The following is a 72,089-nucleotide window of genomic DNA, read 5'->3' as shown; positions in this document are numbered from 1 at the left end:
ATTAATAGTTTGAAACACAAAACAGCTCAACATAAATACAGTACCATACAGACAAAACTAAACTCACAAACAATAAACAATACAATACAGTACAATACAGACAAAACAAAACTCACAAACGGTACAATACAGACAAAACATACTAACAAAATGGGGGGGGGTGGGGGGGGTGCAGATCAAACACTCCTGCTTTCAGTCATAAGTATTCTCCAAATATGTCCTTATATAGATCCAGGGACCGTCCTCTCCATGGTCATGTTCAGCGAGCGTTGAGGCTGCTCGTTCCATTGTCAATAGGTCCATGAAATCCCTCATCCAGGTGTCCATGCAGAAACAATTTGGCTTTTGGATCTTCCAGTTCATCATGATAGTACGCTTAACTGACATATGTGCTAGTGTAATGATGCGTTGCGTAAGTGCTGATTGTATACCAACTACCCCTATGCCCAAGAGGCAGACTTTTGGACATAAGGGTATCTTAACACTGAGAATAGAGGATAGTCTTAAAATGACCTTGTGCCAAAAACTCTTCACTGTGGGGCAATGCCACAACATGTGGATGAGTGTTCCTACCTCCCCACATCCATGCCAGCACAAATCTGAGATGGCTTGATCCATTTTTTTAATTTTACATGGTGTAATATAAGCTCGATGAACTACCTTTAATTGTATCATTTTATATCTTACACATTTTGATGATGTTGTTGTATTTTTTAAAACCGTCTCCCATTGTGGAGCAGTCAAGGAGACCTTCAAATCCCTCTCCCACTGCTGTTTAATGGAGGCCAGGCCATCTGATGAGCTAAGTGACAGTAACCTATAGATCTTAGATACTGACCTCCTTTCTGAAGCGATCCTTCTTAGTCTGTCATCCAAATCCTTATGTATCCCCATATCTCCATTTTTCATGGATACTGATCTTACTACAGATCTCAACTGAAAGTACAACATGAATTCACTATCTCTTAAATTATACAGATCTTTCAATTCATTAAAAGGTATCGTCTCTCCATCCTTCACAATCTGTCCTAGTTGATGTATTCCTTTACCCTGCCATGAAGTATTTACTAGTGTGCTGCCCCCAGCCATTAACAGGGGGTTAGACCATATGGGGCATGAAGGTAAAGAGATCCCTTTGAAGGCTAGCCGTTTCTGTAGGGTTTTGATTATCTCACATGAAAATCTTATTATCGGGTTATCCATTTTAAAGTTAGGTTTGGGGTGAAACCATAATGATACCAAGGATACCGTCTTACTAAGTTCTGATAAAATATTCTCCTCAATCCATTTCCAACTGCCTATTTCGGTCTTGCATATGTAACCCCATGACATGGGGAATCTGGCATTATAAGAGAGATAGTATGAGTAAACATCCGGAATACTAAGTCCACCGCTATTTCTTGGTCTCATCAATTTCTTGTAGCTGATTCTAGGTGTCTTCTCCCTCCATAAGAAACCTGTAAATAGCTTATTTATCTCTTTAAACCAATACGAGGGGAATTTGAGTGGAACAGCTGATATCAGAAATGATATTCTAGGTAAAATATTCATTTTTATTATCTCTGCTCTACCCCATAATGAAATGGGTAACACTGTCCATCTCTTAATATCCTCCCTAATTGTCTTCAAGAGGTGTGGACCATTAGAATAAAAAATCGTGTCTATAGGTGTCCGGATGTTTATTCCGAGGTATCTCATACCTTGTGATCTCCACTGTAAGGGGGCAGAACCAATATGTGAAGGATGGGTCAGGTTATTCAGAGGAATAGCTTCACTCTTATTAAAGTTCACCTTATATCCTGAAAACTCCCCAAATGCTTTAATCAGCTTCATCACCTGTGGGATTGATTGACAGGGTTGTGTTAGTGTTAATAGTACATCATCTGCATACAGATTAGCTTTAAAGTCATGCCCCCCAATATTGATGCCCGTGATTTTCTCCTCTGCTCGTATGGCACATGCCAGCGGTTCGAGGGCGAGGATGAAGAGTGATGGAGAAACCGGACAACCCTGTCGGGTGGACCTGAATAGCTGAAACGGTTGAGATATAATGCCATTTGTTTTAATTGAAGCTAGTGGTTTGTTGTAGAGCGCCATCACCCAATGTATGACCGTGGGTCCAAAACCGAATCTGGTAAGAACATAAAACAGATAGTGCCATTCTATTCTGTCGAAAGATTTCTCAGCATCCAAGGATAAAGCTACCGCTGGTTGTTGTAGGTTGCCCGCTTTTGACATGACATGAAATAGTCTCCTCATATTATTAGAAACGTGGCGGCCTTTAATAAACCCTACTTGATCAAGGTGGATCAGTGAAGGCATGACTGTCTCTATGCGCATGGCCAGGATCTTAGCAAATAGCTTATAATCGCTGTTCAATAAACTTAAGGGACGATAATTACCCATTTGTGAGTGATCTTTATCAGGTTTAGGTAACAAAGAGATAGTAGCCTGGCACATACTCTGAGGCATGGATTGATGAACTATTATGTCATTGAATACTAGTGTAAGCAGTGGGGTTAGCCTGTGTTGAAACTGTTTGTAAAACTCTAAGGTGTATCCATCATTCCCTGGTGCTTTCCCTGTTGAAAGGAGGTTCATGGCAGATATGATTTCTGATTCTCTGATAGGACCCTCTAAATGCTCCTTTTCTACCTCTTGTAATGTGGGTAAGGATATGTCCTTAAAAAATATATCCATGTCTTCCTGTTTTTTAGATCCTTCTGACTGATAGAGTTTACTATAAAAATCACTGAAAGCTTTATTAATTTCTGTTTGTTCATAAATAACTGCACCTGTACTATCACATATAAATGGTATTGATTGGCGATTTTCTAATTGTTTTAATCTTAGTGCTAGCATCTTACCGGCTTTATCTCCTGATTCAAAATATTTCCTACTGAGTCTGAAAAGAGCAAACGCTGTCTCCTCATGTATAATTGATTGCAACTCTGTCTTAAGAATCAACATAGTATTTTTCAGTTGTATATTTCCAGGGTTAAGCATGTGTTGTGTTTCTACAGCCTTAAGTTCTAATATTAAGTTGTTTTTCTTCATTATCATTTTCTTCTTTCTGGCTGTAGAATAGCTAATAATCCACCCTCTGCAAGTTGCTTTGAATGCTTCCCACACCATTTGTATTGAAGGGACAGATTTTAGATTAATATTTATAAATTCAGTTATTCTCTCATTTATCAAAGATACAAACTCTTGATCTTTTAGCAAAGAGTTGTTAAATCTCCATTGTTTACTTTCGTGATTGTTTACAGAGAGAGCTAAGCGCACTGACATGGGGGCATGATCTGAGATTATAATATTATGGATGTTGCACTCTATCACATTCTCAACTGTACATTGTGAAAAAAGAAAGTAATCAATCCTTGAGTACGAATTATGAGCGTGTGAATAGAAAGTATATTCTCGGGCAAGAGAGTTTACTACCCGCCATATGTCTGTCAAAGCCAGAGATACCTGCAACTCATTGAGCGCTGCTGACAATGCACCATCTGATATGAGTGGGTGGCCCGATCTATCCACTGCCGGGTCACTAACTAGGTTGAGATCACCTCCTAAATAAATATGGTCTGCCGCAAAATGAGATAATGCCACACTCAATTTGGATAGAAATTCGGCCTGACCAATATTGGGTGCATAGACATTTACTAACGTGCATTTAGTATTTTGTAAAAAACCTGATAGAATGATAAACCTGCCATCCTTGTCAATAATCGTTTTGCTATTAAAATACTGACGCCCCTAGATGCCCCGGTACCTGGTGCTGAGTAGGCCTGGCCTACCCATCTCTGTCTCAACTTAATAGAGTCCTCATCCTTCAAATGTGTCTCCTGCAACATCGCAACATCACAGTCCAGGGATTTCAAATGACTAATGACTTTATATCTCTTTGTTTTATTTGAAACCCTGTTTACATTCCAACTAATCATGTTAATTGTGGCCATCAAAAATTATATTGCGCTTTAGCTTGTTGAAAAGGTTGGATAAAAAGGAAAATACTGAATATATGTTGAAGTTATCAATGGTCTGCACCAACAAGGGGAAATACACACAAAACACATAACAAACCATACAAGAAGTGCCAATAAAAGGGCACACACATAATATAAGGGAGATAGAACCTGTGTCCATCCCCTGTCCGTGAACAAACTGATAAACACAGTTATCCGCACGCAGTGATCAGACCATGTCCTTAATTAAATGCATGATCCGTGCATCCGAAATTATTACTATAGGGGCAGTGCAATACATAACCTCAGAAAACAAAATAATATATATATATACCTACATATACACATATATACATATATATATATATATATATACATACATACACACAAACCAAAAAAAATGTATTATAATAATAAACAGTATAATGAAAGAGGCTGCCCTTAATGTTCATTGCATACCTTGCACGGGATCTTGCTCAAGTCATCACCCACACTAAATAACTCAGTTGTCATGTCTACTGTCAACTGTCAACTGTCAGTGAGTGGTGGGCGTGTCATACCTCTATGCTCTGTCCATTAACCAAAAATATTAGGAAGCTTGATCTTCAATCCTTTCGCTGCATCCGTGGGGTTATTATAGATGGATGTTTCGCCGTCGATGGTGACTATCAGCCTCGCAGGGTACAGTATACCATTACGGACATCCGCGTCCCACAATTTCTTCTTGATGTCGGTATAACCGGCGCGCTGCTTTTTAATTTCCACGGGTAGATCCTGGAATGCGTGAAGCGGCCTTCCTCCCCATGTCAGCTTCTTTTTCTTCCCTGCGGCTCTCAAGATGTCCTGCCTGTCGTTCCATCTCAGCAGCCGTATAATGTACGGGCGAGGAGGTGCCGATGGGTCTGGTCTGGGTCGGAGAGTCCGATGGTGCCTTTCTACCTCTGGTACCTGGTCAGTGTCCTTTAAATCCAGGATGTATCTCAGAATGCCATTAATCATATTATTCGGGTCACCGGCTTCCTCTCCCTCTTTCAGGCCGACCAATACGATGTTATTTCTCTTGCTCTGCGCTTCCATGTAGGTTAATTTGGTTTTCAAGTAGTCCACGTCTCCCGTCAGGTCTTTCAAAATTTTGCCGTCTACGGCCATCTGGTCTTCTACCGCTCCGATACGGTTCTCCGCGTTGGATATTCTTTGCAGAATAGCCCGTGTGTCCTTCTTTACTCCGTTGATCGATTCACTGAGCTCATCAAACCTTAGCTGGAATGAATCTTTGATGATAGATACCTCCGCAATTAGATGCGACGCCCAAGCAGGGGTGTCTTTGTCTGACATAATTTGTTTGGCAGAACGCCAATCGATTTCACGTTTCTTAGACAACAGTCTTGTCTCTGCACGGTTGCCAGGACGTGTCATTCACACATCTAGTGTATTGAAACCTTTTCCTGAAGTTGCGCGGATTTTTCTTTCTTTAGAGGTGAAATAATAACTTAATTGGTCTGTCACTTACGAGAGCGAACTACCGTGCCATACCGCCGTAGTCACGTGACTCTGGAACAGATGTGTGATTAACTAAAGACGTTGTAATCATTGATTTCATGAGAATGACCCATCCCTAGGATATTACAGTATCTTTGTATGATTTTGTTTATTGCATTTTTCTACAATAAGTAGTACAACATAATGGAATATTAAAGCACTACTTTGTATATATTTTTGTCAGAATAAACCACTGCCAGTAGAGCAAGGCTGAATATGAGTATGGAGGTGGTGTCTGTGTGTATATTCACAAAGATACCAAATGCATCAACCGTACTGACCTTAACCATGACGAAATTTAAACAGTTTGGATTGAAATCTTATTCGAAAGGGCGAAATCAGTACTAGTAGGCACAATCTATAGACCGCCAGAATAGAGTGGCTTCTATGACACACTTGATGGGTGTTTAGCTGGGGTGGAGGGTGTAGAAAAGATTATTATTGGGGACTGGAACACGGATATGCTACGTAAAGCAGCACCCGTCTTCAAGGCCTTCAGTAGGTTTTGTGATCTGCACGGTTTCAGCCAGCTAATCACCCAACCCACAAGGGTATGTGATTCAACACAAACCACCATTGACCTCATTCTGACAAGTCCATGATCTCCAACAAAGGGGTTATGCATGCGGGTTAAGTGATCATTATGATTTTCTGTACCCGCAAAAAGCTAAAACAAAAGGCAGACTGTCACAAAACATACGGTTATCCTATAACCATAGTTATATGAGTATAGCGAGCGCTCTGCTCGTAGTGGAACATATCCTATATCCAGTCTAGTACTGAATACATTTCTTCACATGTACACACCCATCCGCCTGGCCACACCCCCATCCACTCCTCTACATAAGCGGGGATGTGGCCATACTAACAGCTCCTTCCCATGTCTTTCACCACCGAAGGCGAAGACCACAGGGTCCTCAGTGAGTCCGAGCAGAGTGCTCGCTATACTCATATAACTATGGTTATAGGATAACCGTATGTTATATATCGTATTAGCTTACGCTCTGCTCGTAGTGGAACACAGGAGCTGAGCAGAGCGGAAGCTCGACAAATGTAACCGCTGAGGCCCCCCACAACCATCAGAACCGGGGGGACCCCCCTAGTGGAGGACGGGAGGGAATCGGATCCGACTGTGCAAAGAGGGTTTAGCAACTCAAACGCACAGGGTGAGCAGATCGTGGGACTTACCTTCCCACAGAAGAACCCACTGTCAAAGATGATGTTGTAGTCAGAGTGCCAGGGCCTGCTATTCTCACGGCTACGCTAATGGTCGTAGCACAAGCTAACAGCTAACCCTAGGCTAACTGATAGCATCAAGCTAACGTTCCCAGCCGAGCAAAGCCGGTAGCTAACGACGTAGCTAACAGCTAACTGGCTAACAGTTAGCTCAAGCCGGCTATCGCTAGCCACTAGCTCACGCAGAAGCAAGCTAAGCGGCTACCACTGAAAACTGCACAACGTGAGAAAAGCAATACAGGCCAACACTTCAGACAGCCGCTGTCTTTTCCTCTTCTCATCCAAAGAAAAGAAGGGTGTTTACCAGACACAGCGGTGCCGGCAACAAGTCCCTCGCGGACTATAGCCGACTTGAGCAGGGAGATATTCTCATAATGAACACCAAGCTCACCTCCCTCGCACCGGGTGCTTTTCATCTTGAAAATCGGGGCCAGCACGGCGACAGTGGGTATCCATTTGTCCAGATACCCTGGGAATTGAACCGCAGATTCGTAATCACGGTCCCAGGAAAACAAAGCTCTTACTTGAGGAGGAGCTAATGTTAACGTGGGCATCAAACCAGAACCCCCTCCACGCCGCTAAGTGGCAGCGAAAAAGGATACCAGCCTGGAGCCGGCCTTCGTAAGCTGTGTAGTTGTTCCCCCCACAACCGACACACCTGGCACCCGCGTCGCAAAAACATCACCCGCCCCAGAGAGGCCATCAGCCCTCACACGGCCGAGAGCCTCCCAATCAAAGTGTCCAACTGCAGAGCCAGAGGCAATGCCGGCAAGGATTGCTCAGCGACGCGAGCCCCTAATACGAAGCGCCGGTGGAAGTCAGAATGATCATCATCTTCTAGACACTCCGGTGGCGAAGACATTATCGCTGTATTTCCTCGAAAATAGTGAGAGAGAAAACAAAGATATAATGTCAACGCAGCTCCTTCTCTTCAACGTAGCTCCTTTCCAACTATTTCGGCACTAAACTCAAGTAGTGTATACAGACACTTGTCGGTGGTGAAAATAAGGAAGGAGCTGTTAGTATGGCCACATCCCCGCTGTTACATTCAAGCCTAAAATATGTCTCGTCAAGGCCTTGAATGCGACGTGGTGGACACAGGACACTGGACAAAAGTTTATCAAAAATAACTATTTATTTACAACTAACTAAATGGACAGAAATAGTGGGAGCTGGGTGTTCCAGACTCCAAAGTTAAACAACAAAACTATAGGCAAAAAAGAAGAACAAGCCGAATGTACAACACAACAGTGAGAGCAGGTGAGACGCTGGAGAGCTGTGACATCTCCTGTGAAGTGGGGGAGACTTGACAACTGCTCCCTGCACTGCATTTGTAGGGCGTGGTGCCTCATCACCACACCTGTGATGAATTAGAAGGGCGGCCATTTTAATAACAAAAACAGGAAGAAACAGTGTGTCAATTAAACCACCAATTAGTGACAGCACACTTAACCACAATGTGAATATGCACCACAGACAGTAAGTATCCCTCCACCATGTGAAAGTAATACGTAACACCCCCACACCGAAGATTTATGTTCTTCTCCCAACTATAGCCCAAAGAAACCATCACCAAGAGAATGAACATAAATAAATAAGGGGATACTTACCAACCTTACCAAAAAAAATATTGCAACCACACACTCTAACATGTGCAGCGCCTGTACTGTGTTGAGTGTGAGCCCCGGTCAAGAGTCACACTCAACTGTACACCAAAAAATTACTGTGACCCACAAAGTGAGCCACTACCACAGAGTGACAACGGGTCGGCCCCTGTCGAACACAACCCTTAACTCCGTCGAATGCTCCCTACTGAGGAACACTCGACACCGTTGCTTAGCACAAACAACCCCGTCCTGATACCCGCTCAAGCGAGACCCCTCCAAAATGTACCCAGCCGGGCCCGGATGGAGCGGAGCCGGTGGAAACATGTGGGCAACTAAACCCCACTCAGCCCCCACTGAGGCGCAAGGCCTAGAAGAAGATAATCCACCCACCGACACATCACCACCAAACAAAAAACTCATGACATCATGTCCCTCCGCCGACACAGAACTGACAAACAGAGACAAAACAGGAAAACAACAAGAAATACGTCCCCGTGGCACCGCCACCGAGTCCGCCTCCCCCACTCCTGGCGTCACCAGGTCAGGAGATAGCAAAGCAGGATGAACCGCCACAGGCATGTCGTCCGCACCGCTGGAACACAGTAAACCATTATTCACAGAAACCGACACGACATCCCCACCACAGAAAATGGTGGCACAAAAATCAACGTCATGACTCAAAACGGTGTCAGAAACCTTTTTACTGTCACAAGCCAAAACGGTGGCACACACAGTAACATTGTCATGACACAAAATGGTTGCCACCTATTAGACTAGGTTGTGAAGACTGCTCCTGCTGCACAGGACACAGGTAACTAGGTTGACTAGCATACCCAGTGCCTGGCAGAGAGTCAGTGTGGTCACATGAATCAATATCAGAACTACTGACCATACTGGGATCATCACTGCTGACAAGTGAGACAGCATGAACGTCAGAGCTACTGTAGGAAGGCCGGCAGCCCAATTATGGCCTTGTAGCCTCCTCAACCAGAATGGTGCCACATGAAATGTCAGAAACGGTGCCACATGAAGTAGCAACATCCTGCCCACTCTCATCCTCCTCATTCTCCTCCTCCAATCCGTCTGTGGCCTCAGCCACTGTAAAGGCTGGGAAGCCCACGAGATACTGCTCCGCCACTCGAGTATCTGGCACGCATGTCACCTCCGGTTTCACCAGTACTTTACCACCAGCCAAGTCATTGCCCAAGAGCAACGTCACCCCCTGCATAGGGAGTTTGCCAGCCGTCACTCCGATCACCACTGGTCCTGATACAAGGGCACAAACAGGAACAACACTATGCAGAGGTACATTCACAGTGTGCATTCCAAAATCTTCAACAACAACACCTGCCCCTGCAATAACTAAACTACGCCGTGCCATCACACGGTCAAACGCAGCCTGGGCACGTACCTCCTGTGCCACCTCAATAGCTTCAATAGCCTCCCTGGCTGCAGCTGCTGCTGTAGCTGCTGTAGCTGCTGCTCTAGCTGCTGTAGCTGCTGTAGCTGCTGCTCTCCTCACCTCAGCAGCATACCGAGCCACTTCGACAGCCTCTTGGGCCTCGCACTCTCGTTGTCTCTCAGCCGCCTTTGCCATTGCAGCTAGCACTTTAACAGCTCCTATAGCCACTTGAATAGAGCGAAAGCGAGCGCTGAGAACCTGGGCCTCGCCCCCTTGTTTCCTCTCAGCGTGCCATCTATCAAAACACTCACCCATTGCTTGCAGCAATATCTGCTTCTGTTCCTCTATAGGCAACAAGGATATGTCAAGATACATGACAACATGCAAACATCCAAGCAACTGATATTGCAAGTACTCCTTCTCCAGGCTTGCATCAAACGTTAACATAGAATAATGAGCAGCTAATTGCACCAACTCATCGTCAGAACATTCTTTTACCTTTGCCACTGTTGGCCTCGCAACAAATCCTCCATGTCCAACGTCATTTTTACTATGAGTAAAACCAGTAAATGACAACAAATGAATACAACAATATTAATTACTAATAAAGTAATTAATCAACCAATTCATTAATTACTAATACAAGGCAATACTACAATTAATCCACAACAAGGGATATAGTTCAGTATCCAAAACACAAGCAACTCACCCACCGTTCCTACGACCTGGGGTTCAAACTCCAATTTCCCTGTATCCACAAAAAGGTGTAGCACGTAATTAAACGACAGTGACTGAAGATACACGGCATAACACAGCACGCAATGAAACTCACAAGCAATAGTTCAAAACACGGCATTTTATGTTAGCACGCAAAACAAATCACACTGCATTTAAGACACACGGCATAACACATACTGGATCAAAAAGGTCAAGCTCAATAATGCACACAGATCCTACACTAGAGAATCACAGCGGACACTGCTACTGGACACTAGCTACAGGCCTCTGCTGAGATGAACCACCCACAAGACTAACCCTGTGGTAGGCATTTATCCCAAAATACTGTCTTCAGTAACAAACCAAGTGAGGCAAAACCCCTTGTGTTACTCAACAAACAAATTCAACAAACAAATCCTAATACAAACAGGTGCTCCATACAATCTGATTTGACTCACAAATAGCTTCTAAAAAACCTATACTGCAGTCAAAAGAAGGACTGCTAGGCCCACCACATGTCTAAACCAACAAAAAACACTTACATCAGGTCCTAACACACTAATTACATTTCCCGGCCCCCTAACCTACCTATCCTGAAATCTAATGCACTGTAGACCTAGCTTTCTTCAACCACACCTGCTACCAGCCAAAGATCATATACCAATCACTTCTTTGACTGCCCCAGGAGTACGTGGTACACAGGAGGCTAACAACAGCCAGAAAACAATGAAATTACCTACCTGTGGTGTCCACTAAACTAAATATTTTAAAGCATACCAGTAGTCAAATCAAATTATAAATTAAGAGCATACTTACCTGTTTGAAGACCGGCTAGAGCCCCCATGTTACATTCAAGCCTAAAATATGGCTCGTCAAGGCCTTGAATGCGACGTGGTGGACACAGGACACTGGACAAAAGTTTATCAAAAATAACTATTTATTTACAACTAACTAAATGGACAGAAATAGTGGGAGCTGGGTGTTCCAGACTCCAAAGTTAAACAACAAAACTATAGGCAAAAAAGAAGAACAAGCCGAATGTACAACACAACAGTGAGAGCAGGTGAGACGCTGGAGAGCTGTGACATCTCCTGTGAAGTGGGGGAGACTTGACAACTGCTCCCTGCACTGCATTTGTAGGGCGTGGTGCCTCATCACCACACCTGTGATGAATTAGAATGGCGGCCATTTTAATAACAAAAACAGGAAGAAACAGTGTGTCAATTAAACCACCAATTAGTGACAGCACACTTAACCACAAGGTGAATATGCACCACAGACAGTAAGTATCCCTCCACCATGTGAAAGTAATACGTAACACCCGCTTATGTAGAGGAGCGGATGGGGGTGTGGCCAGGCGGATGGGTGTGTACATGTGAAGACATTTATTCAGTATTAGACTGGATATAGGATATGTTCCACTACAAGCAGAGCGTAAGCTAATACGATATATAACAGTCACATCTAGGGACCTCAAAACCTACTCTAGAGAGGCCTTTAACCAAGAACTGGAGAGCATGGACTGGTCAGTGGTACACAGGTTGAAGAAACATGGCTTGGATTCAAAACCAAATTCACAACAATAGTTAACAACATGGCACCCCTAAGAACCACCAGGGTTAAAAATCGCGCTGAGCCATGGATGCACACTGAAATACTGACCGCTATGAAAACCAGAGACAGAAAATGCTCTGAACTTCATAAAAGTCAGACAAAGCTTACCAAAAGCGCAAACAGTGAACTCCAAGCCCACATGGTTGAACAAAAAATTCAAAGAAACAGACTAAGAAATGACGTAAACACCATGATCAAAACCGCACAAAAAAATTTCATCAATGACAAAACCGAGGAAAACAAAAACAAACCCTGCGAACTTTGGAAATTACTCAACAACCAACTAGGCCGCAGCAAAAAAATAAAAACCAGATTTATAAACATAAAGACAGAAAACACGCTCATCACAGACAAACTGGATGTGGCCAAATACCTAAACATATTCTTTACAAACATAGCCACAACACTGGTTAATAAACTACCCTCCCACTCAGGGCATTATGGGGTAGAACACATAGCATACTACAAAAACCTAGGGGTCCGCAAATACGACTTCAAACTGTAAATTGTAACAACAGATGAGGTACTAAAAAAACTGAGCACCCTCCAACCTAACAAGGCCACTGGCCATGACAACATCCCCTCCAAATTCCTCAGAGACTCAGCAGCCGCCATCACCCCAGTCATCACATAAACCTCTCCAGACAACAGGGACACGTCCACAAGGACTTCAAAATTGCGAGAGTGACCCCCCTGCACAAAAAGGGCAGCAAATTAGACCCAGGCAACTACCGCCTTGTTTCTATTCTTACCTCCATCTCGAAAGTCATGGGAAAAATAGTCTACGAACAGGTCGAAAAGTAACTAGGCGGAAAAAATCTAATCTACGAATTCCATTCTGGCTTCAGAACATCCCACTCCACTGACACATGCCTTCTCTATTTGAACGACCACATCAAACAAGAGGTGGACGCGGGCAAATACTGCGGCATGGTCATGCTGGACCTACAAAAGGCCTTCGCCACTGTCAATCACTCCATTCTGATTGACAAGCCAAAAGCAATTGTTTTTTTGATAGTTTATTAGTGAGCTGGATGCAATCCTACCTTGAGGGGAGAGAACAAATGGTGGAGGTAAACGGTACTCTACCCCCCCCCCCCCCTCACAGTGAGCTGTGGTGTTCCACAAGGAAGCATACTAGGACTGCTACTGTTCCTAATTTATGCAAATGTCATGTCGTCAGCTTGTGACTGCAACTTTTTCTTGTTCGCGGACGACTCAGCCCTGCTGGTCTCTGACAAGAACAAGTTACAGGTTGAAAAAACCCTCAGCTCAGAACTCGGCAGAATCTGCACCTGGCTCGCTGATAACAAACTATCATTACACCTGGGTAAAACAGAGTCCATTCTCTTCGGATCAAATAACAAACTCAGCAAGACCGACGGCTTCTCAGTTACAGTGGGTGACAATATTGTCACAAGGAAAGATGAAATTACATGCCTAGGTTCCATTCTAGAGGCAAATCTTTCCTGTGACAAAATGGCATCCAATGTAATAAAAAAAAAAGTCAACCAACAAACTAGATTCCTGTACTGATCTCCTCTCTGGTAAACAAGAATACCCTGAAGACGCTGGCAGGAGCACTCATTCAAGGGTACTACGACTATGCTTACACCTCATGGTACCAAAGCACCTCAAAGTCGCTAAAAACAAGATTACAAACATCACAAAACAAACTGGTCAGACTACTACTTGACCTTACTCCTAGAACCCACCTCACCCCTGCCCACTTTGACTACCTAGGATGGCTTAGAGTAGACGACAGAGTACAGCAACTTGCAATGGGCCTGGTCTACAAGATACACTACACCACTAAGGTACCCATGTACATGTCAAAATACTTCCCAAAGGTCAGTGAATACCAAGACCACAACACCAGAGGGAGCTCAACAAATCATGTTAAACCCAGATTCTGCTCAAACAAGGGACTAAACATCTTTCACAATTATGCCACATCAATGTGGAACGCCCTACCCACAGCCATAAAATAATGTGAATCCCTACCCACTTTCAAAACCACTCTCAAAGAGCACCTACGGGAGACTGCAATTCAAAACTGGCCCCTGTAAGTGTACAGTAAATGTCCTAACCCAATAATACACGAGACCCTCTTCTTGGGACCAAGTAAGGTTTTGTCGATATTTCAATGTACAGATTTGCTTGTACAGTTGTACAGTTTCCCCCACCCCACCTACCCAACCCCACCCGCCTACCCAACCCCCCCCCCCCCCCCCCCCACTCAACCACCTCCAATATACAGTTACCCCCCCCCACCCCACCTACCCAACCTCCAATGTACAGTTTCTACGTCAAATGTATATACTCTCTTTTTTAGACTCTTTTGGTATCACAAACAGTACTGTATTTGTAAATCTGGTATGTCATAAATGTATAGATGTAGCAGTACTGTCTATCTATATGTTGTGTATGTCATATATGTTATGATGAATTGAAAATGGGGGACCCTGATGTAAACACGACGAAAGTTTTTCTCTGGTCTGCATCCCCTTAACAATTGTGTGTATTGAGCTGTACTGTATTGTACCCATTCTGTAATCTGTTAATACAGTTTTCAATCAATCAATTCAAATCAATCAATAAATAACGTCTTATCTCTCCATCATTCACAGATCCACAGCGCACTCTTGCCTGTGTATCACTTGTACCGACTCAGATTCCCCTAAATCTGAGGCCGGTAACAAATTCCATAAACTGATATTTTTATTTTATTTAACCAGGTAGGTAAATTAAGAACAAATTCTTATTTACAATGAAGGCCTGGTGAGAGGACAAAAGGGCCTCTCGGAGGGTAACAGGGAAAGGAGACCAAATGTGTTAATAAAATAAAATAGATAGAGAGACATGATACATACATCACAGAGGTATTGGAAATAATTAAAACACAAACAACCAAATACAATTACAAGGTATATAGATGAAACCGTTAAAAGGCTGGGTGACAGTTGCAGGTGTGTGTAAACAACTATAAACTGAGATGGGACGAGCGTCCTCTAGCGCAGAGCCAACACTTTTCACTCTGACTGTCTGCTGCCTCTGCACAGTCATCACATTAACATCGTAGCGATGAAGCAGTACACCTGCAAACTGCTGCAATAATGCAATATCCATTAGTGATGCACCGATGTGAAAATTGTGGCCGATACCGATAACCGATATTACTATTGCTGTTCTGGCCGATACCGATATTTACCGATGTTGATATCTCTGTATAGAAAACACTTTTTTATGAAAATCAAATAAATAGCTATTTTCCAAAACGCATTTTAATTTTTGTTTTACTTTTGTAACTTATTTTCAGAAATTACTGATATTTTGAAACTATTCAACACGTTGAGTGCCACGCCCCTTCCGGGAAGTGACCCCTTCATTGCCGTCCATTAACTCCATGTAAACGTAGTTGTAGTTTGTAGAGCTAAACCTATATTTTATAGTATAGCTATGGGTCTAATAACGCCGTCGAGTCTCAGTGAGTTGCTTCTGGTCAACGTGCAAAAAACAGATTATTTTTTCATCCGTTCATTTCCGTTTTATACCGTTTTGAATATGAATATAGTTTGGTTGCTTCTGAGTAATTCCAGGGAAAAGACGCAAAAATTGCGTTTTTGTGTCATTCAATAAACACGTCATTTTTCGCCGGATTATCGGATTTTCCTGAAATCAACGCTAGATTATCATTATTATCCTTCCTCGTGAATACATGAAATGCGCCCTGGAGCACGGCGCTCCCCCCCTCCCCCTTCTGCAACCCAACGGCAGACAGCCACACACATAAAACACAGATAGCTTCAATCGCAGTAGAAATAAATATCAGATCAACTAGTGATGCACCGATGTGAAAATTGTGGCCGATACGATAACCGATATTAATATTGCTGTTCTGGCCGATACCGATATTTACCGATGTCGTATAGAAAACACTTTTTTATGATAATCAAATAAAGAGCTATTTTCCAAAACGCATTTTTTTTTTACTTGTGTAACTTATTTTAAAAAATGACTGATATTTTGAAACTATTTAAGGCCAAAACATGTAAAAAAATTATATTTTTATTTTTTTTATTATTATTTTTTTATATCAGCCCTATCTTGATAGCTTTAACGTTACCTTGGCTAAATTTGGGACTATTCATAATCCAGCTGCAGACCTGCAAGCAAAGTACAGCAAGTTGGCAAAGGAGTATTCCAAGGTAAATCACTTTTTAGTAACGTTACATTGTTTCCATCTAGCTCGCGTAAGTAAGTAAGTAAGTAAGTAAGTAAGTAAGTAAGTAAGTAAGTAAGTAAGTAAGTAAGTAAGTAAGTAAGTAAGTAAGTAAGTAAGTAAGTAAGTAAGTAAGTAAGTAAGTAAAGTTTATTTATATAGCACCTTTCACAGACCAGGGTCACAAAGTGCTTCACATAGTAAAAACATCAATAAAATGCAAAAGATAGCAGCATGGTAAAAGAAAATAATAAAAAACGTGAAAGATTAGGAAAACCAAAACAGATAAAAAATACATACAGTTACAGCATTGCAAATTGAGGTCCCTCCTACCGCCGTTTCAACGCCCTCTGCCGCCCGTTAACGGCTCTCGTCAAATGGTTTTATTAGGGTGGGTGCGGTTTCTGTTTTGTGCCGCCAGGAGGCGCAAAGTCAAGTTGGAATTATATCCATCCAGCTCCCGCCCCTACTCTGCCTCATGTTTACAAAATCAGCTGTTTAGCCATTAGTCATTAGCTATTAAACTAGCGTTAGAGTCGAGGAAAAGCAATTGATGCTTTGGATCTAATGAACGAGGGCATATTGGACTTTGTTACAGCTGTACTCAAATGTAACTGGCCCGTCGATTATTGTGACCAGGCTGTCCTGTGGATTTCAGCTGTCGCTGTACTGAATTTACTGGTAAGCTAACTTCGGTTTAACGTTAGTTTGTTTACTACAGTTATGTAGTCAACTAAGGTAACGTTACAGTAGCAACTGCTCAAATAAAGCTGTATCCAGATTGCTGTCAAGTTAACGTTATGGTCTCTCGAAAATTTAATGCGACCTCAAGGCTTTTCAACACTGGCCGCGTAATATTAGTTAACGTTAACGAAAATGGGGGACCCTGATGTAAACAAGACTAAAGTCTTTCTCTGGTCTGTGCATCCCCTTAACAATTGTGTGTATTGAGCTGTACTGTATTGTACTCATTCTGCAATCTGTTAATGACATTTACATATCTGTAGATACTATATCTATATCTGTACATCCCTTACCTACTCTTACTAGTTACGCTGCTGGCAGGGCCGCCTCAGGGGGTGTGCGAGCAGTGCGGTCGCACAGGGCCTCGCGGGAAGGGGGGCCTCGCAAAAAAAAAAAAAAAAAAAAAAAAAAAAAAAATATTTTTTATTAAATTTTTTTTTATTATTATTATTTTTTTTTTTTTTTTTTTGCGAGGCCCCCCTTCCCGCGAGGCCCTTTTTCATCACAGACCTAAAATCTAGTTTTGCTTATATGCTTATATATTTCACATTAGACACGTTTGTAGAATGTGTCTGACTTGTTCCTGGGTCTGCAGTCCTGCAGCTGCAGACATACTCACTATTGGAGCTCAGCCTCTGGGGTTCTGCAGCAGCATTGGTTTCAACGAAGGGAGTGGTTTTACTTACTCATGTGTAGACAGTGTAGACGCCGGCAGCGTGAGTCGGCTGCGTTTGACATTTTCGCGCGTGCAGCTTTTGACTATGCTTAGTTATGCCCAATAGCCAAGACGAAGAAAGAGGTCGGTCATTATCACGTTAGCTAATCTATCCAGAGGAGCGCGGCGAGGCGAGTGGATGTCTTTTCAAAAGAAGCAATACGCCGAAAGGTGTCCAGTCTGCCGGAAAGTACTCGAAGAAGAAGAAGAAGAAATTACACCGTGGGGCCAAGAAAGTTTCCTTCCACGTTGATACTGCGTTATGGTGAGTGACCGTGAGTCAACATATGATTATATACCCGCCGTGGATCTGTCTTTCTCTATCTGGAGCCAAACTGGTCGACGAGCTAATACTACTAGTAGCTAACGCTAACGGTGTGTGCCTGGTGGTGAGAGCAGCTGGCTGTATGCAGCTACATAGAGCCACGTGCCTGATTGAGCTAACTGTTAGCCAGACGCCATGTGTGGGCTGGCTGGCTGGCTGTCGGCCCACCACGTCCTCCCCACACCCAGTCTCCTCGTCCGGAGCCGTGGCCCCCCGTACTATACCAGGAGGGAGGGGTGGGGAGCGAAGGTGGAGGGAGGCGCGCTGAGGCCTTTCGTCAACGTGGAGACCTGTGTTGCGGCCTTTCGCCCTGCGCCCTCGTGCAGCCAGGTAACTAAGATTAATGAAAATGTCATGACATTACCCCACTCTTACTTCCTTCCCCTCCCGAATGTTTTGTTAATAACGATGTTTTTTTCCAGGCAAAACATATGCTACTTCACAACATTTGGAGATACGACATGTGCTGTGTGTGAATGGTGTAGCTTGTGTAGCTTGTGTAGCTTGTGTAGCGTTGGGCCATAGGCCAAAGCTGTGTGTGGCCTGGTGTCACAGAGTACCTGGCTAGCCTATTTAGCTGATGTCGGCCATTGGCTCCTTGCTTTGGTTTCTCTGGTATACCCTGCTCTTCTTGTTGGATTTAAGTGTTGATCTTTGTCCTTTTGAATCTGTCATACATGCTCTAGTCTCTAACACACACACACATGACAAACACACATGTTCTCTCTCTCTCTCTCTCTCTCTCTTTCTAACACACACAGTCTGCCTATGGCGGCCTTTCTCGATGGCTAGGCTGTGCTCAAGGATCTTCAGTCACAGTGCTCAGGTATTCTGCCACTGTGTACTCTCTGTTTAGGGCCAAATAGCATTTCAATTTCTTTCCAATGTGTCTCTCTCTCTCTCTCTCTTTTGATCTTTGTCCTTTTGAATCTGTCATACATGCTCTAGTCTCTCTCTAACACACACACACATGACAAACACATGTTCTCTCTCTCTCTCTCTCTGTACACTGTATATTGACTGTAGAACGGGAGCTCTCTTTCGCTCTCTCTTTTGCTATATGTTGACTGTATCATGCCCCGCCTCGGGCAGCGCTATTATTTAAGAATATGTTGACTGTATATATAAAAAAAAAAAAAAAAAAAAAAATATATATATATATATATATATATATAATTTTTTTTTTTTTTTTTTTTTACCTTTGGGGGGGGGGGGGGGGGGGGGGCCTCGCGTTAAATCTCGCACAGGGCCTCGCATTTCTCCCAGGCGGCCCTGGCTGCTGGCCAGTATGACTTACTACCATAGTGTCTTCTTTATATCTATATCATTTTCCATACCCAGTTCTCTTCTCTAATGGCTATTTTCTTTTTATGTTGCAGATACCTGTCAAACTGGAGACTATTTCCACTCCATCGCCATCAGCTACAGAGTGGGGTTTTGAGCTACTACTTAAAGGCACTGGGTCCTATGTACAATATATAGTTTTACTGCTATGCCCCTATGCTATAATTGCTATTACTAACTATATTATGCATTAATCACAACAAGTTATTTTCTTAAAGTGTCCTTTGTGTTTAAAGTGACCTATGGTGTGAGCGAGTGCACTGTGTGTTCATGTGTTTTTAAGTTACTGTAGACCCACATTAAAGTCAAGATTACTATTTGGATGGTATCTGTGTCAATGATTCCATTCAACCAAAGTGAGTATCACTGTATTATACTACAACTCTATACATACATCTGAGTAGTGATTAGCACTATTACTCAGTAGTACTAATTTATATATTTTACACAGTTTAATCACCTGTTCATTGTATATCACTATTGCACTTTACTGTTACATTTGCACTCTCAAAATTAGATTAGATTCAAATGTACAGCACACCATATACTGCTATAGTGGAATATACTATTCATAAATCATATACCATAATGTATACCATCTTGTTGCGCGCTCCTGGCCACCGCAGTGTCATGATTAATTGAAAATGGGGGACCCTGATGTAAACAAGACGAAAGTCTTTCTCTGGTCTGCATCCCCTTAACAATTGTGTGTATTGAGCTGTACTGTATTGTACCCACTGTATTGAAACACAACATAGCAAGACGTAGCAGACTTTTTTTTATTACATTGGATCTCACAGCTAGGCTACAGATGTAAACTCCTAGTTTTTATCTTTGGCAGCCTAGGGCATGTGCACAAGTTGGTTGTGAGGGGCCTTCAATAATTTTACTATATTTCCAGACAGTGGGACCCTGATGTAAACAAGAACAAGTTACAGGTTGAAAAAGCCCTCAGCTCGGAACTAGGCAAAATCTGCATATGGCTCGCAGACAACAAACTATCATTACACATGGGCAAAACAGAGTCCATTCTCTTCGGTTCAAATAACAAACTCAGCAAGACCGACGGCTTCTCGGTTACAGTGGGTGACAATATTATCACAAGGAAAGATGAAATTACCTACCTGGGTTCCATCCTAGAGGCTAATCTTTCCTGTGACAAAATGGCATCCAATGTAATAAAAAAAGTCAACCAACGAACGCGATTCTTGTACCGGATCTCCTCTCTGGTAAACAAGAATACCCTGAAGACTCTAGCAGGAGCACTCATTCAAGGGTACTACGACTATGCTTGCACCTCATGGTACCAAAGCACCTCAAAGGCACTAAAAAACAAATTACAAACATCTCAAAACAAGCTAGTCAGACTACTACTTGACCTGACTCCTAGAACCCACCTCACCCCTGCCCACTTTGACAACCTAGGATGGCTTAGAGTAGACGACAGAGTACAGCAACTTGCAATGGGCCTGGTCTACAAGATACACTACGCGACCAAGGTACCCATGTACATGTCAAAATACTTCCCAAAGGTCAGTGAATACCACGATCACAACACCAGAGGGAGCTCCACAAATCATGTAAAACCCAGATTCGGCTCAAACAAGGGACTAAACACGTTTCGCAATTATGCCACATCAATGTGGAACGCCCTACCTAAAGCTGTAAAGGAATGTGAATCGCTACCCACTTTCAAAAACACTCTCAAAAAACACCTACGTGAGACTGCAATTCGAAACTGGCCCCTACAAATGTCCTAACCTAGTTGTACAGTAAATGACCAAGTAAGGCTTTGTCAATATTCCAATGCACAGTGTAAAATGTGTGTGTGTCCCCTACCCAACCCCCCCCCCCACCTCCAATGTACAGCCCTCACCCAACCCACCCAACCAACCTCCTCCAATGTACAGTTTCTACGCCAAATGTATATACACTCCTTTTCTGGACACTTTTGTATCACAAACAGTACTGTATTTGCAAATCTGATATGTCATAAATGTATAGATGTAGCAGTACTGTCTATTTGATTTGATTTTGATTAACAGGGGCATCAAAGACCTGCACCGGCTCATCACTGAACCTACAGTAGTCAGAGTAAAATAGAATAGTGCAGTGCAGTGCAATAAAATAGTAGAATAGAATAGATAAAAAAAAATTACAGTGAAAGAGATACAGACAAATAGCTAGCTAGTCTATTGATAGTTATGTACAGTACATTCATCACAAAACACTCTATATTTTTTTATAGTTTTATTCACATTGCAGAATGGGTACACTAGTCAATACACACAATTGTTAAGGGGATGCAGACCAGAGAAAATACGTTTGTCTTGTGTTGTGTCCTACTGTTACACAGTGTCTGAAGCATGCAGTTACTTATTTGCACCACTTGGTGTCAACAGAGGTGACCTGCCTAGACAGGCATGAAGAAGAAGCATGAATACAGGAAGGGATGCCATGATGCCATGATGTGTGAAAATGCTATGAACAACCTAAACAAAGAATAGTCAATTGAAATGGATCCACTCTCTCCAGTGTCTTATTGATTGCCATCCACCTCTACATCTTGTAGTACCATATACTGTAGTGTCTTTATACCTGTATCACTGTACATATTAATACTATATCTATATCTGTACATATCTCTTACCTACTCTTACTAGTTACGCTGCTGGCCAGTATGACTTACTACCATAGTGTCTTTATACCTGTATCACTGTACATATTAATACTATATTTATATCTGTACATATCTCTTACCTACTCTTACTAGTTACGCTGCTGGCCAGTATGACTTACTACCATATAGTGTCTTTATACCTGTATCACTGTACATATTAATACTATCTATATCTGTACACACAAGAAGCATGAATACAGGAAGGGATGCCATGATGCCATGATGTGTGAAAATGCTATGAACAACCTAAACAAAGAATAGTCAATTGAAATGGATCCACTCAAAATGTGAGAATAATTAAATCACAACAGAGTTCTTCCTGGGATCCTCTGTCCGTGGCGTTCGTAAACGCTCATTGATCCGATCACGAACTGCTCCATACTCAAAAACACTATAGCGGCGTTTAACCATAGCGAGCAACGACTGTCATAGGTTGAGAGGTAAGGCAGACTTTCCCTGTAGGCCGCTCCAATTAACCTTCTGAGCCCACAGTTGGTATGTTGGAAAGTCAATTAGCAACATGAACATTCGAGCTGCATAGTCATCGGCTCGATTGCCGGCTTTGCTAGACATTTCGTACGACCTTTGCTCGTCTTCTGCTGAAATGGTTTGCAGTTGTATGTCAGGCAAAAGTTCACCATTTGTCTGCCTCTTTCGTTTAGCCACTGGCTGGGGTTTTTTGAACGGTTCTGGGGTTTTGAACGGTTCTGGGGTTTTGAACGGTTCTGGGGTTTTGAACGGGGACACCGACAAGCTTATGGTAACCCCTTCAACCGCTGCAGGCGTGGCGGCTTTGAGTGGCGACGGCGACAGCGTCAAGCTTATGGTAACCCCTTCATCAGCTGCTGCAGGCGTGGCGGCTTCGAACGGAGACGGAGAACCTTCATCTCTTTCAGATGTGAATAGCTGGCGGTGAAAAGCCCGAGCAGTGACAGAGGGTTCGACTAGCCTTGGTCTGTTTAGTTGGTTGCGTAGCTGTCTAAGCTGTGTGGCGTGCAGCTGTTCTGTAGCCTCATGTCGTCTCCAGCGTAGCACGACCTTGCTCTGTGGCCTGAAGTTGTGTACGCAGTATGGCCAAGTCTTTCTCTGTCGCCTCATGCCGTTTCTCCAGCGTAGCACGACCTTGCTCTGTGGCCTGAAGTTGTTGCTCTGTGGCCTGATGTTGTGTACGCAGTATGGCCAAGTCTTTCTCCGTCGCCTCACGGCGTTCCTCCAGCTTGGCAAAGTATGTTTTGACTATCGTCATGACGATTTCATTACACCACTCCGTCATGGTTTTTTCTGCATCTGCTGGTGTTGGTCCAACGACATTGGACTGTGGTGTCAACACGCTTGAAACTGCAGCCTGCACAGGGAAAAAAAGGGATGCAAAATAAATTATTATTATTATATATAGTAGTAGTGGAATGGCGAGGATTGCAAAGCAGGTTAGATTGATTGGCATAGGGACATATAGGTATTTAGTACTGATACATTTGTGACATAAACGGTATTCCAATATACAGTACTGTTACTGTGTGTTGGGTCTTGGGATGCAGACCAGAGAGACTTTCGTCTTGTTTACATCAGGGTCCCCCATTTTCAATTCATGCAATTCATGCGATAACATTAGAGACAACGCTGTGTGTATTAAACAAAGGTGAATAGATGACTGGGCCATTTTGTTTAATGCTTGTTAAGTTGAAAGAGGAACTCTGAGCTAACAGGGTCTGAATCCTGATAGCTCACGTTAGCCAGCTGCTCATGCAATCGGTAATGCTAGCAGAATGAATGGATGTAAACTTTATTTAACATATTGCATATGGGTACAATACAATACGGCTCAATACAAACAATTGTTAAGGGAATGCAGACTGTTGTAGCTTGGACTGGGGTCCTTATAACAATAACTTGACAACACATGGTAGCTGAAGCTATTTGGGACACGGAGCTCTGTCCCAAACACACACACTGTACACAGGAAGGGCACGCAGATGGTAAAACGCATTTATGTGTAGATAGGACATCAAACGTAGTCAAAAACGTATAAAAAAACGCCAGGAATACACTAGTCTAACCATAGCCAAATATGCGCAAATGTTCTACGTTATATGCGTAAATGTCCGATGTCTCAATGTAATAATGTCCGATGTAATACTTACAGCTTTTTTCTTAACCATCCGAATCTTGCTCTTTGGCGGCTGCTTTTCTTTTATTGGCGCTGCCATCACGCACGGCCGATCAACTGTAGATATCTTCGTTTGTTTACTGTAAAAAGTCGTCATTGCATCTGCGACTCAGTAAGAATACTATACTGTAGTGATTACACTGAAAAAAAGTGTATCGCTGTGAAATAAAATGTATTCAGCTGCTTGTCGCCCATTGGCCCAAGCTCACCAACCAACCAACGTACATTGGAAGAGGGTGGGTAGGAGTGTGGGGGGGGGGGGGTTGGGTAGGAGGGGCCATACCTTGCCATACCAAATATGAATGTAATATCATAACTGTCTATTACTTTTCTTGCAATTGAGCGAATTTTCCTTAGGTACGGTTTTGAGGTGTGTGTTCAACAGAATGTAGTATCAAAAACACATTCACAAAAAGTATGGGTTACTGAATGCTGAACTGCACTATTATAATCACTAAGCCAGACCTTACCTGTGTCCCTGTATCACTTGTCTCTGCTGCCCTTTGATAAAATAATTTCCCTATGTCCATTTTCCTTTTTTTGGGGCATATTTCAGTTAGTCACAGTAAAATCCACCTAGTAAAAGTGAGATAATTGCTTCGTTCATAATGTTGACATTCGAATTATAAATCAACATAAAAAATTGTAATTTTTTTACATTTTTATTTGCCAAGGTATGGCGAGTGCCATACCTTGCCATACCAAATGGACGCCCCTGATTAGAGTAAGTAGCCTGTTATACCGTATCTGATGAGACTCTCTAATACAGATTGGTAGAAAAGTAACAAACATTTTTTATCTACACCATGAACTCTAAGGCGATGTAGAAAGTGCAGTCGTTGTTGTTTTCTCTTTTTATACCGCTCTTTTGTTTGATTTTGTTCTGGATCATCTTTAAGTCTGTCTCTGTATGATTTTGTATGATTTTGACCTTTGGCCTGTTGATTTAGGTGCCATGGTGAAGACACTAGCATAAACAAATACAAAATACTGTCATCTTGATAGTTTTTAATAATAATGTAATCATACTGTGAGATATCTGTTTAAATAATCTAGTGTGTTCAATAGCTAAGTGGGGGGCAATAATATGCAAATAAAAAACTGCATCCAAATATCACAGTTTTCTCCTAATTATAAAATATATATGTGCGAATTGTATGTGTTTCTTTTAAAAACAGGTGGTTTACATAAAATATTTTATTTATTTATAATTTAAAGCAAACAAATAACCCTGTTCAGGAAAGGGACATCATACCTTTCTGAAAAAGTAATTTTCATCTTAATACTGTATCACTTGCCATACCAAATGGACGCCCCTGTTCCCCACCCCCAGTAATCTGTATGCGACTGTACTGTACCAACACCCCCAGATAGACCATTGTCACATTTCCATATGAATTCCCCAAGACCTCAGCTACTCACCTCTGCTCCCCCAAACCTATTAACACCTTATCAAGGAGAGGGGGACAAAAGCGTCTGCTTAGCTAGTCACAGTTTGTTGTAAGCTAATATGCTAACTGAACACAACATCAGAATCATAGGTATTATCAACAACTGTTACAACAGGATAGGAACATCTAAGAAACCATCTAAAAAAAACACTGACAACCTTTATGGTTTCAAACAACATACTTTAACAGTAAGAGGTTTGTTCTTTTAACATGCCTACATCTTCTCCATGAGGGAGCATACTTGTTTCCAGACAGAGGCATTGAGCATCATATGTCTTTTAGTAATCAGTTGGGGCTCTGGGACCAGCACAATTTCCATTCTATACCATATTAGGGGAGAACGGGGGACGTTGTCACACTTTTTACTCTAGTGTGAATTGCTCATAATCAAAACATCTTTCAATAGTCATTCCTACATTAAATTGAAGCTTAAGATGTTGGCTTGAAATGTGTATCCCTCTCATTTTCCAAAGTATTGTAACAAAGAGTTAATCACCTATCAAAGACACTCTGACACATTTATATTATTAACAATAATAGCCTACACAACATGTCTAGTAAAGTACCTGCACAGCAGGATGTCTGGCAACACCACATTAAGTCTGTCTCTGTATGATTTTGACCTTTGGCCTGTTGATTTAGGTGCAATGGTGAAGACACTAGCATAAACAAATACAAAATACTGTCATCTTGATAGTTTTTAATAATAATGTAATCATACTGTGAGATATCTGTTTAAATAATCTAGTGTGTTCAATAGCTAAGTGGGGGGCAATAATATGCAAATAAAAAACTGCATCCAAATATCACAGTTTTCTCCTAATTATAAAATATATATGTGCGAATTGTATGTGTTTCTTTTAAAAACAGGTGGTTTACATAAAATATTTTATTTATTTATAATTTAAAGCAAACAAATAACCCTGTTCAGGAAAGGGACATCATACCTTTCTGAAAAAGTAATTTTCATCTTAATACTGTATCACTTGCCATACCAAATGGACGCCCCTGTTCCCCACCCCCAGTAATCTGTATGCGACTGTACTGTTGCATTGCAATGAAAACATATTTAACAGTAATGTATTATTCTACAACTTCAGTATCTACTATTTATGATAAGACATAAATGGAATGGGAATAGGGGGGAGACACCCCACTAATACTTGTCTACGCCACGAAGCCCCGCCTCAAACCCGTGAATGGCCCGTCTGCATCAGACCAATCAGATCAATCCACTACTGTACTACTGTATATATAAAGTGTTATACTGTAGTTTGTACAGTGTGTTGTGTTGCTGCCCAAAATGACTAAAATTTGCAAACAACACTCGAGAGATGTGCGCAGACTTCGATCTCAAGGCATGTCGACCAAACAAATTCGGCAACACCTTGCATCGGTCGGAATCCATGTTACACAGAACACAGTTTGGACGCATTACAAAAGGAAAGAACCACGACCTCGAGCGCCTCCTAAATTGTCTGAGTAAGTACATGTAGAATGTAAAACGTTAGGTTGGCAATAGTTTAGCGATAGGTTAAAAGTGCATTTATATCATTTTAAGTTTTTATTTTCCACTCGTGTTTTGAGCTACAAAAGGTAACGTTTTTGACAAATATTGAAACGCAGCTACAACAGATTGCAGAAATGGGTACAATACAGTACAGCTCAATACACACAATTGTTAAGGGGATGCAGACCAGAGAAAGACTTTCAGTAGGCTACGGCTCAATACACACTGGGTACAATACAGACCAGAGAAAGACTTTCGTCTTGTTTACATCAGGGTCCCCCATTTTAAATTCATCGAGACATTTATGACTTGTATGTTGTGTATGTCTACTGTCTATACACAACATACACTTGTACACACTACTGTTGCATCCAGACATTTATGACATACAGGATATACAGACAACTCTAAAAGAGAATATATACATTTGACTTATGGTAGTAAGTCATACTGGCCAGCAGCGTAACTAGTAATTATTTGAACCGAAGAGAATGGACTCTGTTTTGCCCATGTGTAATGATAGTTTGTTGTCTGCGAGCCATATGCAGATTTTGCCTAGTTCCGAGCTGAGGGCTTTTTCAACCTGTAACTTGTTCTTGTTTACATCAGGGTCCCACTGTCTGGAAATATAGTAAAATTATTGAAGGCCCCTCACAACCAACTTGTGCACATGCCCTAGGCTGCCAAAGATAAAAACTAGGAGTTTACATCTGTAGCCTAGCTGTGAGATCCAATGTAATAAAAAAAAGTCTGCTACGTCTTGCTATGTTGTGTTTCAATACAGTGGGTACAATACAGTACAGCTCAATACACACAATTGTTAAGGGGATGCAGACCAGAGAAAGACTTTCGTCTTGTTTACATCAGGGTCCCCCATTTTCAATTAATCATGACACTGCGGTGGCCAGGAGCGCGCAACAAGATGGTATACATTATGGTATATGATTTATGAATAGTATATTCCACTATAGCAGTATATGGTGTGCTGTACATTTGAATCTAATCTAATTTTGAGAGTGCAAATGTAACAGTAAAGTGCAATAGTGATATACAATGAACAGGTGATTAAACTGTGTAAAATATATAAATTAGTACTACTGAGTAATAGTGCTAATCACTACTCAGATGTATGTATAGAGTTGTAGTATAATACAGTGATACTCACTTTGGTTGAATGGAATCATTGACACAGATACCATCCAAATAGTAATCTTGACTTTAATGTGGGTCTACAGTAACTTAAAAACACATGAACACACAGTGCACTCGCTCACACCATAGGTCACTTTAAACACAAAGGACACTTTAAGAAAATAACTTGTTGTGATTAATGCATAATATAGTTAGTAATAGCAATTATAGCATAGGGGCATAGCAGTAAAACTATATATTGTACATAGGACCCAGTGCCTTTAAGTAGTAGCTCAAAACCCCACTCTGTAGCTGATGGCGATGGAGTGGAAATAGTCTCCAGTTTGACAGGTATCTGCAACATAAAAAGAAAATAGCCATTAGAGAAGAGAACTGGGTATGGAAAATGATATAGATATAAAGAAGACACTATGGTAGTAAGTCATACTGGCCAGCAGCGTAACTAGTAAGAGTAGGTAAGGGATGTACAGATATAGATATAGTATCTACAGATATGTAAATGTCATTAACAGATTGCAGAATGAGTACAATACAGTACAGCTCAATACACACAATTGTTAAGGGGATGCACAGACCAGAGAAAGACTTTAGTCTTGTTTACATCAGGGTCCCCCATTTTCGTTAACGTTAACTAATATTACGCGGCCAGTGTTGAAAAGCCTTGAGGTCGCATTAAATTTTCGAGAGACCATAACGTTAACTTGACAGCAATCTGGATACAGCTTTATTTGAGCAGTTGCTACTGTAACGTTACCTTAGTTGACTACATAACTGTAGTAAACAAACTAACGTTAAACCGAAGTTAGCTTACCAGTAAATTCAGTACAGCGACAGCTGAAATCCACAGGACAGCCTGGTCACAATAATCGACGGGCCAGTTACATTTCCCCCAACCAGAGCCTAACTAGAGCCACATTCTGCGAATCAGAGGCAGAGTAGGGCGGGTCTTCGGTGCCAGCACGTATGGGTTGTCTCGTAAAGAATAATACTGCACTGTATCTGAGTATCTAGATGATTATCCATAAAAAACGCACGTTAATCGAAAATACCACACCATTACTGTACCAATGACAGTCAAATAATCTACAGAAAAGCATTACATTGCAAAATAATATGTCCAAGACTAGTGTCGCATGCACACACACACACACACAGATTGTAGAATAGCTCCCACTCTCCACCGTGTAACTCGACTCCCCCTACTGATTGAACCAGGCAGAGCAGCTTAAAAAGACGTCATCTAGCGTCATCTAGCTTGCTACCGGCGGTAGACGCCTCGTTTTCCAGTCCCACATCTGTAAGTAGTAGCTAACCTAAACGGAGCCGACTGGATAGGAGGAAGTGCAACAACGTTTAACCTCCGTGTGGAACCAATGTGCCAACAACCTTTCCGTGGGTGAACTCGTTGAGCTTAGTTGTCAATTAATGATACTAATACTAATATATACAATCACCTGTTGTTGAATAAATACCATTACTTTCTAGTTATCACTAAAAACAGTATATATAAAACAGTAGCTGTAAAAAAGAAAAGGAAAAAAAGTTTTATAATTTACATAATATAAAATAATTATTTTTTTAATGTATGCACTGGTATCGGATCAGTATAACCAGACCTAGACCACCTCTAACTCTAACCCCTAACCAGACCTAGACCACCTCTAACTCTAACCCAGAGATCACGTGACGCCGTCGTGTCACGTGAGGTAAAAAAATGGGACGACCAATCAGAGGCCACGCTTCAGGACGCACTAGACGTCGCCGACTGGGGAATGTTCGAGAGGAGCACCAGTGATGTCAGCGAGTTCACAGACGCTGTGGTGTCATTCATAACAACGCTGGCTGATAGTATTGTCTCCACAAAGAAGGCGAGAGTGTTCCCAAACCAGAAACCATGGGTGGACAGTACTATCAGAGCAGCCCTGAACTCTCGCACCACTGCTTATAACCGGGGCAGAGAGTCAGGAAACATGGAAGAGTACAAGACAACAGTCTACACTCTGCGCAAGGCTGTTAAACTTGCTAAGAGGACGTATGCCGACAAGATGGAGGCACAAATGGCACAGAATGACACAAGAGGCTTATGGCAGGGACTGAGGGCTATAACTGACTACAAAGTCAGCGCCCCCTCAATGGGGAGCGACGACGCCTCCCTTGCGGACAAGCTCAACACCTTCTACGTGCGGTTTGGTGCAAACAGTGGCACTGCTAGCCCAATGGCTAGGGACGTCACTGGTGCGCCGGCTGTTGTGGAGGGGGGGGGGGCATCCGCGGGGACGCGGGGACGCTCTCTCATTGACGGTACACAGTGTGAGAAGAGCATTTATGCAGGTGAACACCAGGAAGGCTGCTGGCCCAGATGGTATAACAGGACGCATACTTAAGTCCTGTGCCAACCAGCTTGCCCCGGTGTTCACCGCCATATTTAATCGATCCCTGGCGGAGTCAGTGGTCCCTGCCTGCTTCAAGATGTCTACCATCATCCCTGTACCGAAGAAAACCTCCCCAACATGTCCAAATGACTACAGACCGGTGGCACTCACCTCTGTGGTCATGAAATGTTTCGAGAGGCTGGTCAAGGACCACATTTGTGCCTCCCTCCCCAGTGATATGGACCCTATGCAATTTGCATACAGGACAAACAGGTCCACTGACGACGCGGTCTCCCAGGTACTGCACAGCACCCTCTCCCACCTTGACCGTCAGAAGGGGGGCTATGTGAGACTGTTGTTCATTGACTACAGCTCAGCGTTCAACACCATAGTCCCCACCAGACTGGTGCACAAGCTGATCGAGCTGGGTCTGAGTTCCGCCCTGAGCGCCTGGGTACTGGACTTTCTGAGTGAAAGACCCCAGGCGGTCAGGGTGGGGGGTCAGACCTCCAACACCATCACCCTGAGCATCGGGTCCCCCCAGAGCTGTGTTCTAAGCCCCCTGCTGTACTCACTCTACACACATGATTGTGTGGCCAAGTTCAGCTCCAACTCCATAGTGAAGTTCGCAGACGACACGTGGTGGTGGGGCTGATCTCGGACAACGATGAGAAGGCCTACCGGGAGGAGGTTGAGGTACTGGAACGCTGGTGCCAGGACAACAGCCTGCTCCTGAACATTGGTAAAACCAAGGAGCTGATCGTGGATTATAGGAGAGGACAGCAGGAGACACACACACCACTGATGATTAACGGGGCTACCGTGGACAGGGTGAGCAGCTTTAAGTACCTGGGGGTCCACATCTCAGAGGATCTGACATGGTCAACACACATAGACACAGTAGTAAAGAAGGCGAAACAGCGCCTCTACCACCTGAGACAGTTAAGGAAGTTCAGAGTATCGGGGAAGATACTCCAGTCCTTCTACTCAGGAGCTGTAGAGAGCATCTTGACCGGAAACATCACTGCACAGGACAAGAAGGCCCTACAGAGAGTGGTGCGCTCAGCCGAGCGTACCACGGGTATTGCGCTACCTCCCCTGCAGGTTCTATACAACAAGAGGTGCAAATCCAGAGCCTGCAGGATAATGAAAGACCCCCACCACCCCAATAACAGCCTGTTCCAACTGCTGAGGTCAGGCAGACGCCTGCGAACCCCAGCTACTAGGACAGAGAGGCTTAGGCTCAGCTTCTTCCCCCAGGCCATCAGAGCCTTGAACAATGAACATTGAGTGCCACAGAACACTGAACTATCCACACACAAGCACACATGAGCACACACACGACACGCACGCTGTGCACGCTCACACACTAGCAGCCACTTTAACACTTTAACATGAGCGGGCACACACTCATGCCGCACACACGCACACTTATGGCCAAAAGGAAAGGCCACTTTAAATTAGTATAACAACAGGAACAGTGTATTGCACTACTAAAGCTACCTAGCATGTCCTATATGCTCTGTAAATAACTATGTACAGATACCGAGATGTCACACCATGTTACCTGTTACCTGTTTATTGCACAATGTTGTTTTTTATTGGATTCTATATATGTTGTACCACTGTAATGCACATCGTTGCGGGCAAGACCACCCGCATTTCATTGTATACTTGTATGCCGTGACAAATAAAACTCTTGACTTGACTTGACTTTAACCCCTAAGTTAGGGTTGTGACTTAGAGGTGATCTAGGTCCGGATAGGGGTTAAGAGGTGGTCTAGCCCTTTACATCCATCTATCTATATAATAATAATAAATTATAATGAATGCTTAACTACTAAATGGCGCTGCAACGACCGGCTGCCTTTCTGTTCGCTCCGTCGAGACTGTGCTTACTTTTGTTAATATTTATAGTTTTAAGAGTTTTGTCTGTACCAACAGTAGGTGCATTTAATGTGTATGACCGTCAGTCACTTATAGACATCGGATTACGGGAAACTTACCGATTGGATTACTCACTGGACCAGCTTTCCGAACCGCAACAATGGCCTGAGGAGATTCTCCGGAGAATGGGACCAGATCCTGATCCCGGGAACAAAGGAACCAGACGGCGTGGGAAGAGAGCTGGGATCCGTAACAGGCTGAGATCCAGACGCCACCGAACGCCATTACCCAGTATATTGCTAGCCAATGTACAATCAATTGACAATAAACTGGACGATATCCGAGCAAGGATTCAATACCAAAGAGACGTCAGAGACTGCAACGTTCTCTGCTTCACCGAGACGTGGCTGGCGCCGGACGTTCCAGACCACGCAATCCAACCGGCTGAACACTTCTTTATCCACCGCAAGGATCGTACAGCAGAGTCCGGTAAACAACGTGGAGGAGGTATTGCCTTCATGTTTAACAACAATTGGAGCGATCCAACTAACGTGAAGGAATTATCCAACCACTGCTGCCCAGACCTGGAATATATAACCATCAAGTGTCGTCCTTTCTTCCTCCCGAGGGAGTTAACGGCGATCATCCTGGTCGGAGTGTATATTCCACCGCAAGCCAGTAACACCGTCGCGCTCTCCAGACTCCACGACGAGGTAAATAGAATACAAGCGGCGAACGTTAACGCCGCCATTTTAGTGCTGGTGATTTCAATAGCGCCAATCTGAGAAAGGTATTACCTGACTTCTATCAGCATGTGACTTGCAACACCAGAGGCGGTAACATCCTAGATCACTGTTACACGCAATTTAAAGGTGGCTACAAGGCTCATTCTGATAGTGGCTTTGGTAAATCAGATCACGCGTCCATTTTTCTTTCACCAATGTACAAACAGAGAATCAAAAGTACTCCTGTAGTCTCGCGAGAGGTGCATAAATGGGATTTGACGTCAGAGGAGACGCTCCAGTCTGCGTTTGACTGCACAGACTGGAATGTGTTCCGCGACACAGATAACATTAATGTCTACACGGAGACAGTGCTGGACTATGTTTGTACTTTGGTGGAAGAAACAATCCCCACTACCAAAATGAGAGTTTACCCAAATCAAAAACCCTGGGTAGACAAATCCGTCCGTGAAGCTCTGAGAGAGCGCACCAAAGCATACAACGACGGCTTAGTGGCAGGCAACATGAATGACCACAAGGTGGCGTGATACAACGTAAGGAGGACAGTGTCAGAGGCCAAACGGCGCTACAGGGATAAAATTGAACTCCAGTTTGAACAAGCTGACTCTAGAGCTATGTGGCAGGGGCTCAAAACGATGACAGACTACAAAGGCGCCTCCCTCAAACTGAACAGTGACATCTCCTTAGCAAATGACCTCAATACCTTCTATGCGAGGTTTGTTGCTGGTAATAACAACACCAGCTCACGAGCCACGGCAATGGGGGGGGGAGGGGGTCGGCTGCTGATGGAGGCGCAGTGTTCAGGGTAACAGAGCATGAGGTGAGGCGGACCTTTAAAAAAGTGAATACCAGGAAGGCAGCAGGTCCGGACGGCATCCCCGGCCGCGTCCTAAAAGTCTGTGCCGACCAACTGGCCCCAGTATTCACTGACATATTTAACCTGTCCTTAGAACAGGCTGTCATCCCCACCTGCCTGAAGAAGTCCACTATTATCCCTGTACCCAAAAAATCCAAGCCTGCTTGCCTCAACGACTACCGCCCTGTAGCTCTCACCTCCATAGCCATGAAGTGCTTTGAGAAGCTAGTAAAGGGCTACATCTGCTCCTCCCTCCCCATCAACATGGACCCCCTGCAATTTGCATACCGCCCCAACAGGTCCACGGAGGACGCCATAGCCCATGTGCTGCACACAGCAGCATCACACCTGGACAAGAGGCAGGGAAACTATGTGAGAATGCTATTCATCGACTACAGCTCGGCATTCAATACCATAGTCCCCTCCATACTCATAGCCAAGCTCAGGGACCTGGGCTTGAACTATGACCTCTGCCAGTGGGTCTTGGACTTCCTGACTGGCAGACCCCAGGTGGTGAGAGCAGGCAACTGCACCTCCTCATCCATCACCCTCAACATAGGGGCCCCCCAGGGCTGTGTTCTGAGTCCCCTCCTCTACTCCCTGTACACACACGACTGTGTGGCTCAGCGGAGTAGCAATACAATCATCAAATTTGCTGACGACACAGTGGTGGTGGGCCTGATCTCTGCCAACGACGAGAGGGCCTACCTGGAAGAGGTCAAGGTCCTGGCGGGATGGTGCCAGGAAAACAGCCTCTCCCTGAACGTCAGCAAAACAAAGGAGATGATTGTGGACTTCAGGAGGTCGGGGGTCAAGGACTACAGCCCCCTCAGCATCGACGGGGCACGGGTTGAGAGAGTCAACAGCTTTAAGTACCTCGGAGCCTACATATCCGAGGACTTGACATGGACCACACACATTGACAGTGTTGTGAAGAAGGCACGACAACGCCTCTACTTCCTCAGGCGCCTAAGGAAGTTCCAAGTCAGTCAGAAGATCCTTAAGAACTTCTACTCATGTACAATAGAGAGCATCTTGACCGGCAACATCACCTCCTGGTTTGGGAATAGCACTGCACAAGACCGAAGCAGACTACAAAGAGTGACACGTTCAGCCGAACGCACAATTGGAGGGGGGCTCCCCACCCTCCAGAACATTTACAACAAGCGTTGCAAGGGCAAGGCTAAGAGAATCATTAAAGACTCCAGTCACCCGAACAACTGCCTCTTTGAACTGCTGCGGTCAGGCAAGCGATACCGGAGTCTCAAGGCGAGCACAGAAAGACTCAGAAGAAGCTTCTATCCCCAGGCCATCAGGCTGCTAAACGAACAATGAACACTACACAACAACAACCACCAAACGCACATAGCACACACATCCACACGCACACACTCACTTTAAACAAACACACTGTAGCACCCACTCCACACACTTTATAGCACACACCCACTTTAAACAAACACACTGTAGCACCCACTCCCCACACTTTATATTTATTGATGAAGGATTGCACTACAACTCGTACACCTTACTGTAAATTGTACCTAAATTGTACCTCATCCCATTTCTGCTTTGCACTATATAGTACTGTACATTAGTACACTGCATAGTATTGTATATTATATGGTAACTCAGAACATTGTACATATGTCTATACCGAACACTGTGACCTCATTTTCTTCTTCTAAATTACATGCTATACTATGTTATTTGATACTATCTTGTCTAGCACAGTCTCTGGAGCGTAACAGTAAGAAGCATTTTGTATGAAAGTATTCTGTACTTCTGTATGACAACTATTAAAGAAACTTGAACTTGAAACTACCCCTAAGTTACCCTAACCAGACCTAGACCACATCTAACTCTATCCACTAACCAGACCTTTTCTATGTGGCACTTTAACACTGACCTCAGAATGTGATTTTATATAATATTTGTATGCAAGCAGATTGCAATCAGTGTGTACTACTACTAGTACTACTGTGTGTTCTGTTTACTTAGTTTACAGTATCCTGTTATAGAATAAACCGCTGCCAGACACAGCAGAGAGAGAGAGGACAGACATGACAGAGAGGACAGACACAGCAGAGAGAGGACAGACATGGCAGAGAGAAAGGAAAGACACAGCAAACAGAAGACAGACAGAGTTCAGCATCGTCTCTCTGGTCAGAAACAACGTCACCACATCCGTAATGCTCTCTTTGATGCATACATTGGACCATGTCTACACCAACATATACTGTAGGAGCAATAATACATTGGACCATGTCTACACCAACATATACTGTAGGAGCAACAATACATTGGACCATGTCTACACCAACATATACTGTAAGAGCAACAATACATTGGACCATGTCTACACCAACATATACTGTAGGAGCAACAATACATTGGACCATGTCTACACCAACATATACTGTAGGAGCAACAATACATTGGACCATGTCTACACAAACATATACTGTAGGAGCAACAATACATTGGACCATGTCTACACCAACATATACTGTAGGAGCAACAATACATTGGACCATGTCTACACCAACATATACTGTAGGAGCAACAATACATTGGACCATGTCTACACCAACATATATACTTCATGTGTATCACTTGTGCTGCCGACTCAGATTCCCCTAGATTAAAAAATAAATACGCAATTTAAATCAGAACATTTTCCATGTTGACTATTTCTGACTTCTGACAATTTTTTTTCCATTAACTAAAAATAGATAAAAATGTCATCCGTTTTCGTCGACTAAATCTAGACTCAAACAAAAAATACAAAATTGAGACAAAAACTGACAGACTAAAATGCTCAGACATTTAGTTGACTAAAACTGACTAAACGAAAAATAAATGAAGATGACTAAATATGATGAAAACGAAAAAGGAGCACTTGACACATGACTAAGACTAAAACTAAAATGAAAATAGCTGCCAAAATTAACACTGATTGCAGGTAACTGCCTGTTGGGTTTTATTTCAGTATTTTATTAATGTTGGCCAGTTTTCAATAACTGCCCTTGGAGCAGATTCACGTTTAAATCACAACAACTAAATTTGGAGGATAAAACATTTTTAGAACTTGAGAAATACAAACTGAACGAATGCAAAACACACACACAATCTGAACTCTTCATTGATGTACTTCTCTCTTCTCCAGGTACAATTGCTGCATTGCTCCCCAACAACAAGCAGAGATATGAACGAGTCAAGGCCTCACTGCTGTGACCAGTGTGGAAAGAGCTTCATCAACAAGGCCACTTTTCTAATACACCAGCACATTCATACAGGAGAGAAGCCCTATAACTGTGACCAGTGTGGAACACGCTTCAGGACCTCTGGAGTCTTAAAGAGACACCAGCGCATTCATACAGGAGAGAAGCCTTACCACTGTGACCAATGTGGAACACGCTTCAGTACCGCGGGAGGCTTAAAGGGACACCAGCGTATTCATACAGGAGAGAAGCCTTACTACTGTGGCAAATGTGGAACATGCTTCCGTCAGTCTGGACAGTTAAAGGAACACCAGCGCATTCATACAGGAGAGAAGCCTTACCACTGTGACCAATGTGGGGAAGGCTTCAGTCAGTCTGGAACCTTACAGACACACCAACGTATTCATACAGGAGAGAAGCCCTATAACTGTGACCAGTGTGAGAAGAGCTTCAGGACCGCTGGAGGCTTAAAGAGACACCAGCGTATTCATACAGGAGAGAAGCCTTACTACTGTGGCCAATGTGGAACATGCTTCCGTCAGTCTGGACACTTAAAGGAACACCAGCGTATTCATACAGGAGAGAAGCCTTAAAGACAGTGGAGGAAACATTTCATTCGATCATTCAATTTAAAGACACACCAGCACACTCATACAGGAGAGAAAGTCTCACCAGTGAATTCATACAGGAGAGAAACCCTACCACTGTGACCACCATGGGATGAGCTTCAGACAATCTCAAGATTTAAAGAAGCACCAATATATTCCAGTATATTCCTTCAGGTGTCAAACCCTAAAATGGTGTAGAAATCTGCTTAAAAACTCAACATACTTCTAATCTATGAAATTCTATCATATGTGCTAAATATTGATGGAACACATTCATCCTGAACAGCAATCCAACTAATGTGATCTGCATCAGAAGAACTTCTGACACTCAAACACCAGTTTCATGGTTTAAATAGAGCCTTTCTCTCTAGTCCTCTCTTCCAATAGTTGTCTTTCTTCACACACATAGGGCCCAAGGGGGGCTTGAGCATCTGCCCTTTTACCCTCAGAGTCAAACAATGTTCTGTCTGGTGGTAATGGTATTTTATTTGCATGTTATACTGTTATACTGAGTACTGTTATACTGAGTACTATTATACTGAGTACTATTAAGTACTGTTATACTCAGGGGTGTAAAGTACTTGAGTAATTGTACTTCGTTACAATACTTAAGTACTGTTTTGGGGGATTTGTACTTTACTCGAGTATTATTACGTTTGTATACTTTGTACTTTTACTCCATTACATTTCAGAGAAAAAAAACATACTTTACTCCTTACATTTAAAATGCAGACCTACAAAGTACAAAGTACAAATCTCACAGGTCCAACCATTTTAATAGTATATTTTAATTGTTTATCTGGCCGAACTAACGTTATCGGTATTAATCCTGCGACTGCAGGTAAACAGCCAATCAAATCCCCATCAATGGAAAATCAACCCGCCCATACCCATGCTGATTGGTCCTTGTGCAACATTAGAAAGCGGGGATCTTTGATTAAACACCTGCTATCAGAAGAATAGACAGTCAGATCCGCATTATGCTGTGGTTAATATTGTGATATTATTCAGGGTACTCCAGTATTCTGTCTTTAATATTGTGATATTATTCAGGGTACTCCAGTATTCTGTCTTTAATATTGTGATATTATTCAGGGTACTCCAGTATTCTGTCTTTAATATTGTGATATTATTCAGGGTACTCCAGTATTCTGCCTTTAATATTGTGATATTATTCAGGATAATCCAGTATGCTGTGGTTAATATTGTGATATTATTCAGGATACACCATTCTGTTTTTAATATTGTGATAGTATTCATGCTGTGATGTGAATGCCGTCCATGTTAGTTTACCTTCAATGGAGAAGTGCATTAAATAATTTTAATGCAAAAAAAGTGTCCTCTGTTCTTTCATTTCAGCATTGTCTATCGCAGAACACATTCCATTGTGGGCAGAGTGTACGCTTGGTTTCATTCCAGCCTTGCCTAAACACCAGCTGATGATTTCACTAATTGGCTCACCTCTTCAACTAACTCACCTGGTGCAATGTATAGTTAAAATGAAGACTTGGCCCACGATGGAATGAGTTTGAGACCCCTGGGCCCTCATTCATCAATGTGTGCGTAGAACATGTTCTATTTCCACACGTAAGCACGGAATGTAGAACCAGTGTACGCACAGGGAAGTCGGGATCCATCACACGTGCGTACGCAAGCTCTACGCACACCTGTCATGATGAATATGACTTTGATCCTACGTTTGAGCTCGTGCACTGTTTTAAGTATTTGCATACCAGAAACGCCCCGATTAACCATATACGGTAATGGAATACACCCATGAAATGTGGAAAAATGGACTAAGCCGAGGGAAGCGTGTCATGAGACAGGCTGACAGACGTATACACTTACGGTGATGTCGGATATGATATCTATTAACCATTGCTGCCTGGGCAGCGCAAACACTAATAAATACCACGCTGGAATATGACTGCCTTTTCCCGTGTTGTTTGATTAATACCCAGGGATTAAAGTTATCCTCAATTTTATTCCAAATCGCGATGGATCTCCCATCAATTTTCTACCTGCTGCATATGATTTCTAGAGGCATACTACAATCTATTTTGATGTCAGTATTGGGTAGCCTATATAAACAATAATACGAGAGCATATACAAGAACAATGAATCTCACTGCATGTATGATGTAGCCTGCCTTTCAATACATGAACTTGAATTCCATCATGTTTGTGTGCGGGACTCACAAGGCTGTTGTCACAATGGGTGGTACCGGTACAGTAATAATAACAGTCCACACAATATCACGCGATCCATGCCATAGCCTATGTTCTATTAGGACATGATCTGTGACGACAAATGTTCTAGAATGTTTGATTAAGATATCATACTCTGACAGCATGCCTATGATCAACAAAAACGCGAACTTGAATCCCATCATATACATAGTCTGTCCACTATCTGGTGTCATTGCAATGCGTTTTCTATTCTTTCTTATACAGTAAAAAGGGGGAAGAACACTATATTCATATGACTTGTATTCTGCTTACAGCTTCGAAATTCCACTTGTTTCGTTTAACGTAAAGCCTTTTAAATATAATCAAAACGTTCCCGTGTTTCTGCCGCTGCGGTCTGTGCGCAAAATAATAACGAGTTGAGCTTTATGATTTATGATGAATTGAAAATGGGGGACCCTGATGTAAACAAGACGAAAGTCTTTCTCTGGTCTGCATCCCCAATTAACAATTGTATGTACTGAGCTGTACTGTACTGTACTGTACCCATTCTGCAATCTGTTAATAAACTTTTCAATCAATCAATCAATCAATCAAGCTACGCGGAGCGCAGTCAGTCAGTAGCCTACACCCGTATATTCCGATAACGCTATATAAACCATGCTGCATTCATTCTGAGAGAAAGATCTATTATTCCAAATGCTATTTATAGGGTTTTGACCATAATTACACTACTGTTGCTATTTTACAATGAACTATAATGAATTATGCTCCGCCAGTGTTATTATGCACAGAAGCTCATTTCCTTGTTGTAATAATATATTCTACCACTGGGCGTCAGGTAAGTGTGCTCTGACCTGTGCGTAGACGTAAGCACGGAGTCAAGTTCAAATTGAAATTGATGAATCCCACTCTTTGCTTAGAAATGATCGTACGCACAGGGTAAGCACAGATCTGTGCGTAGAACACGTTGATGAATGAGGGCCCTGGTCTATCCCTTTCAAAAAATATATTTACTTTTACTTTTTAGTACTTAAGTACATTTAAAAGTAGGACTTTTTTACTTTTACTCAAGTGTGTTTTTAGCCAGATACTTTGACTTTTACTTGAGTCAGGTTTTGAGACGGTACCCATACTTTCACTTAAGTATAATTTCTGGGTACTTTTTACACCCCTTATACTGACTACTGTTATACTGAGTACTGCTATACTGAGTACTGTTAAGTACTGCTATACTGAGTACTGTTATACTGAGTACTGTTATACTGAGTACTGTTATACTGTGTACTGTTATTTAATTTTTTGTTTATTTTCTATTGAAATTCTATCATATGTGCTAAATATAAATGCAACAATGCATTTAAAAGTTTTGAAAGATTGCGTCCCTCCCAACTATTCTTTGACATCTGTAAGCTTTGCAACAGGACTCGCTAGGAAATACTGCCTGTGGTTTAGGAGGGCTGGCTCCTAGGTAGAGCAGGGCAGGACGCAGAAAGAGACAATATCTCCACCTGTGTATGAAGATGATAATTTAAATATCTATTTAAAATATTTCCTGTTGTACCCGACATCGCTGCGAATGAGGGCAATCTGAACTTTTTTCTAGTTAAAATAAAGGTTTGAAATTAAATGAATTAGGGTTAATCAATGGTATTCAATACAGTGTAAAATAAGCAAAAAACAAGATTTTACATGCAGCGTGTGTGAAAGGGTCTTTAGTGTGTTTACATTGCATACTGCATTTTGTCATAGCCTGCACCCTCATACATTATTAGACCAGTGTTGGTGTTGTGCGTTATTGATTGTTTTAAGCAATCAGAGAGAGAGAGGCTTTGATGTGCCCTTTATTTTTGGTTGAGCACAAAGGTTGAGATGTGAAACATTGGAAAAGCATATTACTGTTCCACTGGATTTTCCTGTTGATATAATTCTCAAAATATCTACACATAGCAACCATCGTTTTGCACATAGCAACCATTGTCCCTTCCATTGCCATGTTCAAAACAATGGCCGCTATATTACAGGCAGCCATGTTGGAAGACAAAGAAATACACAAACATTCAGTACAAGGCCTCTATTTAAACACATTTTCAAATGTGAACTCTAATGTAAGATAGACCGATACGAGAGAGAGACGCTTGTTAAATTTGTTTTTATCAACCTGCTTGTGAAGCACTTTGGTGTCAGCTACCGCTGCCTGGAAATGTGCTATACAAATAAAACTGACTTGACTTGACTTGACTTGTCTCATAAAATGGCAAAAAGACAAAGGTATAATGTTCAGTGCAAATGTGTATGTCGTTTACAATTTATTATGCCACAAATGTATGTCTTAGTTATACGGTGGTCTGTCACAGTTTAAATGTTTTCACTATCAATATATTAAATTAGCCATTGTTTTTGTTTCTGGCCCGCCATAATGTGTCCCGAGGCCAAACTTAATTGCTGACCCCTGGTCTGTAAGAGATCATCTGACCCCTGGTCTAGGAGGTCATTCTGTAAGAGATCATCTGACCCCTGGTCTAGGAGGTCAGAGGTCATCAGAAAGTTGGTTGGATACAGCGCGTTCAAGTGATTTAGAAATGAAGGAGAGTTATCTATGACGGTGTGGTTCATGGTTGTTTTTTTTATGAGCGGTGTGACTGGCTTGTTTCAGGGAGGTGGGAACCAGACCGTACCAAAGTAGTGCCAGACCGAATCACCCACGTCATTAGTTTAACCATTTATTATAATGCAGAATAAATGCCAATGGTAATAGTTATTCTTGGTGAGGTGGTTCTACTCTTAGGGGTGCTCCCTGCTGCAAGAGAGATTAAAGCATAACGTTTAATGATGCTCCATGTGAGTAGACCTTTAGGCCGTGGTGGGACATCTTAAATCCAAATGAAAACCTTATAGCGAGCTGAAAGGTCCCACTCTATCCGTCCTCATCATAACTATATGGCTGAACACAGCTCTTCTGTTCAATGTTGACGCCCTGCCCTCCAGATGTGTTCTGCACATTTACCACTAGAGGGCAGAATGTCACCATGTATAACCTGAATTTACATTATATACTTTTTTGTATCCAGCAGAGGGCAATACACTCACAAACCAACAACAAACCAGGTAACAGGCTGCTTTACAGTTTTAATGGACAGATCTGCTGTTGCAGGGATTTACCAGAACAACGGTCATTTGTCAAACAATTTGTCCTGCTGCTGTGAATGACACGTTAACACTTTCACTGCCACGCTGTTTCCCCATCTTTGTACTTAGTTGGCCAGTGCTGTAAAGTACAGGGATTTTCATTTCGGTGTTTGCAGGGCTATATCTATATTCTATATTATAGCTATGGAGACATACTATGGCTCATTTGACATCAAATATCTATCGTTCAACATGTGAAAAAGAATAAATGTTTTCATGCATACGTTCGCGTGTTATACCGTGGTGAATATTGTATAGTTTCTGAGTGATCCTGGCTAATTCCTGGTAACTGTGTTATGGAGCATTACGTGAATTCTGCTAATAGCGTTGGCGTTGCTCGCCTGTACTCGCTACTATTTCCAATTCAAAGGTATATAATATGTATTATGTTTCATCATGAATGCATGAAAGGGGGGGGGGGGGTAGTTTTTTTATACTTTGATCGCCAGTAACGGCATTCGTTTGGAACACCACACATGCTCGATCGATATGAAAACATTGTAGGATCAAGCTGAAATTTGAAATTGATGTCATATGGTCCTTAGTTACATTGATTGATTGATTGAAAAGTTTATTAACAGATTGCAGAATGGGTACAGTACAGCTCAATACATACAATTGTTAAGGGGATGCAGACCAGAGAAAGACTTTCGTCTTGTTTACATCAGGGTCCCCCATTTTCAATTCATCATAACATATATGACATACACGACATACAGATAGACAGTACTGCTACATCTATACATTTATGACGTACCAGATTTGCAAATACAGTACTGTTTGTGATACAAAAAGTGTCCAGAAAAAGAGTGTATATACATTTGACGTAGAAACTGTACATTGGAGGAGGTTGGGTAGGTGGGGTGGGGTTGGGTGGGTGGGTGGGGGGCTGTACATTGGAGGTGGGGGGGGGGGTAGGGGGGGGGGGGGTAAGGGACACTGTACATTGGAATACTGACAAAGCCATACTTGGTCATTTACTGTACAACTGGGTTAGGACATTTGTAGGGGCCAGTTTCGAATTGCAGTCTCCCGTAGGTGTTCTTTGAGAGAGTTTTTGAAAGTGGGTAGTGATTCACATTCCTTTTTTGATCCACTTTTTCTCCCATTTTCTATATTTTCTCCCATCCCAATTTCGTAACATCCAATTCAACCCTCCCCTGTCACGAACGCTGTTTCTTGCCTCCCACAAGCCGGCTGCAAGTCATACATAGCACAAGTCCCCTCCGGTACTTGAGGTAACAGCAGTCGCATCTTTTCACCTGCGCAGCTCGATCTCTCAGTGGCGAGGAGTAACGCGTGGGAGGCTCACGCTGCCCCCAACACTTCCTGATTCTACTGCGCAGGCGCACCAACCGACCTGTAGGAGTCGCTGTCCACAACGCCCGATCCCCACCCATCAGTTTCCCACCCCCTAATACGGCCAATGTGTATTAGTACGGACGACCAGCTAAACTGAAAGCAAATGTGGAGCGCTGGGCTCGAACAGGCAAGCCCAGCGTCTACAGATTTCGTGGCGAGTGCCTTGCCCACTACGCCACGTAGCCGCCCTGATTCACATTCCTTTACAGCTTTGATGTGGCATAACTGCGAAACGTGTTTAGTCCCTTGTTTGAGCCGAATCTGGGTTTAACATGATTTGTGGAGCTTCCTCTGGTGTTGTGATCGTGGTATTCACTGTCCTTTGGGAAGTATTTTGACATGTACATGGGTACCTTTGTCATGTAGTGTATCTTGTAGACCAGGCCCATTGCAAGTTGCTGTACTCTGTCGTCTACTTTAAGCCATCCTAGGTTGTCAAAGTGGGCAGGGGTGAGGTGGGTTCTAGGAGTAAGGTCAAGCAGTAGTCTGACTAGTTTGTTTTGAGATGTTTGTAATTTGTTTTTTAGTGCCTTTGAGGTGCTTTGGTACCATGAGGTGCAAGCATAGTACGTAGTGACCTTTACTAGGAAGTATCCCAAAAATAATATTCCAATTGTCTGATCGCGATTTCCAGTATTGGTGTCCATCGTGTCCTCGACATAATCCGGCACACTCATGCATGGAGGGTCATTGGACGTGTTTCAATGTGATCGGGTGAACCACTAGACTCGCCTGACCCAGAATATAGCGCCCGGAGGGATTTAAGCACCCGGTGTGAAGGAGGGTTTCAAAGGGTGATCTCAGAATGATTCCCTATGGTAACCCCGAGGTCCGTGTGCCTGAAATTAATCAAAATATAGAATAAAAGAAATAACGACCAAAACCTGAGATATCTCGGGTCTGGCAGCCAACGCATGGCGAGTTAACGATAGGTTATAACTATAACCAAGTTCTGTGAGTAATGGTGACGCTCGCCATCACTACTGCACTATACCTCGCTCGTGCACGCGCACTGAATAAAAAATTCCACAATGTACCTTTACATCCCAACATTCGTCTGACCACACCCCTATCAGCTTACCTTCATAAGCAGGTGTGTGGCCACCTACTCGCCTCCTTCCCAAGCTTTCACCACAAGGTGAGATCAAGGGCTGCAGCGGCGTCTGACGCCGAGCGTCACCATTACTCACAGAATTTGGTTATAGTTATAACCTATCGTTCTGTTTCGTAATGGATCTCGCTCGGCGTCACTACTGCACAAGGGAGGCCGAGCGAGAGCCATCGCCCGACAAATGTACCCCGCTGAGGCCCCCCACAACCATCAGATCGGGGAGGACCGAGCCCCCCCGACCCCCCCTAATGGAGGGCACCCCCCCTATTGGAGGTTCCCGGGAGGGCGACGGACCCGACCGTGCGAAGAGGCACTCAAGCAACTCAACGCACAGGGTGAGCAGACCGTGGCTTGACCCCACGACTACACACACGCACAACCCGCATGCCACCCGGGAACGAACGTAAGGAACAACCTCGTTACTGCCCCCAGAAATCACGGGGTCAAGAGCAAACCCAACCCCGTGGCAAGGCCGTAGCAGCGGAGCGCGAAGGAAGACCCAGACCCACTGAAGGGACTGGATCCCATGGAAAACGGGGGCCCGGAGAGGTCAATGACGCCAGGCATCAAGACCCCACCAGGTGGTCACTTAGTGACACCGCCCCCCACATCGCCAGCGTATTCGGATAAGGCCCCTCTCAAGAGCGGGCCCTTTCCCCCCAATAGCACACCGCCTGGCACACTGACCCTGCAGAACAGGCAGTTAGCATGGCCGTAAGCACACAAAAAGGTTAACCAATGGAAGCAGGCAGCGCACCGGGGAAACCAGGCAACAGGCTGTAACCTGAGCCTGGAGCACTGCGGACGAGACAGGCGCCAAAGTAGTCAGCTGAAAACAGCCGCCCCGGCGGAAGGGGCGTATGCTGGCGTTGTTGATCACCATGACAAAGCCTCCTTTAAAAAAAAAAAACCCCAGAGGGTATGAGGCAGAGAAGGCTGACATGATTGGCAGACGCCATGAACGTGCAGGGGCACACTCAACCGGGTAACCCGGGAGTTGACTCTGCTCCAACACACCAGGGAACCAACCACCCTGTCGTTACCCTATGCAGTGGTTGTTCATATAACCCCTCAAGAAAAAACTCCAAAACACACCTGCGGGCATACACCGGCTATACCGCAGTACAAGTGTTTCAGTTTCCAAAAAAGGGTTATTCCAGGCCTACGGGTCGACGAAACATTACTTCGGACTGGGCCCGGCGGCACGGGAAGCACAGGGTTACCAGAGGAGGTCCAAGAACACCCCAACAGCCCCCTCTTCGCCACGCGTGAGAGAGGAGCGAAAATAATGGAGAACCAGCCCCAAGCACACCGCACTTGGTATTCCCAGGCGGTCTCCCAACCAAGTACTAACCAGTACCAAACCTGCGTAGCGGCCGAGATCGGACGAGATCGGGCGTGTACAGGTTGGCATGGCCGTAAGCCATTACGACAGTGCAGAGTACAATATGTACCCAACAAGGGTCTCCATAGCACCTAACCTTGTGACACCCGGACCGACCTGGCATTTTTCCCCCCAAAAAAAGCACAAGTCCCTCAGGGTACCAGAACAGCAGATCTGCATCCCCGGCGGACAACGGGTTTAACTGATCTGGACCAGCATGACCAGAACCAGTCCCGTGCCCTAACCACGCCGACATGCCTACTCCAGGAGAAGGGGCAGATATGCGTGTTGATCTTAAAACATGAAAAGAAGGCGCCACCCAGACGGTCGGTGCGAACCGCGCCCGGTGGCCCACCCCAAGGGCGTGAGACCCCTCTACATATGTTCAGATCCATTCCGTCATCATCCCCCAGATATGAACGAGAGTCCGTCGATAACCAATAACAGGTCGTCGGAAGAGGAAAAAACCCCCATCCCAGTTGCTTTATAAAAACGCTGTTTTAACCACAAGCAACCAAGGCGTGCTAGTCACCCGCCTGATCTTCAACAGAACACCCCGAGCTAGCACTTAAGCGTGCGTCGGGACACAACCACATCAATGAACAGGCTATTTAGACCTTTCAGTGAATCCCCAAGGCGCCCAGGGGAACGACAAGAGGGGTGTGGTGCTTCCTAAACTCCAACTCTTTTTAATAAAAAAGAAGGAAGCACCAACAGCATGAATCCCAGTCTACACAGCCGAGGGTAAAAACTGTTTACATTTTTACATCCAGTCACCCCTTCCACAGAGGATTTAGACCGAAATTCCCCAGAAAGCCTTCCCACGTGAGTCGTAGAATGAAAAAGCTATGGCAACTGCGAGTCACGTGACCAACTGACTCAAGTTACACATAAAATCGAGCATAGCGGACCCGTAAGTCCTATGCTCTAACCCGACACAACAGATCTTACGTAAATATCTAACTCACGGAAGCCATCGCCATAGCAACGTACTCGTATGCTATGGCGGGGGGAAACCCCACACACAACTCCTGTTTGTAATAGGAGCAGAGTCAGGACAACCCTCCCCCCCCCCCCCCCCCCCCCAGCCAAGGCGTTTAACGGCTTGGCCCTGACTGGCCCAACAGGAGATGATAAAACCCCCTTGACCAATCAAGTGGGAAGGAGGGGTTTATTCAGCACCCCCTCACAAAACCCTTCCCCCTACACACAATAACAACTGTAGTATATGAAACCTTTGGTAGAATGCTAATGAATAGCGCAAGCTAATACAATGCACGCTACCCACAGACTGTGAACAGGGTTTACAACAAAACCAAGTCGTGTGTGTGTGTGAATCCTACACCCGCATTCCATGTTGTACATAGAAAAACACTGATAGAGAGTATAACGGCTAGGCCGTGGAACGTGTGTATATGAGCATTACTGCAACTAACACAACAGTGTTGTAGTTCAACATTAATTTGTGTGTAAGCAACAGACCATACAACCAGCTTCTACCTGCATGTGGAGCGTCAGGCCGAGATAGAAACCTTTCTATAACCGAGTGTATGCTACAGACCTTGCTTTAATCTCATAACACGAACGTAACTCATCCATCAATGTATACTAATGCAGATTCACACTTTGCAACCTCATCATATGTTTTGGTGAAGAACACACAGTTTGTTTAACAAAAAATACAGTCCCCCTTTAGAGGGGACTTTTTATTTATGAAAACAAATAATATGAGAGGGCCGGGGAGGGGTAAACAGAGGGGACCGCAGGGGAAAAATGTCACTGGGTCTAGCGGCGTCTGCTGCCTCGAGCCGCTCGGGCTTTGCCACCCCGAGAAGCCCCGGAGGGACGGTAGGTAATCAGTTGCTGGTCTCGTCGATCCCTACCGTCTCCTCCGGTCGTAGATGGGCCGGCTGCAGCAGCAGCACCGTCTCTCCTCCTGGCCTTCTTCGACGGGCCAGCAGTGGCGGTGGAGGCAGTGGCAGCCATGGCGGAGGTAGCTCGACGACGTGGAAGCCGTCTGACTCCACCGGCGATGACGGGAGGTGGAAAATGGGGTTGGAGCACGGATCTCTCCTCTGCCATCTCTCTGCATGTTGAGGTCATCAATTGCAGGGCCTTCCCGAACAGTCCAGCATCGGAGAGGGTGGCCGTCAGAAAAGGAGCTCTCTTCTTCTCCGGCACACGGGCCTGCTCCAGCCAAAGGTGGCGCTGGATCAGAGTCGCCAGGGCGCGCACTTTCCCAGCGGCTATGGCCTGCACCTGAGTCAGATGCAGGACAGCTCCTGCCGCCTGGGTGAGCTGAGCCTGTTGTACCTCAGTCAGCTCCGTGCCGCCCGTCATTATCCCGGATACAAATCTTGCCAGCTGTGCGACATTAGACGCAGCAGCCAGCGATTGTGTACCCGCGATGAACGACTGGTCACTCCAATACGCCAACCGCCTAGCCGATTTTCCTTGGAGAACCGGCTTGCATAACGGCTCCCACACCACATCCGGACAGAGGAGAGCGGCCATCGGCCTATCAAGCCGTGGCACACCCTCTCTCATACCTTCGACCAAACCCACCACCCGCGTAACTGGTACGTAGGCGGGAGTGAGGCCCATGATGTGGGACACCACCTGGCCCCGACGAACATAGGCCCCCATTGAGGGGAAAAATGGGTAGACAACGTCCACCCCTCTCACCGGGCGATGCTGCCAGAGATGACCTATTAGATCATCGGGGACAGGAGCAGGCAGTGGCTGCGGCAGCGGCACGCCGTTTGCAGCGGCCGCCACTGCCATAAGCTCGGGGAACAAAGCCCGCAGTTCCCCCTGCAGACTTTCCTCCACCGAACCCGCATCCCTCACATGCAGCAGGCTTCGACTGGTCAAGGAGCCACAGTCTGATGTGGCTGATAGTAGGGCATCCTGCCGATGAGGCCGAGGGGTTTCCCCGACATCCTCGAACAAGGCGCCCCAAGGAGACATTTCACCCCCCTCCAGTGTTACCTGGATGGGTGGGATACTCGTCTCTACTGGGCCTTCAAACAAGAACCCGTCCGCCTCTACCATGCAATCCTCTGTTTCCATTGGGCAGATAGAGACCGACGCATCCTCGCTGGTCTCCAGCAATTCCCCACACCCAGGCCGTTCGCGTCTGCAGGACACCATCTTGCGACGGGAACGAGCAGACGCAAAAAGTTTACGTCTCAAATCCTCCGGAACCAAAGGAACCGGCCGTTCAACAACGGACGATTCCCCGGAAACAGAGGAACCAGAGCCAGGACCAGGCCCTCGCAGAGGCGACGGCACCGGTGCACCGGCTCCTCGGAGAGGCAAACTACCCATTGGATGCCTACCGGGCGTGGCTGCCGACCACGAACGCGGCAACAGCCCCGCACCAGAACGCACAACGGAGGCGGGAATGAAGAACCGCTGGTGAAGAGTGGTTCTACGACTCTCCGAAGTAGACATTATGACTTAGATTTTTCACTTGAATATTTATGAGAGAAGAAAAAAATAAGCACAATGTAAACTCGTCTCAACTTTCTTCAACTAGCAACCTCGTCAAGTGGGGATCTACCGAAGGCACTTCCTTGTGGTGAAAGCGAAGAAGGAGGCAAGTAGGTGGCCACACACCTGCTTATGAAGGTAAGTTGATAGGGGTGTGGTCAGACGAATGTTGGGATGTAAAGGTACATTGTGGAATTTTTTATTCAGTGCGCGTGCACGAGCGAGGTATAGTGCAGTAGTGACGCCGAGCGAGATCCATTACGAAACAGAACCTGAGATATCTCGGGTCTGGCCATTAATGTGTTAAGAACCCTTGTGCCTCCCTAGGACTGCTGACACACCCTGGGCTTGGTCATGAAATCATGGCTCATGTTTAAAGCCATATAATTTTAACTGTTTACTATTTTTTAAACCTTTTTTTCCCCATGATTAACAGTAATAGCATAATCTCAATATATCTCTCAACAGATTACTCATATTTCGGAATTATAACCACTCAAATCTGTGTTTGTTTGATACAAAGTTTTTTTTCAACGAAAAAAACGGATAAATGTTTTTTTTTACCATATTTCTACACATTTACGCCGCAACATTACTTGACGAAATATCTTGACGAAATACCTCTGAATACGAATTAAAAAAAGATTAAAGATTCGATGACTAGTTCGGCCAGAAACGGCTTTGAGGCGAAACGTTACTAAGCGCTCATACTGACCTAAATGTGCTGCGGGCGGTTCCAAGTGGTTCTGCGGCAGGAATCTTGGGCTCTGCTTGCTGGTGGGAGGAGAACCAGACTTGCTCCGTGCAGTACACTTCCTCGTTGGCGCGGGCCGGCTATGGGGGGCTTGTGTTTCGGCGTGTGGCGCGCTGTGGACTGCGCGGTCCGGTTCGCCTCTGGTTCTGTCTTAGAAAATCCACTCGCTCCCCCCCCCCACCACCCCAAACCATGTATCCGGAGTTTCAATCACCGGCAGCCCGCCACAGCCTATTCACCCTCCCCTGAATTGTGGCAAAGTTATCTGTAGAGCAATTACGCCACCATGCATTTTACATCGGTAACAGCACACCCTGACGTTAGTATGTTTCATTAGGTGTGGAATATGCAAAGGTTTGGTAAATATATCGAGAATTGAACGAATGAGAGCAGATTTAAAAATGGTTAAAAATGCCGTTTTAACATGGGAGCGGATGGAGAGTAGAAAACATGACCAGGGGTAAACAAGGCACTAAATACTGTGACTATTTTTCTAGAGTGTTTCATGTTATAAGCTTTTGACACAAAGAACATATATGTAAAATTAAGATATTTTCCCAATTTCATGAAATAATAATAAACACAGACACCGCTGTGCTCACACACACACTCAAAATATTTCAAAAAAGTAGTTTTCATGACCAGGGGTCCACAAGGGTTAAGAAGCTCCTTCCTGCAGGAGACAAACAACACAACATTAGATTACATTCAAATGTATTGTCATCATACAGCACAAGTACAGTACGATATAAATAGGTTTGTGTGAAGTGCCACAGAACAAGTGACACTTTTTGACAATGACATCCTGAGTCGTTCCAATATAGCCGTATATACCTATTTTTCACATGGAATCATATGCTTCATTATTCAATTATTCAATTGATGATGGACAATGATCTCACAGGATGGCAGAGTGGGTGTGAAGTGCCACAGAACAAGTGACACTTTTGGACAATGACATCCTGAGTCGTTCCTATATGACCAGTATAAATCTTTAAACTAAACTTTGGAAAGATAGCTCTATGATGGCTCTACTTATAAAAAATGGAACTGAGCCTTTAAATGTCTCCATAGAAGGGGCCTGTTGTCTGTGAAAAACTGTGAAAATGGAGTGAACCTGCGGAATGTGGGCCTCAGGAGAGGAGAGAGACAGAGACAGAGGAGAAAGAGCTGTAAAATGTTAACCCTTTCAGACGGGAAGGGGATTAAAGGTTGCGGGTTGAAAATCAGGGAGTCCTGAATCTATAGAGGGAAATCTTAAAAAACGATATAACAATTAAATGTTTAATGTGTACAGTAAAAGTTTTCATAAATGGCATGCTTATAATTAACTGTCATTAGAGAATAATACTAAAAGAATGATGGGTAAAAACTGTTTTCTGGAGGAGATCTGTTAGGAAGCTTGATAAGAAATCCTAGGGATGGCTTCGTGCCCGGTACCATGTCACGTGATCCCCACAGACAAAGCAGTTGTCTGTTCTGAAGGAATAAGGGACTTTCTGTTACTTAAAACCACTAGGTTACGAGAAGTAACGTTAGTACCAAGAAGGAGGAGCTCATACGAATTACGTATTGTACTCTGGTTTGCTAAACAAAAAATGACATCCCTGTGACTTCACTGTGTTTAGACCAATCGGAAATATTGTAAGATGGATATAAAAGGGACGGTTGCCCTTTCAAGGGGCAGACTTTTTTGAGAGATGGAGATCCTGCTGCCAGACACGGGGCACAAGCCGTGCAGAGATGAGATGTTCTGTTTTCTGCTTATTTTAAACTGAATTGGAAATGTTCCACTTCAGTCTCTTCTTGTAACTTGCATTTTCTAATTAAACCTCTCTATAAATATATCCTTTGTATCCTTTCTTCACTCTCAGACGGCCGGGTAAGCATTGAAATGTGTTCTGCATTTGTAACTTCACCCCATGCATTTTTGATTAATGATGTAAAACTTTAGAAGTGTGGCTTTATCCCTACGGAGTAAAAGGAGACATATGATTATGCATTAAGGACTAAAGGTGGATTCTGATAAACCTGGTTTTATCAAGTAATGCCATATAGTGATAATACGTGTACTGTATAATGGGATTATCAAGTAAAGCCATACAGTGATAATACGTGTACTATATAATGGGATTATCAAGTAAAGCCATATAGTGATAATACGTGTACTGTATAATGGGATTGTCAAGTAAAGCCATACAGTGATAATACGTGTAAGTGGCTTTATCCCTAGCTATAATGGGATTATCAAGTAAAGCCATACAGTGATAATACGTGTACTGTATAATGGGATTATCAAGTAAAGCCATACAGTGATAATACGTGTAACGGATAAGGGAAATGGACCTCATCTGAATAAAGAGAGTCCTTCCCAGTGCAAATAAAATAAAAGATTCCGCAACTTCAATCACTCGACCTAAGGTCGATGACTGACGGGGGTCGGAACGGTGCATTCGCTATCTCTTGTCGGTCAGTGGTAACAACAACATTTTGTAGACTCATTTGGTTCTGCATGTCAACCACCTCGCAGGACGCTGTTTGATGTCAAGATGAGCAGACCAATGAGTTATGAAGTTATCGATCTGACCTAAGAGCTAGCGTGGGCATTCAACATGGCGTCCCTGGCGATGTGCATTTATACTAACCAAAATAGGTGCTAAACGGCCGAAGAAGACAGGACTACTGTCAAAAGCCTCTGGAGTAAAATTTAATTACAGATTTGGCAAAAATTAAAGTAGAAAGCTCTACTGGCGACTCGAGTGGAAGGCTCTACTCGGGGATATCACAAATGAATAGAAAGCTCTATCTTGGTGATTAAAGCAACGTTTACTCACAACTAAAGGGTAACATAATGTTTATAGAGCTCTGGGGGGAGTTACAAGTGCAACATAATTTCGTGCTTTGTTCACAGAAAGGCGATGGCTCCCTAGCCCAAAGACACTGTTTGTAAGGAGGGGAGACTGGATGTGAAGCGAAGTCAAAACGACCGTTCACAGAAAGGCGATGGCTCCCTAGCCCAAAGACACTGTTTGTAAGGAGGGGAGACTGGATGTGAAGCGAAGTCAAAACGACCGTTCACAGAAAGGCGATGGCTCCCTAGCCCAAAGATACTGTATGCAAGGAGGGGAGACTGGATGTGAAGCGAAGTCAAAACGACCGTTCACAGAAAGGCGATGGCTCCCTAGCCCAAAGACACTGTTTGTAAGGAGGGGAGACTGGATGTGAAGCGAAGTCAAAACGACCGTTCACAGAAAGGCGATGGCTCCCTAGCCCAAAGACACTGTTTGTAAGGAGGGGAGACTGGATGTGAAGCGAAGTCAAAACGACCGTTCACAGAAAGGCGATGGCTCCCTAGCCCAAAGACACTGTTTGTAAGGAGGGGAGACTGGATGTGAAGCGAAGTCAAAACGACCGTTCACAGAAAGGCGATGGCTCCCTAGCCCAAAGATACTGTATGCAAGGAGGGGAGACTGGATGTGAAGCGAAGTCAAAACGACCGTTCACAGAAAGGCGATGGCTCCCTAGCCCAAAGACACTGTTTGTAAGGAGGGGAGACTGGATGTGAAGCGAAGTCAAAACGACCGTTCACAGAAAGGCGATGGCTCCCTAGCCCAAAGACACTGTTTGTAAGGAGGGGAGACTGGATGTGAAGCGAAGTCAAAACGACCGTTCACAGAACTGCGATGGCTCCCTAGCCCAAAGACACTGTTTGTAAGGAGGGGAGACTAGATGTGAAGCGAAGTCAAAACGACCGTTCACAGAAAGGCGATGGCTCCCTAGCCCAAAGATACTGTATGCAAGGAGGGGAGACTGGATGTGAAGCGAAGTCAAAACGACCGTTCACAGAAAGGCGATGGCTCCCTAGCCCAAAGACACTGTTTGTAAGGAGGGGAGACTGGATGTGAAGCGAAGTCAAAACGACCGTTCACAGAAAGGCGATGGCTCCCTAGCCCAAAGACACTGTTTGTAAGGAGGGGAGACTGGATGTGAAGCGAAGTCAAAACGACCGTTCACAGAAAGGCGAACTGGATGGCTACCTAGCCCAAAGCTATGTGACACGCAGCCAAGACGACCGTTCACTGAATGTTCCCTGGATGGCTACCTAGCCCGAGGCTACGTGACGCTAGCTAAAACGGCGTGTTCACTGGAACATGGGCTGACAAGCCAGGAGTGAACTGAATGCTAACTGGATGACAACCTCCAGCTCCAGGAGACGCTGAGGCAGCGGGAGCGGGAGCTCACGGCCCTGAAGGGGGCGCTGAAGGACGAGGTGGCCACGCACGACCGGGAGATCCGAGACCCTCAGGGAGCAGTACAGCACCGACATGGAGAGGCTGAGGAGCAGCATGGAGCAGGTGTCCCAGTCTCAGGCAGGTATCGAGGCAGAGCGGCAGCGTGTGAACACCTCGATGCGCTCCCTGCAGCAGCAGCTAGAGGACTGCAGGGACGAGAGTGCCCACTGGATGGAGCAGTTCCACACCACCAGAGACGAACTGCGAAGCACCAAACAGGAGCTGCTGCAGTCTCGTCTGGAGAAGGAGGAGTTTGAGGAGGAGCTGAAGGAGCTGCAGGAGCGAGATCACTCCCTGCAGTGCAAAAGCCCAGGACCACGTGGTCACGAGGAAGTGAGGCAAGCGAGAGCAACCTATATATCTCCCCGTGGTGAACACTCAGGGGTGAGAGTGACATCTACAAGGTCTCACAGACAATCACCAAACATAACAGTCACTAACTACCCAGTCTGGACCGATAACTCTGATACACCATGGTCAATCCTCACCTTCACTGGACCGTCATTGACGAACTATGGTAGATGGGAAACAAGCATGGTAACGGCAGGAGGCTCTTACTACCGGAACCTGAGGAAACAGGTAATGGAAAAAAGGACCAAAAAGCCCCTGAAACCAGGCAAGGCAGTAATCACAGAGTGTGATTATGAGGTGTTTCACGCGGAGAAAATTGTCCATGTGACACTAAGTCAAGACCAATACAAGGAGATAGAGTCCTCACACATAAACTGGGACAGACTGGTGTCCCGTATAAAGGAACTACTGCAGAAAAGGGAAATCTATGCTGGCCACGGTACTAAGGACATGCCCTACCGACTAGCCATAAACCTGATGTGGGGCAGGTCTCGAGGATATGGCCAAAGAGGCATATGGTTGGGGAAAGCCGTAATCAGCGCGATCTCAAGCCTAAGGAGTGCAGGGCACACGGAGATCCGTCTCATGATGGAACCTAGGGACCATGAGTCAATAACCCTGGCCGTGGATAGAGCCGGGGAGGGTGAGGAAGACGAAGACGATGAGCCTGCATTGGTACCTCTCACTCCCCCTCCGAACCCTAAGGGATCGGGACCCGTACCCAGGAAAGAAAGGTCCAACTCCCAGAACTCCTCCCGAGCAGCGGAGAGAGGGAGATCATCCACACCCAGGAGACCGACAGTACCGTTCGAACCTGAAAAGGCGGAACCTGCGCGATCTCAGGCCAGGAGTATCCATAGACTTCTAGGCCGTCCCCCGGACTCAGGGGACGACCCAGCAAGTAGCGAACAGGAGTATACTGATCTAAATCAGGACTCAGGAATGGAGGGAGACCGGGATAGGTCAAGCTCCAGAGCATCCTCCAAGTCTTCATCTCGATCAAGATCTAGGGAGAGAGTTCGGTACCCGAGGGGCGAACCTCCTAGACCTCGAAACAAGAGAGCGAAACCGGTCAAACTGAGACCTATAGGCAAGAGGCCTACTCTGAAAGGCACCACCTTTCAGTCACCCTCGGGCTTGACCTGGAGCTCAGGATTGGAGGACGTCTCCGAAGAGAGTGAAGGAGACTTGGAAGGAAAGGAAACAGGGGATATTATGCCAGCATATCCCGTGAGATGGGGAACGGCTCAGGCCTTAGCCCGGTCACCCGTGGCAGAAAAAGTGTTGTCTCACCCTGGGGTAACAGAACCATACAAGCATGCACACTTACATGCAGGCTATGACATACTACGTGAACAGGTGTACAAGCTAGACAGGGCCATGGCTGAAATAGCCAGGAGAGAAAGAAACTGGTTGAACGAGGCCCCGTCCATAAGCCCAATCCGAGCCCTGAGACACAGCACAGAGGAACACCGACCGGAAGTGAGCCCTCACTCCATACTAGCCCAATCTCCCGGAGACATTTACCGACCGAGAGGAAAGAGTTCACATACAGGCAGGAGTCTGCGTGACAGCACCCAATATGGAGAAAGCAACAAAGCACAAGAATTGTTAAGCAAAACCCAAGTGCTCAAAAAACTGGCCCCAGAAATGCTTCGAGGGGAGACCCAGGCTGCTTATATCCATAAGTGTGCTCAGATTTTCCATGGGTCACCTCTCTATGATGACCCGGAGGCCGCTCGCATTTTGAGACACCTCAAAGGACTGGAGGTCCCCGAAGGGACTTCAATGGCCCAAATGATGGAAATGGAAGTAAGAATCCCCGGTCAAGATCCAGGGGAAAATATGGTGGAGAAACTAATCCCACAGGTGCGAGACGGGAGCTTGTCTCTCACTGTTGCAGCAGAATCAGTCATACGTGGAACGCCTAGGCAAAGATCAGGCTTACTGCTTGAAAAGCTATTCATCGGTGTACCAGGTGGTAACCGTCTTGCAGCCAAATGCGCAGCATGGTCCTGAGACCAGTTACGGACGGAATGCATGCTGTATGACCAAGTCAAAATGCTTTCTCAACACAAATACTGTAAAGATGTCCGTCTTTTCTCTAAACCAGAGTAGAGAGGACGAAAGAATTTGTAATCTATTTCATGCAAAGGGGATTTCCTGACAGCTACCATCTGGTAGGTTAGCACCTGTACCAACCATATCAGCTGCGTGAGATGTACACTCACCAGCGCCTATGGATAAAAATTGAGACTCTGCAAACTCTCATCAAGCTTAGCACCTTGACGCGGGGGGACAGAGCGAGCATCAGGGTCTCTATATCCGACGGGCCTATCAGATTTGTGGGGACTCGGAAGCTTCAGCATACAGGACGCTGTGGTGCTTGGGCGGCCGAGTCACTGGTTTATAGGTCTGTCAAAACGGATTGGAGGTTCTGGGGCTTAGAACATCCGTGAGTTGGGCTTTATGCTAATTGAATAGGTATCAAAAGCCGAAAGAATATGAACTGAAATAACTGCGGTCAGGGGCCTCTGGAGTAAAATTTATTACAGATTTGAGTTAAAACCTTACTCAAGTGTGATCTTATCAGCAAGCAATCCTCTCCAACCAAGACTCCTCCTAAGTGCTCGAGATCTGGAACAATGAGTGACGTAGAGGTCTGCAAAGCGCAGCAGACAGCCTAAGAGGTAAAAAATCTATCAGGAACAAGAGAGGGTTCATAAGAAACCACTTGAAGTGGCGTTTACTCGCGACTAATAGGGCTAGGGAGCCCTAAAGTCACTTGAACTTGAAGTAACTAAATGCTTACTTAAAGTCAGAACTTAAGTAGAAAAAACTCTACTTTGTGAATAGCAGGCTGAAATAGCCATTGCGAATAGCAGGCTGAAATAGCCATTGCGAATAGCAGGCTGAAATAGCCATTGCGAATAGCAGGCTGAAATAGCCATTGCGAATAGCAGGCTGAAATAGCCATTGCGAATAGCAGGCTGAAATAGCCATTGCGAATAGCAGGCTGAAATAGCCATTGCGAGCAGGCTGAAATAGCCATTGCGAATAGGAGCGAATAGCAGGCTAACTAGCCATTGCTAACAGGACGAGGCTACTCACATGATCAGACAGGTATATGATAACCTTGGACATGCCGGAAGTAGGAGGATGTTGGTATACCTGAGAACTAACAACATTCTCATACCTAAAGCCAAACAAAGAGCGATAACAGTCCGAAAGGCCTGTGAACAATGTGCGCTGGTAAAGGTGCGCTGGTAAAGGGACAAAACCTGAACCAGTGCCACACTCCTAGACGGGGGGGGGGGGGCTGTCCCCCGGAGTCAGCGAACGACGCAGCGGATGGCAAGAAGGAATATACTGACTCAGGTCAGAAATCGGAACTGGAGGAAGACCGGGATAGGTCAAGCTCCAGAGCATCCTCAAGGTCCTCATCTAGACCTCCCAGACCTCCCAGACCCCCCAGACCTCCCAGACCTCCTAGACCTCCCAGACCTGACAGAGAGACATCGGCCTGGACCCAGGTTACAGGGCGACGAGAGTCCTGAATGGACCTGAAAGAGAGAAAAGAAATTAGTCCTCTGTGGACTGTATCTGTGATGTCCTGCGAGGCCTACGGACAGGGTCACACGATAGGTCAAGCTCCAGAGCATCCTCAAGGTCCTCATCTAGACCTCCCAGACCTCCCAGACCTCCCAGACCTCCCAGACCTCCTAGACCTCCCAGACCGGACAGAGAGACATCGGCCTGGACCCAGGTTACAGGGCGACGAGAGCCCTGAATGGACCTGAAAGAGAGAAAAGAAATGAGTCCTCTGTGGACTGTATCTGTGATGTCCTGCAAGGCCTACGGACAGGGTCACAAGACCAGGCCAACCACACGTCAATAGAGGACTGCTGCTACAATTCTCGGGGACCCGTGGGGGTCGCCCGAGAAGTGACAAATCAACCTACCTCAAACTATGGGAGAGATCCAAGAGGTCAGAGGGGGCGACCCCAAGATGACCAAGATGACCAAGACGACAACAGCCTGGGTGCATCGGCCGGGAACAACAGATGCAAGTCTTCCCGCCGGATACCAAGCAACAACGTGACCCCTATCCTGTCGAGCCGTCCAGCCAGGGAACAACAGATGCAAGTCTTCCCGCCGGCTACCAGGGTAACAAGGTACCGAGATGGCAGAGGGGGTGTGGAGAGTCACAGCCACGTGACCCCACAATCGCCATCTCGTCCCCCAGTACAGACGCTATTAAGACAATGGAAAATGACCGCCCAGGATGACAGAGTGGGTGTGAAGTGCCACAGAACAAGTGACACTTTTTGACAATGACATCCTGAGTCGTTCCAATATAGCCGTATATACCTATTTTTCACATGGAATCATATGCTTCATTATTCAATTATTCAATTGATGATGGACAATGATCTCACAGGATGGCAGAGTGGGTGTGAAGTGCCACAGAACAAGTGACACTTTTGGACAATGACATCCTGAGTCGTTCCTATATGACCAGTATAAATCTTTAAACTAAACTTTGGAAAGATAGCTCTATGATGGCTCTACTTATAAAAAATGGAACTGAGCCTTTAAATGTCTCCATAGAAGGGGCCTGTTGTCTGTGAAAAACTGTGAAAAGGGAGTGAACCTGCGGAATGTGGGCCTCAGGAGAGGAGAGAGACAGAGACAGAGGAGAAAGAGCTGTAAAATGTTAACCCTTTCAGACGGGAAGGGGATTAAAGGTTGCGGGTTGAAAATCAGGGAGTCCTGAATCTATAGAGGGAAATCTTAAAAAACTATATAACAATTAAATGTTTAATGTGTACAGTAAAAGTTTTCATAAATGGCATGCTTATAATTAACTGTCATTAGAGAATAATACTAAAAGAATGATGGGTAAAAACTGTTTTCTGGAGGAGATCTTTTAGGAAGCTTGATAAGAAATCCTAGGGATGGCTTCGTGCCCGGTACCATGTCACGTGATCCCCACAGACAAAGCAGTTGTCTGTTCTGAAGGAATAAGGGACTTTCTGTTACTTAAAACCACTAGGTAACGAGAAGTAACGTTAGTACCAAGAAGGAGGAGCTCATACGAATTACGTATTGTACTCTGGTTTGCTAAACAAAAAATGACATCCCTGTGACTTCACTGTGTTTAGACCAATCGGAAATATTGTAAGATGGATATAAAAGGGACGGTTGCCCTTTCAAGGGGCAGACTTTTTTGAGAGATGGAGATCCTGCTGCCAGACACGGGGCACAAGCCGTGCAGAGATGAGATGTTCTGTTTTCTGCTTATTTTAAACTGAATTGGAAATTTTCCACTTCAGTCTCTTCTTGTAACTTGCATTTTCTAATTAAACCTCTCTATAAATATATCCTTTGTATCCTTTCTTCACTCTCAGAGGGCCGGGTAAGCATTGAAATGTGTTCTGCATTTGTAACTTCACCCCATGCATTTTTGATTAATGATGTAAAACTTTAGAAGTGTGGCTTTATCCCTACGGAGTAAAAGGAGACATATGATTATGCATTAAGGACTAAAGGTGTATTCTGATAAAACTGGTTTTATCAAGTAATGCCATATAGTGATAATACGTGTACTGTATAATGGGATTATCAAGTAAAGCCATACAGTGATAATACGTGTACTGTATAATGGGATTATCAAGTAAAGCCATATAGTGATAATACGTGTACTGTATAATGGGATTGTCAAGTAAAGCCATACAGTGATAATACGTGTAAGTGGCTTTATCCCTAGCTATAATGGGATTATCAAGTAAAGCCATACAGTGATAATACGTGTACTGTATAATGGGATTATCAAGTAAAGCCATACAGTGATAATACGTGTAACGGATAAGGGAAATGGACCTCATCTGAATAAAGAGAGTCCTTCCCAGTGCAAATAAAATAAAAGATTCCGCAACTTCAATCACTCGACCTAAGGTCGATGACTGACGGGGGTCGGAACGGTGCATTTGCTATCTCTTGTCGGTCAGTGGTAACAACAACATTTTGTAGACTCATTTGGTTCTGCATGTCAACCACCTCGCAGGACGCTGTTTGATGTAAAGATGAGCAGACCAATGAGTTATGAAGTTATCGATCTGACCTAAGACCTAGCGTGGGCATTCAACAGTTTGGCATCCAACCAGAGTGCAAATGTAACAGTAAAGTGCAGTAGTAATATACAATGTGCAGGTGATTAAACTGAATATAAAATATATAAATTAATTAGTACTAGGGGTGTAAAGGTACACGTATCCGTACCGAACCGAACCGTTTCAGTGTGTACCGTACCGAACGGCTGTGTAGTGTACCGAACGAAAACGGTATGTTAACCACTAACGACGACCACTGGGGGCTGTTTTTTTCACAATCTAATATAATTATTATTATTTTTTAATTTGTTTACAAGTGGATTATTCATTTCAATATAGAATATTCGTTGACAGCCCTACAAGTACAATTAGTTACTGCACACTACATCACCCCTGAGTGGAACATGGAAAGACAAACTTTCCCCCACTGTACCGAAAACCCGTACCGAACCTTGACTTCAAAACCGAGGTACATACCGTACCGTGGTTTTTGTGTACCGTTACACCCCTAATTAGTACTACTGAGTAATGGTGCTAATCAGTAAGTCATACTGGCCAGCAGTGTAACTAGCAAGAGTAGGTAAGTGATATGTACAGATAGATATATAGTATCTACATTATGTAAAAAGGATTATATTAGTGATGCACCGATACCGAAAATTGTGACAGATACCAGTGGCGAATCCTTATGGAAGCCAACGGAAGCCATGGCTCCCTATAAATTCATATCAAATATGAAATATGAAATATAAAAAAAAAAAAAAAATTAATATAGTTTACATTCTTTTTCATCTGTGCATCTGTGTTATATATTTTTATTTTATTTTTTTAAATGTCTCCCTCTTCTCCTTCTCACTCCCTCTAACACACTGTCAGACTGTGCTCACTGCAGCTAGTATAGGAGAGAGGCAGTGGGTAGGTCTCTTTCTCCAGGCTTCCAGCATTATAGAGTCCAAATCCGATCCTAGCCAATCAGATTCGAGCTGACTGCCACACCCTAAAAGTTTAAAACGGAGCTGGGAGGAAAACACTCCGCATATTTTCCCCCCTGGAGGCGGGGCACTCAGAAGTTCACGTTTCCACCTGACTACCTAACGTGACATCCCATTAGTAGTATAAAACTGTCTGGCGTCACTCAGTCTAGTAGTCTACTACAAACATGTCTGAACATCATCCCCTCGCGGAATTGATTGAAAATGTTATTAACAGAGCGGGCACGTTCGAATCCTCTATTAGTGTATCTAACATTTAGCACTTTAATAGCAACTTATTTTCGCCGGCGGGACATTTACTGAGGACCAGCAGAGCACACCACTGTGGATATTATGATTTAACAAATCTATCTGGCAAGAGGAGGACCACATTATTGACCAGGTAAGCACTGAGCAGCCTGACTGACTAACTAACGTTATCAGGCAAGCTTGTATACCCTTTCATGACTGCAATGCAAGCCAGGGGCTGGAATACGCAGTCACTTATTCCTCCGTAGTAGCCAGGTTAATGTGCACCATCAAGCACTGCTTAAAAGCTAGCGGTGGGTCCAAAATATATCGGATATAAATGTCAAAGGTACCCAGCGTTCCATTAGGGTTTCACACACAGATGCGGCAGGGTTTGAAAGCTCGGCGTTGCTAATAAACATTTTAAATCATTTTTATAAACGAGTAAAACTGAGGCTGAAATGGCTGCTTCCGCATTTTACAGTAGGAGCGCTCTGATGGCTGGGCGCGCCGCGCAACAGACACGTGAATGAATGAATGAATGAATGAATGAATGAATGAATGAAAACTTTATTTAACAGATTGCAGAATGGGTACAATACAGTACGGCTCAATACACACAATTGTTGAGGGGATGCAGACCAGAGAAATACGTTTGTCTTGTCACGTTTGTCTAATAGACAGTCATATTCTCTCCCGGCCATATGTATATTTCTCTCCCACCCACCCACCCCCTCCTAATGTACAGTCCCCTCCCCATCATATGTATATACTCTGTCAGGATCTATGGGTAACAGTACTGTATATTTGATGTCATGATGTCTTGTATGTCATAAATGTCACTATGAATTGAAAATGGGGGACCCTGATGTAAACAAGACAAACGTCTTTCTCTGGTCTGCATCCCCTTATACAATTGTGTGTATTGAGCCGTACTGTATTGTACCCATTCTGCAATCTGTTAAGAAAGTTTGACTGGCCGCCGAGCCATACTGTAGTGTACATGGTGACTGCTTGACTTAAAAAAAAAAAAATAAAAAAAAAATATTAATAAAAATATTAAATAATTCTTTTTTAATAATTTTTTTTGGCTTCCCCTGTTATTTTACCCACGCGACGCCACTGACAGATACCGATAACCGATATTAATATTGCTGTTCTGGCCGGTACAGATATTTACAGATGTCGATATCTCTGTATAGAAAACACTTTTTTATGATAATCAAATAAAGAGCTATTTTCCTAAACGCATTTTTTTTTACTTTTGTAACTTCTTTTCAGAAATTATTTAAGACCAAAATATGTACAAAAATAATAATAATAATATTTTTATTATTTTTTTTATATCTGCCCTATCTTGATATCGGACCGATACCGATGTGTAATTATTTTTTTCATATCGGCCGATATTATATCGTGCATCACTAATATCCATATAAAGCTTGTGCTTGTATCGACACGCCTTGTATCTGTTTAAACATTACGTTTCGGGTTAACGTTACTCACTAGACGATTGAAGGAGCTCTTGCTGGTCCTATTAACATATTGAGTGCCACGCCCCTTCCGGGAAGTGACCACTTCCTTGCCGCCCATTAACCCCATGTAAACGTAGTTGTAGTTTGTAGAACTAAACCTATATTTTATAGTATCGCTATGGGTCTAATAACGCCCTCGAGTCTCATTGAGCTACTTCTGGTCAACGTGCAAAAAACAGATTCTTTTTTCATCCGTACATTTCCGTTTGATACCGTTTTGAATATGAACATAGTCCGGCCGCTTCTGAGCAATTCCAGGGAAAATACACGAAAACAGCGTTTCTGTGTAAATCAATAAACACGTTGTAATTTTTCGCCTGATTATCGGATCTTCCTGAAATCAATGCTAGATCATCACTATTATCCTTTGTGGTGCACGCATGCAATGTGGTTTAGACCGGTGCGACCCCCCCCCCCCCCCCCCTCCTGCATCCCAACGGCAGAACAGCCAGACACATAAACATATAGCTTCAATCGCAGTAGAAATAAATATCAGATAAACGCAAGCTTTCATATATAGTGTCCTTACCTGGCAGTTGCGGCCGGTGTGAACTACATTTGCGCGGGCAGCTGACCAAGCGAATACTGACTCATAACATTACCAACGCTAAGTCGAGTTAATTCATACTACACTAGTACACGTATGATCATCAATCCAATAATGAACACATATATATATCTTGTCATTTTAAACAAGTTACCATTCATTCATCCATCCATTATGCAATACCCACAGCAAAATTAACACGCTGTGTTGAGAGAGAGAGAGAGAGAGAGAGAGAGAGAGAGAGAGAGAGAGAGAGAGAGAGAGAGAGAGAGAGAGAGAGAGAGAGAGCCAGAATTAACTCAGTGTTTAGTTGAAACGTGGTCCAGCCGGAGGGCTTGATAACGTGTATATGTCCACTGTCCCACAGTCCCAGACTGTTGTTGTCGATGTATATCCACTGTCCAGAGTGACTGCATCACAACACAACAGCATCGAACAGCCTGCAAACTACCTGGCGTTCTATCGCCCTGCTCTAAGACAAACTCTAACCTTAACCTACTTTGAAAGAGTGCCTAAGCTTAACCGTCGAAAGAACTTGCCGTCACGATCTAAGACAAACTCTAACCTTAACCAACTTCGAAGAGTAACTAAAGCCTAACCAGAAACTGATGTAGGCCAATCAGAGAGAGCGTCTCAGAGAAATGCGGCTACGGAAAGTACTGGCGTCGGCCAATCAGAGAGCGTCTCCGAGAAATGCGGCTACGGAAAGTATAGACGCTGCTTGCTTAGATGATAATAGATCGCTTGAAAAAGCGCCCGGCTTCCATCATAATACATCATATTTCAACGCACAGCGCGTTACGCACTGATTGGCTGCGACTGATACAGCGATGAAACCAGTGCACGCCCACTGTAAGGCGCTATTGTGTCTAGCCCGAGAGAAATGTGGCTACGGAAAGAATAGACACCTATTGCGTCTAGCCCGAGAGAAATGCGGCTACGGAAAGGAGTCACTTCCTGTTAATGAAAACAATTATTTATATTTGATATATTAAAGTTATATTGTGCATTGGAAACACAAACATACTTAAAATGAGTAAATATTATTCATTTTAAACATGTTTATTTTATTTATAGGGCCAAAAAAAAAAAAAAAAAAAAATGTCTTCTTCTTCCTCTTTTAAGCAGGGAGGGCGGCGCTCTAGCGCCCCTATCGGCCAGCCGCCACTGTTACCTGGTCTCCGAAGTAATGAAAAAAGAAGAATCCAATAATCTCATCGCCATTCCAGTTATCAACAGCGATCGTGCCTCCGACGTTATTGGGCATTGCTCTTCAACGGGCGGGCGGGGTCAGTTGTCCAAGCCAGCCCCCACGCCGCAGCTCGGTATAGAAAATAAACGAACCCATTTCTAACCGGGTGCATTACTGGCCGAAGGCGTTAGAGGGCGGTATAATACCGTCTGCCAGCTTAGACACACAGTATGCACAAGGTGCCCCGCTAAATTATGAATGGAGATAGATAATAAAAGAAATACTGTGACAGAAACGTAGATCTACGTTTCTGGCACTCAACGATCGGACAACAGAACCGTAGATCTACGTGAACGGCACTGAAAGTGTTAATGTTAGCCTACTTAGCTAATAGCTTACTGGTCCGTGCAGGGCCGCCTGGGAGAAATGCGAGGCCCTGTGCGAGATTTAAACGCGAGCCCCCCCCCCCCCCCCCCCCCCCCAAAGGTAAAAAAAAATATATATATATATTTAAATATTTTTATTTTTTTTTTTTTTTTTTATACAGTCAACATATTCTTAAATAATAGCGCTGCCCGAGGCTGGGCATGATACAGTCAACATATAGCAAGAGAGAGAGCGAGAGAGAGCTCCCGTTCTACAGTCAATATACAGTGTACAGAGAGAGAGAGAGACACATTGGAAAGAAATTGAAATGCTATTTGGCCCTAAACAGAGAGTACACAGTGGCAGAATACCTGAGCACTGTGACTGAAGATCCTTGACTAGGTACAGACTCAGCGAGCACAGCCTAGCCATCGAGAAAGGCCGCCATAGGCAGACTGTGTGTGTTAGAAAGAGAGAGAGAGAGAGAGAGAGAGAGAGAGAGAGAGAGAGAGAGAGAGAGAGAGAGCATGTGTGTTTGTCGTGTGTGTGTGTTAGAGAGAGAGCATGTATGAGAGAGATAAGCAAAGATGACCCCCTAAAGGATATTCAACTTTTAATGAAAGAACAAAACAGAAGGAAAAGATAACTTCACAAAGGCAACATGAATATACATAGATCCAAAAGGACAAAGATCAACACTTAAATCCAAAGAGAAGAGGGTCTATACCAGAGAAAACAAAGCAGCAAGGAGCCAATGGCCGACATCAGCTAAATAGGCTAGCCAGGTAGGCTACTGACACCAGGCCACACACAGCTTTGGCCAACGGCCCAACGCTACCCAAGCTACACAAACGACCAAGACAATTAATTCACACACAGCACATGTCGTATCTCCAAATGTTGTGAAGTAACATATGTTTTGCCTGGAAAAAAACATCGTTATTAACAAAACATTCGGGAGGGGAAGGAAGGAAGAGTGGGGTAATGTCATGACATTTTCATTCATCTTACCTGCACCAAGGAACGCAGGGCGAAAGGCCGCAACACAGGTCTCCACGTTGACGAAAAGGCCTCTCGCTGGCGGGACAAAAATAAGCTATGGCTGGAGCCTTGTCATGGTGCAGGCCCGACTACATCTTCTGTCAAAGATGATGTTGTAGTCAGAGTGCCAGAACCCCCTGCTATTCTCACGGCTAATGTCAATGGTCGTAGCACAAGCTAACAGCTAACTCTAGGCTAACTGATAGCATCAAGCTAACGTTCCCAGCCGAGCGCAGCCGGCAGCTAACGTCGTAGCTAAACAGCTAACTGGCTAACAGTTAGCTCAACCTGGCTATCGCTAACCATTAGCTAACGCAGAAGCAAGCTATGCGGCTACTGTAACTGAGGGGTACAATTCCCTGACTGTATTAAAGAGTATGGTATATTAAACCACTACTAGTTATGTACTTTAATTACTGGCCATACAGTACATGAATATATATGGTGAACACCCACACAAGAATACGGCAATGACACATAAAGTACTATTTAGAGGGTATTTATTATTATCAAAGCAAGCAACGTTAGGTTACAGATTGAGAATTATGCTTGCGCTTGTATGGCGAAGAACACACGTAAAGTAAGTCAAGAGCGTAAGTCAATGAGAATAGTATGAATACTAAGATGGGTCTAAACTGACGCCACCTGTGGCATAGCAATTACATAGGGCACACTAGTACCAGCTGGAGACACTGGGGGGTTCCCTCCGGGTGTAAGGCCGGCCGGGGTAGAGGAATGTTCGGGTACAAAGTCTGGGTCAACGAGGAATAGGTGCATGTACTCCCTTGATCAGTAGACAAAGCAACAGCTATAATCCAAGATGCTCGAATAGCATTGACGACAGCTAGCCAGCCTCTTCCTAGAGGCGGGCCCGAGTGATGATCCTCACGGGGGGTAAATCCCAAACGATAGTGGAATCCACGGTACTCTCCTCCAGCGGTAACGGTCCCAAATCAATATAATCCAACCAGAAATGGTTCTGCAATCGCCGACGCTGGTTCTTCTGTGCACTGTACTTCACATTAAACTAGGTCGAACTGGACGTTACTTCACTAAACTCTGACACTTTACTATCCTATTCGCACATGTTCTAAGTGCTCTATTTAGACGCAAGGTTGCTCACTTCACTTGCACGTTGACTCGTGGTGAAGGTCTTAAGGTTTGAACTGAACTACTGCTGTTTACACCTGCGCCGTATTTATACGTAAGGTGACAATCTAGTCCCAACCTGGTCACTTTGGTCCTGAATCACTGCACTGCCAAAGGCATGTTGTAACATGCCCCAAACTCGCCCACTGCACCTGTCTGAGTACGAGACTGCCTGGAGCCTGGGGGGGGGTGTCCAATAGGAGAGCGCATATTACTCTGGTTTGTACACAGGTAAAGGGATATTCCGTGTATATATACAAATAATATACAGGGGATATCAAACGATATACAAATATTATACAAGGGATATCAAGCAATAAATATATATATTCAGTTTAATCTGACCCTTTGTAACAGCTACCACTGAACAACTGTACAACGTGAGAAAAGCAATACAGGTGCTGACACCAGGCCACACACCGTTAGCTACTAGTACTACAACAGCTAGTCGGCCAGTTTGGCTCCAGAGAGAGAGAGAGAGATCCACGGCGGGAATAGAATAGCGTTAATAGAATAGGTTAAAAACTCACCAAATGTCCAAGAGGATGGAGACAACCGCGTGGAGTTGACGAAGTTCATCTGCCAAACGACCATCCTCTTCATCTTGGCTGCATGCGCTGTCTCTAGGTTAGCTAACGCTAGTTAGCCTTTAGCTAAGCTAGCTACTAGCCGACATCATCATGGCTATATCCCGACTGCACCATGACAAGGCTCCACCATAGCTTCTTTTTGTCCCGCCAGCGAGAGGCCTTTCGTCAACGTTCCTTGGTGACCAACCGACTGATAATGACCGACCTCTTCGTCTTGGCTGGCATAACTAAGCATAACCTCCAAAGCTGCACGCGCGAAATAGTCAAACGCAGCTGACGCACGCCGGCGTACTACACATGATGTAACCACTCCCTTCGTTGAAACCAATAGTATGTCTGCTGCAGAGCCCCAGAGCTCCAATAGTGAGTATGTCTGCAGACCCAGGAACAAGTCAGACACATTCTACAAACGTGTCTAATGTGAAATATATAAGCATATAAGCAAAACTAGATTTTAGGTCTGTGATGAAAAAGGGCCTCGCGGGAAGGGGGGCATCGCAAAAAAAATTAAAATAAATAAAAAAAATAAAATAAAAAAATAAAAAATATTTTTCTTTTATTTTTTTTTATTTTATTTTGTGCGAGGCCCCACTTCCCGCGAGGCCCTGTGCGACCGCACTGCTCGCACACCCCCTGAGGCGGCCCTGGGTCTGTGTGTCTGGTGGAGCGCTAGCGTGAGGGGAGAGCTTTCGGATGGAAAGGGCAAAGCAACTTGTTTTGGGAGCCGAGCCGAGTTGGACGACGTGTCTGACCGCTACAGCATGTGGGGTAGGAGCCCTGGTCCTGCTGCTCAAATGGCTCAACGGAGGACAACGGGCAAGAAGGACTATTCTGAAAGCAAGAGACCGAAGGGCAGCGACCCTGCTGAGGGCAGAGCAAGCTGTCCGTCAATTCAAAGAGTCGGTAAGTGTTTTTTACACAGACGATTCCGCAGCCCACCTACCCAACCTACCCAACCTCGTCCAATGTACAGTTTCTTCGTCAAATGTATACTGTATACTCTTTTTTTTAGACTATTTTTGTTTGTTTCACAAACAGTACTGTATTTGTAGATCTGGTATGTCATAAATGTCTAGATGTAGCAGTACTGTCTATCTGTATGTCATGTATGTCATATAAGATGAATTGAAAATGGGTTACCCTGATGTAAACAAGACGAAAGTCTTTCTGCATCACATTAACAATTGTGTGTATTGAGCCGTACTGTATTGTACCCATTCTGCAATCTGTGTTCAAATTTTTTTTCAATCAATCAATCAAAGTACAGTAGTAATGTCGTTTGTTGTGGACATTTAGTTTGACCAAGTCCGGTGAGCTTAATACATTTCATTTCAAACCTGTATTTAAACTCGAAAGGCAACTGAGGTTTCCCCCATTTACAGTCACGTTGAGTGTACACACAGAGTTAAAAATATAACACAGAATATAAAATCATAACAATAAGACAAGTAAGGATAACAATCAATTAAAACATGTAGGCCTACAACTTGATTGACAAAGGTTGGAGATCACGGGTTTAAACTCTGCAACAGAGGGGAGAATCTCAAGCTGGACTATTGGAGTTCATTCCATGAGCTAGAGGGGGCATCATAGTAAAATGCAGATGTACCCTGTTCAGAGCAAACTCGAGGGACCTAGAACGGGTTCCATAGGTTCCAAAATTCCATTCCAATAATGATGTAGTATAATTAGGTATCTTACCAAAAAGGGCCTTAAAGATGAACAAATACCAGCGAGGACCAACCAACCTTCTCATAAAGGACACGGTGATGAGTGTCATATCTATCATTAGTGATGCATCTGAGGGCAGAGTGATAGACGGAGTCCAAGGATGTACTGTAACTTAAGTAAGGGTTTAGGCCGCAGCATGCCTATAATTATCACCATAGTCCAGGACTGATAAGAAAACTGCTTCGACAACAATTGAGATCGAGTCAAGGGATAGCAAAGAGAATAGTTTTATTCTTTGCGCACAGAAGGATCAATTCAAAGCAGAGAGACAATCTGAGAAGTGAGCGCCACGTCAAGGTTCACTTTCAGCCTTAAACAGTAGTAATGAAATCGAGGTTTGTGTACATGAAAAAACAGTTGTGGTAGTTTTTAATGAACAATAGATCATAACTGGTACAAA

Source organism: Notolepis coatsorum (genome assembly GCF_963971535.1).
Source record: "Notolepis coatsorum genome assembly, chromosome: 1".
Lineage (NCBI taxonomy): Eukaryota > Metazoa > Chordata > Actinopteri > Aulopiformes > Paralepididae > Notolepis > Notolepis coatsorum.
The sequence above is the reverse complement of the archived record's forward strand: the minus strand, read 5'-3'. Positions refer to the sequence as shown.